The 52,685-nt window shown below is 31.4% G+C and overlaps 3 protein-coding genes across 5 annotated transcripts; 1 reads left to right on the top strand and 2 right to left on the bottom strand.

Moving 5' to 3' along the window:
* The first annotated feature begins 571 nt into the window (after window positions 1-571).
* On the top strand, window positions 572-42,388 carry LOC139512638 (ral guanine nucleotide dissociation stimulator-like 1). 3 transcript variants are annotated; one of them, XM_071300394.1, is made up of 16 exons: window positions 572-739; window positions 19,478-19,570; window positions 24,743-24,948; window positions 26,925-26,993; window positions 29,619-29,803; window positions 30,234-30,367; window positions 30,776-30,997; window positions 31,383-31,486; window positions 32,893-32,977; window positions 33,428-33,517; window positions 34,498-34,739; window positions 35,407-35,475; window positions 36,231-36,345; window positions 36,621-36,764; window positions 37,768-37,879; window positions 38,767-42,388. In XM_071300394.1, exons 1-16 carry the CDS (start codon window positions 713-715, stop codon window positions 38,910-38,912), a joined length of 2,043 nt encoding a protein of 680 aa, XP_071156495.1. In that variant the 5' UTR covers window positions 572-712; the 3' UTR covers window positions 38,913-42,388. The 3 variants fall into 3 exon arrangements, with proteins under 3 accessions (XP_071156495.1, XP_071156494.1, XP_071156496.1); XM_071300393.1 differs by lacking the exon at window positions 572-739 and adding an exon at window positions 12,850-13,157; XM_071300395.1 differs by lacking the exon at window positions 572-739 and adding an exon at window positions 15,432-16,582.
* Window positions 42,389-43,018: 630 nt separating this feature from the next.
* Window positions 43,019-47,236, bottom strand: LOC139510951 (uncharacterized). The gene is made up of 2 exons (XM_071297507.1): window positions 46,793-47,236; window positions 43,019-44,512 (listed from the first exon to the last, which is right to left on the bottom strand). Exons 1-2 carry the CDS (start codon window positions 47,234-47,236, stop codon window positions 43,019-43,021), a joined length of 1,938 nt encoding a protein of 645 aa, XP_071153608.1.
* Window positions 47,237-50,770: 3,534 nt separating this feature from the next.
* On the bottom strand, window positions 50,771-51,913 carry LOC139510952 (GATA zinc finger domain-containing protein 14-like). Its single transcript, XM_071297508.1, has one exon. It carries the CDS (start codon window positions 51,911-51,913, stop codon window positions 50,771-50,773), a length of 1,143 nt encoding a protein of 380 aa, XP_071153609.1.
* Window positions 51,914-52,685: the final 772 nt, after the last annotated feature.

The following is a 52,685-nucleotide window of genomic DNA, read 5'->3' on the forward strand; positions in this document are numbered from 1 at the left end:
ACAACAATTGATTTCGATATTGTCAACCTTTCTACATGTTCTAGCTGTTCTTGTTTTCATTATTTATATGAAGACTATCAAAAGATACCCCCCCCCCCCCAAAAAAAAAAATTGAATAGAAACAAGGGCCGTCTTTCCCCTCAGAGCTATTCAGCTCTTTGATTATAATTTATTCCCTAATTTATTGTCTTTTATACAGTATATGGAAAATGTATGTTTAGATACATGAAATGTTTTCAAAATAGAATGCACTCCACTTTAGTTTTACCAGTAAATTAATTAAATTCTTGGAAAAATGCTCTAATTTAAAAAAAAAAAAAAAAAAAAAGGTCAAAATTCAATGAAAAAAAGATTTAACAACTAATAAAAATATAAAAATCATTTAGATATTGATAAATTATTGGAAAATTATAGCTCTTAGAATTTGAAAAATCTTAAACTTTAGACACTCGGTTGGTACATTAATAACAACGTTACGAAGTAGTGAATATTATTTTAAACAAGGATTTGTATAGTTTTAAATTATGGAAAAGAAGCACATTTCCCGGAAAATACCGATAAGGTCCGGAAATTAATTATTACCATGAACCGGAAGTAGGTTGTAGAGCATCTGCTGGACCAAAAATTAAGTTGAAGTTTATCGTTTAAAATGTAAAGTATGTGGAACTTTGAATTCCTCTACAACATGCAGTTTTAGAATGATGTCTAAGGAATGGCCTTAGGACGCCAAGAAGGCCAGGTAAATCATTATAAGTTGTTAAACACTGTTTAATCATGACCGTCTGTACAATGTTTTCATAATTTTTCGTATTATATCATATATGTCACTGTGTCTGTACCAGTGGTGTAACTGTAAACACTGATATAACTTAAAAGTTTGGACAGGAAGCAACCAATCAATACAGGTTTCTATCAAGACATTAACATACAACTTTCAATTATAATAACTTATAAGGGGGAGATGCTACCTGAACTTGGCTGAACACTGTGAAGGTTTGGGTGCAAGGCTTTCCCAAGAAGCAGGTAGACAGCGGATTTCCGCCGTTTAATGTGGCTTCAAGTGCAGGCTACTTCACTGACAAATATATAAATTCAAAAAGAAAAAAAAATCTTTTTGCAAATGTTTACAGGCAGCCGAGAGACGTATTGTCGCAAAGTCGCAGTCATGATAAACAAGGATGAAAGTCAGTGTTTACCTTGGGCTAAATATAGTTCACACGAATTCAGGTCACTGATTGGTTTTCTATTTTAAAGCCAGAATGCATCGTTTCTTTTCAAAGATAACAAGAGAGACGTTCCGGTGGTCATTGAATGATAAAAATAGAGACGTTCCGATGGTTGTTAACTCGTTGGTTCTGGCTTTTAGAACGTGAAGACAATCAGATAGGATGACAATCTTATGTTATGGAATAATATCTGTCAAATACAAGAAAGTGTAGTAGAGCATGTTGTTCAGAATCTGGAAAACAGTATCTTTTAAAGTTCATTTTTCTAAGCCCATGTGGTGTTCAGAGAATCAAGGTTAAAAACTAAAGAAGAATATTGCAGACTCGACCACAAAAAAATAATTTCCCAATGATTTATGTGTCCGACTTAATGAACAGTTTACAAAAAAAAGGAGAAAATCGGAGGATATATCAATTTTTCTGTCAATGCTTGAGAAATAATTGTATGATTTAAATACAGGTACAGGGGCCAGCTGAAGGGCGCCTCTGGGTGCGGGAATTTCTCGCTACATTAAAGACCTGTTGGTGACCTTCTGCTGTTGTATAAAGTTTATAGCAAATGAATTTTAAGCATAAGGTAAAGAAAATAGAAAACGAACTTTTTACATAAAAAAAAATGAAATTTCTTAGAGATTTTTTTTCTTTCTTTAATTTCAAACATAAAAAATGGTCATTTGAAAGATGAAATTAGGTACCAGGAGATTGCGAGAATGCAGGATTTTGCTCTTTTTATGCCAGAGCTTATGGGGGCCTTAAGCAGCCCCCAGACCCCCTGCCGTAAGGCACCAAGCTTAAGCTTGGTAGGGCTTCTGGCTTTGCCGAACGCATGTTAAAAATGTACAGCCGCCTATAATTTTCATTTAGCCTTCCCAGTGTAGTCTGAGATTACTCTCACGCCCTACGACTGTTTTGCCAGACAAGCATGGGGTGCAGTGGAGCTTGTCCCATATCAAAAAGTAGATATTTGCCCATCCAAAATAGATGTGCTGCTTTGTCGCTTCTGGTGCCAACTTACAGACTTTGAAGGGAGTATCATTGGGGGGGGGGGTTCCGATCTCGGATCCCGCTTACTGTTTTGTTAGATTCCCGTATCTCGCTTACACTACATGTATGTGTGTAAGCAATTCTCATTTTTTTTGTCATTTCCCAGGTCCCGCAAGACCTCATTTCCCATTTTCATGACACAATATTTTGATTTTCACGTTTCTCGCTTACAAAAAATCGGCAATCCTGCATCACGCTTAGATCCCAATGAGACCCACTTTGAATAGGGCTCTTCACGATTAGTTGGGCTATGAGTCTGAAATGAAAATGAGTCTTGAAAGGCTACTTTATTTTTTGCTTTAAGTAAGTAAGTACAATGTAAGTAAATTTTATTTAGAGTCTGGCATGATATGTACGATTCAACAAGGTAAACATGAGCTCTGTAGAGCTCTTAAGGTGGTACCCAACACTTGCACTTAAATTAAGTTGGCTTGTTTAATTTTCATAAAATTTTGTCAAAGTTCTTACTTTGACCCTTTAACAAAAATATAAAAATTTCAAAAAGTTTGAACCAACTGTTTTGTCAGAAAAATTACACTGGTTATATAGCAGTTTGACAAACACCAATTTTGATCATTGAGAAGCTTTTAATATTCCTTTTACAACACAACATAATTAAAACGTTTAGCTGACTTTACAGAGTTATCTCCCTGTAGTGATAGGTACCACCTTAACCAACTTATGCTTTGATGCGTTGAGGTGACACTGTAAGACGTCATAATTATTAGGGCCCCGCCAAAGGCGGGTCGCCCTATAGTGATCAGTCTGTCCGTCCGTCCGTCCGTAACACTTTGTAATAACTTCGTGTTCGCTCCATATCTAGAGAACCATTATGATTTCATACTTTATACTTTACATGTTTATTAACCACCACCAGAGGGTGTGTCATGATGTATGTACAACTTCGAATTCCTAGGTCAAAGGTCAAGGTAAAAAAAACTTTGGTTTCAGTTGACAACCCTGTGTCCTGTGGTGAAGATCGTGTCCGCTCTATTTCTTGAGAACCGTTATGATTTCAAAGTTTATACTTGACATGTATATGAACAAACACCAGAGGGTGTGTCATAATTTATGAACGACTGCCTAGGGCAAAGTTCAAGGTCAAAAACTTTGGTTTCAGTTGACAACCCCATGTCCTATGGTAAAGATTGTGTCTGCTCTATATCTTGAGAACCGTTATCATTTTAAAGTTCATACCTGAAATGTATATAAACCAATATCAGAGGGTATGTCATAATTTATGTACAACTTCCTTGGTCAAAGGTCAAGGTCAAAAACTTTGGTTTCAGTTGACAACCCTGTGTCCTATGGTAAAGATCGTGTCCGCTCTATATCTTGAGAACCGTTATCATTTCAAAGTTTATACTTGACATGTTTATAAACCTACACCAAAGGGTGTGTCATAATTTATTTACAACTTCCTAGGTCAAAGGTCAAGGTCAAAAACTTTGATTTCAGTTGACAAACCCATGTCCTATGGTAAAGATACAATTTTTTAATGCACATTATTCACAGCGGGGCCCACAGAGATGGCTCCCATCTCAATGATATCTAGTTTGGATTAGCATGATTAGGTTACTGGTGTTTGACATGGGATCTTTATACACCTTATCACTATTTGTCTGCTACTTATACTGCAGGACATCACAAATGTTCCTGTAAAATTTTGACATCAGAATACAAAATACCTGACTCCACAATGGAAAAGTGATTGTTATATGACATCAATCATGTCAATAGTTCAAGCTGCACAGTTTCTCAGGTCAACTGTCACAGATTTCCAAATAGCGATAAGATGTATACTATCAGTATGATTATAGTCCCATGTTTGTAAATAGAATTCTAATGACTTTGGCGCCTGGTATAATTTTTCAACACCCATGGTTAACATGTCATGCTTCACAAAGTATTTATTTGGTTTTCAATTTTAATATGGGTGGAGTTGCTTTTGCAATGGTCCAGTTATGTTGTTAAATAGAAAATTTGGCAAATTTGCAGGTTCTGCACTCTAGTTGTTGTAAGTGAACATTGGCCGTTTATGTACTAAAGTTCAGAAAAAATTATGTACAAGTTTTCATAACCATTGGAAAGAATTTAGAGAAAATACTGTTAAATCAGGTAAACTGTTGACATATTTTTAAATTATTTTTTTTTTGGTACAGAAAAATATCTGCATTTAAAAGAATTTAAAGATAGACAAGCACTGGGCAAGATCAGAATAAGTGCACATCCCCTAAAAGTAGAGACAGATAGATATGCTAAAACCTATGTAGATAAATCCCAAAGATTATGTAAAAAATGCACCTTAGATTAATTGGAATAGAAATATCTTATCTTATCTTAAATTGTTTTTCTTTGACAAAATCATTGACTCGTGCATACTTACTAGGGGGGCATCTATGTCCCATGAACACAATATTTGGGCTCTTGGTCAGAAAACTTTACTCAGTACTCGGAGTACTTTAATTAGTGCTCGAAACACAAAATCCGGTAGTTTGATTGGTTGATTCTTGAGTACAAAAATCGTGCTCGAGAGTTTTATGACCAGACCTGTATGACGAACAGAAAAAAATTGGGAAATACTATAAATTATAAATAATGGAGAAATTGAGTTAATGTTTTTTTTAGAATTACAGAGTGTTAATAAGACACATGTACCAGTGTTTTCCCTAGACAATTTTATAATAGCAGCTGTGCTTTGCATTTATTTGTACCACTATACTTTGATCAACACTAATACACTTCTGCTGTACAATGTACGAAAAAAATTCAGTTTATATTTTATATTATTGATATATTTGTAAACTTAAATGACAAGTGGAAAACACACAAAAAAACCCAACAAATTAACATTTCCTGCAATAGGGGTCTTCCAGGATGGAGGGTCAAACATATAGAATGGTCCTGGAAGTTCAGGGGATTTTTGATAGTGATAAAACTTGAGCCTTGCACCAGGCAAACATTCTATTTTTATGAGCCATCAGATTTACATATGTTATGTCCCCTTTCTGACTAAACATGAATCAATACATCCAACACAGCCAAAAAGAAGCCCCACTTGGTAAATGATTTACATGTCTAAAGAAGATCAAAAGTGACCATATTTCATTACAACAGTCATCCTTATGGTACATTTTCTTTGAACATTTAAATTCATAGCAGTTTAAATGGTCATACATTGAACTATAATGCTTTACTTTTATAAATTGTTATTTGGATAGAGAGCTGTCTCATTGGCACTCTTACCACATCTTCCTATATCTATAAGGTTTTCAGAGAAACCATTTAGGTAAAAATGTTTAATTTGACATCACTAGTGTTAATCTTATTTTAGCAGTTTAATAAAGATGAGCAATTTTTCACTCCTTTTTAAGACAAATGTTTGTTAGGGTTCAAATTTCTCCTTAAAATTTAACAATATTCCAAAGTAATCATTTAATTAACAGATTAAAATTTAAACTTGTTGGTTCTCATATTGGAAAAGATTTCCTGCAATATCTCAAATTTGTATAAAACCAATGTTCGTGAAATATAAATACATTACATGCTAATGCCTTGATAGAAGAATGAATGATTTTTAGTCCCCTGCCAACGAAGTCGAAGGGGACTTTAGGTTGTACTCTGTCCATCTGTCTGTCTGTCTGTCCATCAGTCAGTCCAGCAAATTAGTTTTCCAGACTTTTTTTCTTCATGCTTGAAGATATTGATTTGATATTTGGTGTATTGTTTTATCATGACAAATAACAGGTCAAGTTCGATTTTTACTATTTCAGCTTTTCTCCTTGTTCAGTTAAAGCCCTTTCCCTAGAATTTTAAATTAAATTGTTAATGAAATACCTATTGATTACTAGATTTCTGTTCAAAGGGAAATAACTCATTCTTTAAAAGATTTGTAAAATACTTAATAGTAAGATAAATGACAATTTGGATTTTTTTCCTTATCTTTAGTGAGTGTTTGATTGATTAAGTGGTATGTTTTGTTGAGCCTGCAACTTTTGATGCAGAATTCTCGACATAGGGATAGTGACCCGGTGGCGGCGGTTAGCTAACTTCTTAAAAGCTCAATATTTTAGAAAGTTGAAGACCTAGATGCCTCATGTTATGAAGTTTCCTTCAGTCACATGTCCAATGTCCTTGACCTCATTTTCATGGTTCAGTGACTACTTGAAAAAAAAGTTAAGATTTTTTGTAATGTTAAATTCTCTCTTATCAGTCAGGGGTGCTACTTAAACAAGTGATTTCATTATCACCTATTTCAGAGATTTGATAAATTCAGTTATCACCTATTTACGTGATTTTGGTGTTTCCTTTGATCTTCAAATGCTTATTTCATTGATTTTCCATATTTTCACAAACTTTTCTATAATTTTCCCACATAGATCAATTATCCCTTTTTCTATGGATATTAACTTCACCAGTGCGCTTGGGCAGTAAGTTAGTGCGCTAAAGCTTATAAAAGTACCATTGGGAATTTTCTGTTATCAAATATACATTAACTACTCTGACTATCAGACAAAGGTCAACAATATTAGGTAACCAGATTGGTTTTTTGTCGAGCCTGCAACTTTTGTTGCAGAAAGCTCGACATAGGGATAGTGATCCGGCGGCGGCGGCGGCGGCGGCGGCGTTAGCTAACTTCTTAAAGGCTTTATATTTTAGAAGGTGGAAGACCTGGATGCTTCATACTTTGTATATAGATGCTTCATGTTACGAAGTTTCCGTCAGTCACATGTCCAATGTCCTTGACCTCATTTTCATGGTTCAGTGACCACTTGAAAAAAAAGTTCAAATTTTTTGTAATGTTGAATTCTCTCTTATTATAAGTAATAGGATAACTATATTTGATATGTGTGTACCTTGCAAGGTCCTCATGTCTGTCAGACAGTTTTCACTTGACCTCGACCTCATTTCATGGATCAGTGAACAAGGTTAAGTTTTGGTGGTCAAGTCCATATCTCAGATACTATAAGCAATAGGGCTAGTATATTCGGTGTATGGAAGGACTGTAAGGTGTACATGTCCAACTGGCAGGTGTCATCTGACCTTGACCTCATTTTCATGGTTCAGTGGTTATAGTTAAATTTTTGTGTTTTGGTCTGTTTTTCTCATACTATATGCAATAGGTCTACTATATTAGTTGTATGGAATGATTGTAAGGTGTACATGTCTAGTGGGCAGATGTCATGTGACCCTGACCTCATTTTCATGGTTCAGTGGTCAAAGTTAAGTTTTTGAGTTTTGGTCTTTTTATCTATTACTATATGCCATAGGTCAACTATATTTGGTGTATGGAAATATTTTATGATCTTTATGTCAGTCGCACAGGTTTAATTTGACTGTGACCTTATTTTCATGGTTCATTGCACAGTGTTAAGTTTTTGTGTTTTGGTCTATTTTTCTTAAACTATAAGTAATGGGTCAACTATATATGTTGTATAGAAGCATTGTTAGCTGTACATGTCTGCCTGGCATGTTTCATCTGACCTTGACCTCATTTTCAAGGTTCATTGATCTTTGTTTAGTTATCTTGGTTAATGTTAAGTTTATGTGACAGTTGTAATAAAGCTTAGCTTTATACTTAGGACTATCAACATAATATCAATGATTAGTATAGAAGGCGAGACATTTCAGCGTGTGCTCTCTTGTTTTAGAATTAGAATGACATACTTCAAGGTTACATGTATGTCCTGATCTACAAATTATTCCAGAAAATGCATATTTTGAATAAATTGTAAAAACTGACAGACTTATCAAGCAAAAGACAATTTCTAGTTGTACATAGTTGTTTTTTCAATGGAATTCTTTTCTTTTTACCAATAAAAAATCAAAGCTTGTGAGAAAAATATCAAGAAAAAGTTATAAACACTTATTAAAGTGATCTTGTCAAATTACTTGTTTCAGTGATTTTAAAAAGTCTGTGTCTATTTATAGATTTTTTTTTTAATATTTCACAGCCAAAATCACTTGAAGAAGTGATTCTGAAATCACTTGTTTAAGTAGTACCCCAGACTGCTTATTATAAGTAATAGGATAACTATATTTGGTATGTGCGTACCTTGCAAGGTCCCCATGCCCGTCAGACAGTTTTCACTTGACCTCGACCTCATTTCATGGATCAGTGAACAAGGTTAAGTTTTGGTGGTCAAGTCCATATCTCAGATACTATAAGCAATAGGTCTAGTATATTCGGTGTAGGGAAGGACTGTAAGGTGTACATGTCCAACTGGCAGGTGTCATCTGACCTTGACCTCATTTTCATGGTTCTGTGGTTATAGTAAAGTTTTTGTGTTTTGGTCTGTTTTTCTTATACTGTATGCAAGAGGTCAACTATATTTGGTGTATGGAATGATTGTAAGGTGTACATGTCTAGCTGGCAGGTGTCATCTGACCTTGACCTCATTTTCATGGTTCAGTGGTCAAAGTTAAGTTTTGGAGTTTTGGTCTTTTTTCTATTACTTATTGCAATAGGTCAACTATATTTGGTGTATGGAAATATTTTATGATCTTTATGTCAGTTGCGCAGGTTTTATTTGACCTTGACCTCATTTTCACAGTTCATTGCTCAGTGTTAAGATTTTGTGTTTTGGTCTGTTTTTCTTAAACTTTAAGCAATAGGTCAACAATATTTGTTCTATGGAAGAATTGTTAGCTGTAAATGCCTGCCTGGCTTGGTTCATTTGACCTTGACCTCATTTTCATGGTTCATTTGTCAAGGTTTTTAGTTTTCTTGGTTAAGTTTATGTGACAGTAGTTATAAAGCTTTATATTTAGAACTATCAACATAATATCAATGATTGGTAAAGAAGGCGAGACATTTCAGCGTGTGCACTCTTGTGTCTTTTATTTTATGTAGTTTACACCATGACAAGTTACCGTATAGATCAAGTTAGAATTTCGTTCCATTACAATGATTTTTTTTAACTGGTAGGGGACTATGTATTGCCATGCAATACTCACAGAATTCTTGTTATTTTGAAATTTTTCTGCCCCCACTGTAGTGAAGGGGGCATTGAGTTTAACCCATGTTCATGACATCTGTACATGATCGTCCTTTACAATGTATTTCCCAAAATTGGTTTTCGTTCCATAACTTTGAATTTGAGTTTGCCTCAACAAGATGTTATGAAACTTATACACAATACTTATTAACCATAAAACGCAGATCAAGTTGGAATTTTGGTGATGTCACTTTTACACTTTGGGTTACATGCGTATCTATGCTCCTTTACAAATGAAAAAAGTGTTGAATTTTTTGTTTCCTTTTTATACAAATGCCCATTTTTTTGGGATCATATTTATAATGGTATGATGTCGTTGTCTAAAGACACATTGGCTTCCGGACAATAACTTTAGTTTAAGTGAATGGATTTCTATGAAATATTGTAGAAGGTTAAATACCTCAAAAGGAAGGTTGGGATTGATTTTGGGGATGATAGTCCCAACCATTAAGGAATTAGGGGCACAAAAGTGGCCAAAAACAAGCATTTTTCTAGTTTCAGGATAATAACTTGTGTATAAGTATTTTGATTGCTCTGAAATTGTACCACAATGTTTAATACATCAAGTAGAAGGTAACTTCATTTACGGGGTTATGGGGCCAACAGTTTAGGTACTAAGGGCCAAAAATGGGGGAAAAAACAACATTTTTTGTAATTTCCACACAATAACTTGTGTGTAAGTAAGTGTATGGATCTCTCTGACATTGTACCACAAGGTTCCATATCACAAAGGTAAGGCTGGAATTGTGTTTGGGGACAATTGCCCTAAACTTGTAGGAATTAGGGGCCAAAAAAGGGGCAAAAACAAGCATTTTTCTATTTTCCAGACAATAACTTGTGTTTAAGTGAATGGATCTCTCTGAAATTTAATACAAGGTTCCATACTACACAGGGAATGAGTCTTAGGGTAACTGCTCCAAGGGGGGTTTCCAAAAGTTTGGGGTGGGGGGATTTTTTTTCTCAATTTTTTTAATGGACTTAATATTTTTCAATTTTTAAAATTTCAAATTTTTGAAAAGTTTAAAGAAGAAATCTTCAATTGCGCAGTAATGCTCAATAGATTTGTAAGATCTTTGACCACATTTATTTCGTGTCAGAAACCTTTATCATTTTGGTCTCTTGTGGACAGTTGTCTCATTGTCAATCATACCACATCTTCTTTTATATATTTATTATGTCAAAAATTTTATCACAATCAAAATTCAGACAGTTAATCAACTATCAAGCTTGAATATTGTATCCAAATTTGCCCCCACTGTTCAGGGTTCGACCACTGCAGTCGTATCAGGCTGATAATTCGATATGAACTACTTGTGATAGATCATAGATATTTTCTATAGAGTTACAATGCTATCAGTTCATATCACTTTGACAGCTATTTCTAGAACCTGTCTCCTAGTTCATGGTCCAGTCACCTATAAAGCAATTTTCCCAGAGCTACTAGACTTAAGCAGGTTTGGGACAATTCATTAAATGGGGAATAGTTCCTTAAATGAATATCTACAATGTATTCCTCAAATGAGTGATACTTATCTGTTACATCTAAATGTAACAGTCTTCTGTTCTAAAACACATGTATTTTTTAATTGAAATTCTGCATACATGTACTTTGCAAAATTTACAATTTTCAAGGCTTAGCATTAATTAAAAAAAAAAATGCTCTTGAACAAATGTTTAATGACTTTTAAACTTTGATACTTGTTATATACAGAGAAAAACTGTAAATTACAAAATTAAGCTAATAATTATATATAATGATTCATTGCTTATCATCAGCATCAAGTCTTTGAGGTAAATAAACTCATCATAGATACTAGGACTAAATTTTGTATAATATACGCCAGACGCGCGTTTCGTCTACAAAAGACTCATCAGTGACGCTTGAATCCAAAAAAGTTAAAAAGGCCAAATAAAGTACGAAGTAGAAGAGCATTGAGGACCAAAATTCCTAAAAGTTTGCCAAATTCAGCTAAGGTAATCTATGCCTGAGGTAGAAAAGCCTTAAGTATTTTCTTGTCTTTGTTATGAGTTAAAGGACAAATGTATTTTGTGTCTGCATTGATTGAAAGTTACATCCCAGCTCCTTTGTTCTTACAGGGGTGATCTGAGCCGGATCACCCCTACCAGATCACCCCAGTTTGAGGTTCTTTGTTATGCATGCTTTCCTTTGTTCTGTAACATTTTGGCGGGAATGTCAAATCCACTATAAAACTTATAATTAAATATACAATTATACGGAAAAGACTATCTATCGAAATTCACGTAGAAAAAATCCAGTGTATATGCTGGGATTCGAACTCAAGACCTTTAGCATATCAAGCCACGACACAACCACTACACCAGGACGACTTGATACAAACTGTCCGTAATTTAACATACTTAAAGGAAGCAAGATATTTTTATAAGTGGGACGAGTTGGCAGACCTTTATTCAGTGGGGTTTAAGCCCTTTTCGTTAATAAGTGAGTTGTCAGTGATTGTTCAGTTTGATTTTACACTTTTTCCAAAGTGGGGCGAGTCGGTAAACAAGAGTGGGGCAATTTTTTTCATAAAGTGGCGATATAGATTGGGCCGATTGGCCAGTGGGGCGAGTTGACATTGTTTGATATCTACTCATCGTGTTCGGGGGTCAAAAAAGGGTATTAATCCTATAGTAATGTATAAAGTGTATGATAATGGTTGTGTGGCGTTCTAAACTAGATTTTATGAATTGTAAATGGTTCTTCGTCTAATCTAAAACAGCTGGGATGTAAAATAGTTATCCCACTCGGACTTGGTGTGTCAGTGTAAGATCACCCTCTGGCCTCCGGCCATCGGGTTGATCTTACACTGACACACCGCATCATCTTGGGATAACTATTAAGTGTATGTACAATTTGTAACTGACATCATTTTTTCCGTGAATCATTGACCATGTTAGGTTCGTTTTTACTTTTTACTTTTATCTAAAAGATTGATAAAATAATATTCATGGTCGAATTAGTAGGTGAGACATTTCAGCATGTGCACTCTAGTTTTGTTTCAGACAAGTTATTGTATAATTAGGTACACATTGTAACATGAAAGAAAACACTACTATAACATTTTATTTGAGGTCTTAGAACATTTAGAATACTCAGTAAATTCCAAATGTTAATCTGACATGACCTTATGAAATATATGTAAACAATATTGCCACAAGGCATGATAGAAAAATATAAATTTCATGTGGTTATCAATGTGACAGATTATATGCATACATTGATCTAACATTTATAAAATTGGAGAAGTAGTCTACAGCATGTGTTTATTTTAGATTCGCTCAGTTTTGAATAATTTTATGATTTCATAGTTAAAATTTTTACCATGTTTATTACGATTACAAACTAAACTTATAAGTAAACAAAACAAAAAATATATATGCATTTATTTATTTTAGAATATTCATACACAGGTATAAACAAACCAGGGTCTACATCTTATTAAACAGTGAAATTTTCACATGAAGTTGTAAAAAATAGCCTTACAGTCAATACACTGGTTTGTGAAATACCTAGTGATTATTGAAGCATCTATCAAATTATAAATCATTTTACAAAAGATACCTGTGAATATTATAGCGTTTGATTGATGACAAAACTGTAGGAGTTATTGACAGCTTAAATCCCATTTACTTTTAAAAAGCCTCTCACCTCAAGGACAATTACCTACTTCATTAATTATTATGTATATGTAGGTGTGAATAAAGAATTTTTGGCTACATGTTTTAACCAACTGCTGCATTATGTGTGTAAAATTTTGGCTGCATTTTAAGTATTGACAGTTATATATGTGTTAGAGTATTCAGAGATATGTTAGAGATGATGAAAGTATTGCTAATGTGTGTAAGGAATCATTCTCCTACTTTAAAGGTAAACTATATTTCAATTATCTTTTACTCTTAAATTTGGTAGTGAATAAAACTTAGGTGTTCAAGAGATTTTTTTTTCTTTTTATAAACACTGAATAGGGTATCATAATGTTTAGATGTTAAAATAATATAAGTCAGATTACACATGCAATATCAATGTGATTTATTTACTTTGATTTACACAGAATTATGAAAAAAATTGCTGAAGGCGAGACATACATGTAGATGTATTTTTGGCAAAAGTGACATTTAAACATGTTTTACAAAAACAAAAGTTCCATTTCAAATTTGGATTATGATAGCTTCATTTGCTTAAAGCATTTCCTGAAATCATAATACATTATATCTCTCAAAATAATTATGTTGTCTAATATTAAACAATTGCAATAATGAGTACACACAAAGTTTCTGAATTTACTAATTATATGATTTTTATAACTTATACTTTATTTAGTTTTTAAAAAAAGTTTTTTTGTTTTACTTGTACCAATTTTGTTTCAACAGGATCCATTGCAGAAAAAAGTCTTTAGGAAAATATAGCATTTGATCTCTTTAAAAAGTAATGGTCAACTTAGAAGTAAACAGTCATTATACATCAACTCGACTACTAAATATAAAACATTTGATTCTATTACAAGAAAAAATAGAATTCCTAGGAAAAGGAAAACAAATTGTCAAACTGAAAATTTGACCATAATTTAAAAAATTTATAGAAAATCCATAAATTTCATCTACAATAGAAACAGTTGGGATATTGTGACCTACTTTAAAAATAGTTTGAAAATTAATTTACCCAAATAACTTTAAACAGGTTGCCATTACTGAAAAGACTAAAACTTCAAAGTGAAATCATTCTATAAATCTCAAACATTTGGCAAAAAAAAAACATATAATGATATTAGTGAAAATCCTACATGTAGCTACCTATAGCATGTGGCTAGCTCTACTAACATTGATGCAGTAGTGTCCACTGGTTTTAAAGAAAAAAAAATAACTTGACAAAATCATTGAATAGAAAAATTTAGAAATATTTTGTTGTTATTAAAGGAAATGTGTTCTTTTTTTTTCTCCTTTTAGCCTTCAATTAGCTGTTGATGAGTTAAAATATCAAACATTGCAATTACTTGATAGTAATTTAGAATTTGTGAAACATTCGTGTCATGAATATGTGCTGGTTGGATATATATCAGACTATTAATGCAACCTTTTCGATGATGTACAGCTTGAATTGATTTCTAAAAATATCCACAATAAGTGTGCTTTCATGCTGACCCTATCTATTCCTTCTTCCTTCATCAATAAGTGTTGCCTATGAGGTATATGTATGTTTAGATGTCTCCATCTCCAAATATTGGATGCAATGGTACTTGTGCAATACATTTTTCTGGTAAACTGATATATAATTGTATCAATAAACCAATAAAAAATTGATTTATTGATACAATTATATAAAATATGTTCCCTATTGGAATTTTGAAAACAAGGTTAACTGATAGTTTTGCATTAGGCTAACATATTGACATAAGAAAGTTTTGCACTGCCAATAAATATTGTGGTTTTACCAAAAAATGTGGTCCAAAGGGGTCAAGTAAAAATATTGTTTTCATGGACTTATATTTTGGTCTGGAAAGACGACATTTTTTCAAATGATTAGTTTTGTTATTCTTTGGTATATCCATGTCATAACTGATAAAAACATACACTGTACTAATTTTTCCACACTTGCCTTAACTTAGTCAAGCTTAGTATTAATATTTTTTTTGTTTGTCCATACTGCAAAGTTCTGCCAAATAACTGTTAAATCTGTGGAAATATTTATGTCATATGTGTGTCCACAAAAGGTGGATTTTCTGTTTAAAATGATGCCATAGAATTTAAAAGATTGATTGCTGTTAATAAAAGCATGTACAAGGTATTAATTCTGCTGCACATGTGTTGAGTCAATGTTAACACTTTTCAGCTTATCGTAAGCTTGTAAAAATGGCTTGTGTGATCTTTCTTCTTGTCAACTTTCAAAATTTCAACTATTTTGGTCACCAAAAAGGTATGAATCTGATTTGATGTGTTATTTATTTACTGCCTTGGCTATTTAAAAACCTGCTTTAGGTTTCCTTAACATCAATGAATATCACAAAAGTATTAAATTATAGTACACAAATAAATTACAATGAACACAGGCCCCTTATCTCCCTCCACCAACTCTTACAATACGTTCATTAGAGGTAATTTAGTATATGTTTATATCTACATTATAAACAAGCAGTACCATGTACACAGTAGGTCAGTAATCAGTATTTATCTTGATGCATCAAAACAGATAAGTTTGAAGGGATGATCAACCAGTGGATGTGTCTAGTTTCTCACTAACTTCATTACAATTTATGGCTTTTCAATTTGTATTCTGTTCTAAGAATTATAGAACATTAGCTATTTTTCATTTTACAAATTTGTGTTGTAAGAATTTCTCATCTTAACCAGTGTTATTAGTTATTTCATGGAGTAATTTTTAAAAACATGTGATAGTTGAAGAGATGAATATTTGATGAAAACTTACACATGAGAAGTTAACTCTTGAATGATCTTTTGAATAACTGAAGAGATTTTCAAGTTGAAAGTCATTGAAAGTGCTTTATGATAATATTTGGAGAATGTATGGGATATTTTTCTTGTTTGGATATAACTAGTGACATCGTTTGCAAAATTAAAGGAAAAAAACAACAGTTTATAGGATGTTTTATAGCTGGAATGTGATGTTATATAGTTGATTGTTTTTGTCTGGATTAATACTTATCATATCTTGTATCAGTGTTTTAGTAATTCAACTTCTTTTACGTCAGATGCAACTTTGAGATTCTTTGATTACTAAATAATTATCTATCTAAAAACTGCTGGCTTAGCTTCCATACGTGGAAGGATCAAGATAGATCATTTTTTCAGAACATGATAATGAAATACAGATTGAAAATATGAAATTCAAGTATTCATATATATATTGACAAGAAAGATTTTTTAACATCTTTAAAGAACATTCATATAAATGATGTCTATTTTTAAACAAGGAATTATAAAGACAAGCCAAAAAATTGAGGGTTTCCCTGTGTCAGATTACAATATTTTTTGGAAATAAAAAATTAGGAAGTACTGTAGTGATTTATTACACTAATACTAAGGATTTATGATTTTAGTGATATTTAGCCGAAATTAGAAGTGGGAAAAATAATCTGTGTGAAGTGGATATATTCAATAACACTATATCAAATGGGGGAATTTATATGATAAAATGAAACAAATTTAATTTGTTGAAACTTCCTGAGAAGGGAGAACGACAATTTGACACTTGAAAGTCACATGCACAAACAACCACAGAGTAAATAAAAATACCAATACATTGTTGACGTTGTTTGTAAGTTGGATAAAATGACATTGGTAAGTTTATTTCAGTAGATTTAAAATGACTTGGGTAGGGATTAGATCCCCCTTGACATCTTAATATGTTTTTTCATGTTTATCTATTTATATGCAGAATTTAGATATTTTGCTAGGTTGAAATCAAGTTAATAATATATAGACAATGATAGGTTAGGGTCAGGGAACGGGGAGGAGAGGATAGAACCTTTTTTTTTTATGTATTTACTGTTCTCTTGGCATTGTTAGTCAGCATTTAGAAACAGGTCTTTTTATGCATTCATGACAAAGAAACTCTATATACAATCAATTTCTTTAGTAAGCATATGACCTGTGCCTGTGGCAAAAATAATCATTTGTGACGTGTTACAGTCTTTCTTTGAATAAAGTAATATGGTAGTAAAAGTTAACCATCCACTTAACATAAGTTTATCACTTTAATTTGCATATTATGTGGGTGTATAATAATCCACCCTTTATCACAGAACAATTAGATGACATATATACATAGATTACAATAATTATGAAAGAGAGCATCAACATTATTTGGTTTAGTTAGTTTTCTGTACAACAATCTTGACTAATTTAATATACTGTAAATTCAGAAATTTTTGTGTGCATTTATTTTTGTGATCGTTGAAAAATTGACAAAATTGTGATTGGAAATGCATAATACTTTAAACAATTATATCACAATTAGTAAAATGTCATTTCTTATTTTTGTGGTATCCATTATAAAATATCATTAAAAAAATTTAGAATTTTCAATAAGGCAGCAACCATTTGATTTTCGGGGGGGGAGGGGGGCTATGGATTTTTTTCTGGACAAATGAGAAGTCGAAAACAATTTTTTTCTTTTGATTTTAGCATTACATATAGTGCCAGCTGAGGGTGAGACAAACATTTTTTTCTCAGGATCAGAAACAATTTATTATTTTTCCCAAAACTGGAAACAAACTTTTCTTCCAAAAAAAAATCAATTTAAACTGAGGAAGGTGATGTATTTTGAAAATTGATACATAATACGTCTACACACAGTTTGTTATTTAAATTAATATAATACAAGTATTATTAGGTACAAATACCTATGTCTAATTTTATATGAGTCAACCCATGTTTTCCTATAAATTTTTATTCATACAAAAGATTTTACACCTGTGTGTAAAGTGAGTTACTCCTACACAAACACTTAAACTATATACACAGACAAGAATCTAACTCATTGTGTAATTACTTTTTAATGCACTTGTTTACTTTACCAGTTTTATGTTAATTGTAATTGATTCAGTTTATTGAAAAATAGTGTAGGCTCTTATCTCTGACTTGTGGTTTTAGATTTCTCCCTTAGCTGTTAGTATCTTCACTCTAATTCCCCCACCCCAGAAAAAACAAGACCACATATAAAGACAGTCATAATTTCATTAGCACACAGTGTTAAATTTTCTGGTCTGATTTTCCAAGGATTTGTATAGTAAGAACCTTAACCTTCTTACTATACAAATTTTCCAAAGCTAAAATTTGTAACTACCATCTCCTAGGCAATATTTATATGCACTAGGTTATGTTAATACATCTTTGTCTACATATAAAAAAGAAGATGTGGTATGATTGTCAGTGAAACAACTCTTCACAAGAGGTCACTGTACAGCCTTCAACAATACATATTTAATCAAATTCAGACTAGAAACCCTTTGTAGGAGCGGAGCCATTTTAAAAAGGGGGTTCCTAACCCAGGACAAAGGGGGATCCAACTACATCATGGCATGTCCCCATTCTAATGCATTGATCGTTCAAAAGGATCCGCTACTGCTTTGATATTTCATTTTATTCTTGCAACAATTTCAATATGCAAAAGAAAGGTGTATCATGCATTCCTAGGACAACAGTTTATTTTGTATTATTTAGTTATTGATCTTATTCCGAAGTGCTCATTTCAAGTGGAAGAGATATATTTATTTGGAAGTTTCTACAAATGAGTGTTCTGATAACAAATTTGGTCATACATTGACTTCATACTTAAAAAATCATCTTTTTGAGAGCTTATCAAGCAACTGATACCAATTATGATTTTGTGAGTTTCCTATTATGCTTTTTACTTAATGCAGATTGTTTTGGCAATATACCAATTAATAAAAAGCTGCCAAGGAGAACCTTGATACATATGGTACATATAAGTGTCTATGGAAATAAATTTTAATGTAATATGTAGAAAATCTTCTTTCTCTTGAAAATCACTAAAAATTAATTAAAACATAATGTAAATAGAAATTAAAGTTCCATTTAATTTGTTTTAGTGTGTTGTATTTGAATATTGAGATATAACACCTACAACTTAAAAGTTACATTTGGGTTTCTGTGGGCCTTTATTTTACCATCAGTTTTGATCCTTGCAGTAAGACACAATTAGTTTAATTCACAGGTCTATTTAACTTAAGAATACAGTTAAACCTGCCATAAAGGTCACATCTATTAAGCAAAAATCTACTGGGGATTCATTATTATTCATTGGATGGTAATTTTCATGGATTATGTGGTAACCCAGGAACCTAGAATTTCAATGTCAAAAGCTTTATTTATGCAGACCTCAGAAAAATTACAAAATCAAATATCCATGAAAATGCAAGTTTTCTTCAATCCATAAAAATTGGTATCCATAAAAATAAAATAATTTGTAGTGTCTCGTCTGGTTAGCCTCTTCTAGTCATTCAGTAGTAATATATGAACATTTGCATTTTAAACCTCCACAATTAAAAGGTCACCTCTTTTATAGGGTGAGTTTTGTTTTATCCAGAGGGTCAACTTCATAAACAGGTGACGGAGGTCTGAGTGTTGAGGTCTAATTATATATAACTGTACAGTTAAAACCAAATTAGTCTCTTGCATTGGTTAAAAGCTATGTTGTAAACTATATTTCAGGATGACATTACACGTTTTTGGCGTGAAGAGAGAGAAGAAGGAGCAGTGTACAGTGTTTATCTCAAGAAAATCACATACCACTCATTCTGTGCGGTAAATTTCATTATTTATTATAATTTTACTCAATTAAAAAGTAACAATATTTTAAATTGTCCAAAGAAGTCTCAACAACATTAAAAAATGTCAATCAAGATGGAGTTGACAGAGTTACATCAGATTTGTGCATGTCATATATATATATGTCATACTAGGACATGTGGCTTTAGTGGAGCAGGAATGTCTTACCCTTTAGAATACACTTGTTTATCCTCTTTGCTTTTTTCTAAGGTTTATGTTGCTTAGTCTTGAGTGTTCTTGTAATGTTTTTGTTGTCTTCTAACTTTAAATTTTTGTCTTTTCTTTCGCCAAGGTGTTATGATATCTATACATCTTTAAATTGACCACTTGGAATCTTATCTTTCACAATATGTTACTGATATTTGTGCCCGTTACATTAATATTTGCGATTGTAAATTACAAAAAATAGCCATCTGAATAACGAAATATTCCAATGGTACTTTTTAATGTACACAGGGCTCACACTACTTCAGAATTATAGGGAGAAGTGACTTCTCTTTTTGAAACTGATAGGGAGAAGTGGTGAGATTTGAAAGAGGAGTGCTCATTGGCACGGTGCGATACAATGTTTGGATTTTACGTACAATAGTATAAAGGGCCATATGTAAATAATGTTCTTTTTATATTGTTCAATTCATATCTGAGTAAAAAAAATACAATTAAAGTAACATTTGAAATTAAAAGTTGTTTAAGTTTTACTAAGGTTCTTGTGAGAAACTACCAACTAAATATCTAGCACTAAAAAAAAAAAAAATATTTTAAAAAATGTAAAGAAATTATAATATATCAATTACAATTTAATTAAAAATTATCTTGTGTATGACATTCAGTGTTTCTCATAAAAAAAATATAAAAGTTATTAAGCTGGGCCATAATACATGTAATATATTGATATTAGTATAATAGTCTCAGAGTTAAGCAACTTTAATCAATAGTTTGAAACAATCCATAAAAAATATAGGGAATTATATACACCGATCAATTAGATGTCACCAAAAGTCTCTTAATGCGTGTGGAATGCGTAATTTTTCCCTTTGGGACTAATATTCTTCTGTCAGCTGTTCCATCCGTGCGTCCGTAGTAATTATTGTAAAAGTACGGATTTCGGTCATAGCTGGTCCGGTTCAGATCCGGAGTTTAGAAATCGGTCAATATTATATTAAATATTGATCAGTAAACCAAAAATAAAAAAATACATGAAAAATAACTGCTAAAAGTAAAAATCATAATTTTTCCTTTAATTGTATGTTAAAAGACTTAAACTGTAAACTTCCTATGTAAAATCAAAATAAAACCTGTAAACCTCCTATATAAAAACACATAAAGACTTAAAAAATGTATATAGTGTATATAATGTTGTTGTGTTACGATTGTTAATTTATTCTTCAATTATTTTTTTGGTGGTGGAACTGTTCGACATACAAAGTATGGTTACCCTATAAAGGGTGTAAAGATCCAGAGAAGAAGAAGGTCAATGGCGGACGAATGCAAGAAAATTTACAAAAATAAACGATGTTTGACAAGTTATTTGGAAAGGAACATGACGTTTAATGCAATAAATGGATTAAAAATTTACTGGAGGCAACTTTTATCACGTTTAAATGAAGTAACAAACTTATTTTGCCGCCGAAATTGAGGTTGATGTACGTTTTCGAGTAACACTAACAAGCACCGAAACTGACTTGTGGAAAAATTATGCACGAAGTGATAAAAAGTTGTATTTTTATCAAATAACCTGCTACACACTGCGAAGACAATGCTTCAACCTTTTTTCTAAGTAAAGATTATGAATCGTTTATGTCTGAATTTCTTTAATTTTCAATAAAAAAATTGATGTTTCATCAACTTGGTAAAAATTGAAAATGTCCGATGACGGAAGCGACTGAAAGCGACTATCGTCAAGAACAGGGCGACTTGTTTTCGCTTTTGGGGGTCGGGGAAAGCGAAGTGACGATCGGGAAGGCGACTTCTTCGCCCAAGTCGCCTGGTAGCGTGAGCCCTGGTACATATGGGGGCCTTGTTGGCCTAGTGGTCTAAATAATTAAACAACTGTATCACTAACTTCTCAGTACTGAGGTTGTCAGTTCAAATAAGACACTTGGCAGGTGCTTTTAGCTCCAATCTTAATTGACTAGGATCAACCGATTAGACTGACTACCATGAAGTAGTGCAAAAGTGCTGAAAGTGGCATTAAATACCAATCATTTAATCAATTAATGTAATTTTTCTTCTTAGGAAGAAAGATATTTTGAAGAAAAAAAGGTTTAACAGAATAAAAAGTGCCAGTTTGCAACTGGAAGGTATTTTTAGCTAGAGTACAAGCAACTTCTACCTTGAACTAGTAAAAGTTCATGATTTATTGGTTTTAGTGCTGTAATGCTATATTTAAAAGTTGTTTTTTTGACATTTTAATGGCAATCTGCAGTAACTTCTACAGTTATATAACCACAACATGCACAAGGTCATTGATTTTAGAGGTTTGAATTGATTCATTTCAGAGATAAGATGTTCATTCCACTTCCTTCTATCTGAAAAAATGATTAATATTTTCCTCTATTGCAAGTTTGATAACGATTGAATTAAATTTCCTACAATTCTTATCGGATGTTTTGTGTTCTGAAGATTAATACATTTGTACTACATCTTATATGTATGGTATATGCTCCCAAAAAAACAATAGTGTCAGGGTGAACCAAGGCATTTTTAAACAAAACTTTAGAGAAATTCATTTCCAATAGAAACAGGGTAGAAAATTAAAGCATAGAGCACCTTAATTGTGGAATGATATATCTACACCTTCCACTGTTACACTCAATTTAATTTGAAAATATTCTGATTCTTGTGTACGATTACACCTACAGTAAAACTGTAGAAAGGTTTTTTTTGTTTGTCTGATATTTTGAAAAAAAAAATATGTGGTTAACAGGAATTTGCCCCCAAATAATTACCTGAATCAAAGATCATAGTCTGGAGTCTCTATTCTTTGTTAATTTTAAAGCTTTTTTTAATTTCAGTTCATTTATATGGTTTGAAGTTTAATGTATGTCCATTTTCACTGAACTATTACACATTTTTTTATTTGGGGCCAGGTAAGACCAGTCTCTGGATGCAGAATTTTTTTCACTGTGATGATGACCCAATGAAGGCTTCTGCTTTTTTCTGCTCTTAGGCTGGGTTGTCTTTTTGACACATTCCCAATTTTAAACAATGAAAGGCAATTAATAGCAAACAACACATGGGTGGAGATAGCCTGTGTTAGGCAAGACCAAGACTTGTTTGTTTTCTGAGTTATTTCAAAATGGAGGACTGTAGCCTTTAGTATTAACATATAATTGTTTTATAACTACATGTATTGTGAAGTTAACAAGATGCCCTAAGTTATTTTAAAAAGTAAACAAGTTGTTATTAAAATTTTGTGTTGCTATACAAATTTGAACTTGAAATGATCAAAGATTTGTATTTAAATAGTAAGACTTTTTTCCATTTATTTAAAAGCATATCATTTTTATATGATGAATAAAGAAAACATAAACCTCAAAGTCATGAAAGTATTACAATCGCGAAAAATTATGAAATCATTATTAAACTAGCAGTACGTACATAATGATGAAGTATGAAAAATAAAATTTCTAATTCAGATTTTGCTCTGCATACAGCTATTAGATTAAATATTTGGTATTGTTTATTGTTAAGTCTTGTGTTAAACTTGTACAAGCAATCAAAATAAAACTGAAAGCAAAACAAAGCCATTATGTTCTGTGTTAATATATAAACCACAAGAACATGGTCATTATTAGCCTAAATTTTAACTAAGGTCTTCTATCATGTCTATACAACTGAACCTGATTTTTCTGGATTATCTTATTCTAAATACCATGAGTCGGTTTCACAAAATATCTTATGACTAAGATTGATTGTAAGTTCATCACTTACGATCAGTCTTAGTAGTCAGTATTTTTGTGAAACTGACTCAAGTTTCAACTAACTTTACCAGTCAGATTGATTTATAAAATTAACATCAGAACAGAAAATAAATTTTGAGAATATAATTTTTTCAGTAGGTTATCCAGTTTTTCCCCAATGAGTTCTTCTATACTTTCTTGTATTAAATATGAAGTGCAACTTAAACCTAGGTGCAGCCTTGGAAGTAACATACAATGTTGCTGGGTACAGATCTTGTCTACGTGATAATTACATCATTTACATTCACTAATGTAGCCTTTTTTTCTGATTTTCATGATAACCTCATCACTAAATGCTTTAAATCATTCTTTTTATTCTTAAAATGTTTTACAGTTTCCAGCAGAAATCTAATTTTTTTTACTTTCTAAATCAAAATAACTGTTGTGGTTGTTATCAAGATGATTCTATTCTTGCATCTAACGATGTCAGAGAAAATTAAGATAGAACATACTGTTCATCTTCAATCTATTGTTTTTCATTACAATATGTTTTCTGTTTTTTGGTCGGGATGATGTCTCTTGTACACCTTCCCTGTTTTCATTCTCAATGTAACAGGTACATTTGTATGATCCAGAATGTTACCTGTTTGTCTAAAATATTAAAAATAATAAAAAAATATACTGTTATGTTTAGCTCATTATTGAAGGCTGTATGGGGATCAATATAGTTACATTTAATCTATTTTATTTGGACTCCATTAGACAGGTACCTCATTGTAAATCAGATCACATCTTCTGTTTTATATAGTCTATTGCATAAGTACAGTAAGCAAGGTTTTAAAAGTTAAAATTTTTTTTTATTAACTTATGTTGATTACATGATTTAATTATAATTAAATAGTTGTAAAAATATCATGGAAAAGGGTGGGGGGCATCTCTCAGCATCTATTAAAAGATGGTTTCTAACATTTAATTATATCTCCTAGCATTTTATGGAATATTTTTATGAAACTCCTTTCCATATATATATAATAAATTTTATATTCCTTTTTAAAATTGAAAGGGAACCCTAACTTGAATTTGATTCGTGTTGAATCCAAAGGTATTTTTGCTTACATATCAAATGATTACTCTTCTAAGTGATTGTGAAAACAAAATGTACAAGAAATGGCAAGTACCTTGAACAATAATCTCATAGTTCTTGTATTTTGAAAATATAATAATTTTGTTAAATACTGTATTTCAGTTGGAAAATGAAAAAGGTAAAGAATTTTCACATCTCATGTGGGAGACACAGAAAATACGAGTTATTAAAGCAGGGAGATTAGAAAAACTAGTGGAAAGCTTAGTGACAGTAAAAGGAGAGCTGGACTCGACTTATGTTAATGTTTTCTTGGCTACTTTCCGCACATTTGCAACACCCAAACAGGTTTTAGATTTACTTATAGACAGGTAAGTCACCAAAACCATTTATTTCACTGTGTATTGTGTACATAACAATATAAAGGCCAGAATATTGTCATTTGTTATCATATAATTACATTAGATGTATGTTTCATTATAATGCATTATTCTGATTGGCTACACTGCAATCTCGTTTTATTCCTTAAGCAATTGCATTACACAATAAAATTTCTAATTCATGATGACACGAGGTCCCACAATAAAGTGCACAGGTAAACTTAATGAAAACTTGTGTTTTCATGATCCTAGCTAAAAAATGTAATCATAAGTATTGAATGCTTTTTGTAACTTCATAGGGTTGTAAAAGCGTTGACCGTGTGCACATTTTTGGAATGAAACACTTGGGGCTTTATACAAAATGTTCTTCGGTCAATGCTTTTACACCCAATGAAGTTACAAAAGAAGCATTCAATTCTTAGATGTTTTACCACCAATAACTCCCAGTATGAAACTTAAACTTTTTAACACCAAAGATGATGAATTGTTATAAGAGGGTGGTAAAGGGGGGGTGCTTGCACGAAAAAAACGTGAAATAAGACATAATTTCAAGTTGAACGTGAAATAATTTCTGTAATGAACGTTGCACGAAAAATAAATACTTTTATTTGAACCTTTTGTGACTGAGTCACTGTCTTCTTGTATATATTAACTCTTTGTTTTACTTGTTATTCCCGATTTTGTATACACATTTATGATATAATTAGTTTACGGCTTTTAAAAAAGTATTTCTTGACGATCCCTGCCAAGTGTTTGAATTTTATTTGAAAAATACCGAGCACGCAAAATAAGACTTTGAAAATCACGAAGCACGTAAAATTAAATAAGCAGAACACGTTGAAAGAGGCACCCGTCTTGCACGACTGAACGTCAAATAAAAAAGTAAAAACACGTTGAACGTGAAATAAAAAAAGGCGATCACGTTGCACGAAAATAACCCTTTACCACCCTCTTAAAATAAGAGGCATCTAAAAAACATTTCAATTGTTACTGAGTAGGTAGACCAAAGTTTTTTTAAGAGAAAAGAAAAGTTTTGTTTTTATACTTCCTATCTTCAACAAGATCATGTAGGAGTGCATTGTCATGACACTTTAGTGAAAAATTCATAAGTTTTAGCGCTTAAGTATTAATCCTGTGCTATAATGTCTGCACTAAAATGTCCCCTGGTAGTTCACATTTTTTTCGCTATAATGTTATGCATTACTCAACATTTTTAGTGTGCTTGATTTGCTAAAATAAATTAACACTACAATGCATCATATAAATTCAATTATGCATTATTCAAAATAATAACTAATGAATCTGGTGCTGTAATATTTAAAAAAAAAACCCACAAAAAACTGTTTTATAAACAGGATGATACCATCAGTCATCATCTCTGTTTTAACGTTTTGTTGTTGTTTACTTAATGCCATTGCAAACAGGCAAACCCATAGTAACAATATCAAGACAAACATTCAAAACAGAAAAAAATATTTCCTGTGTTTTGGCAACCTAATTGTTTCCATGATAACAAATAAATATACCAAGAGATGGTATATTTATTTACATAATAATATAAACATCTAGAGAAGTTAACAATGTATCTACTCTCAAGCTGCACCTGTTTGTTATTGTGTAATGGCACCAGTACATATGGTAAACTAGCTAAATTTAATTTCTATTGAAAGATGTTTTTGTTATTTTTGTTTAATTTTCCTCTGTTTTGTTCTTGTACATTTACTCATATCCATGTTTTAAAGTTATCTTATAACTTGAAAGATATCTTCAAATGACATAGAATCTATTATATTTTACTTAGCTACTACATGTAGTACACAAAATATTTTTAAATTATTTACTCATAATTTAGTCACTATGGCCCTGTGATTAGTTAATAAAGAATTAGAATTTGAATTTCCTTAATACATTCATTATACATTTGTATGTACAATCCAAAAATATAAACTCTAACCTGTGTTTTATAGATTTAAATGGTTGAGAAAAACTGGTACTGATAGCAAAGAAAAGAAGGAATTACATGACAGTCAGCAAAGGTATTTTTATCCACAACTTACCGGCATTATGATTTTTGGTCTGTTTGTCGGTCTGTCCTGCTTTAGGTGAAAGCATTTGGTCAAGTTAGTTTTTGATGAAGTTGAAGTACAATCAACTTGAAACTAAGTACACATGTTCCCTATGATATGATCTTTCTAAATTTAATGGCAAAATTTTGACCCCACTTTCACAGTCAACAAAAGGGCAGGTTAAATGTTTTGGTAGAGGTAGTTTTTGGATGAAGTTAAAAACAAATGCCAATGGAAACTAAGAATTTATAGATTTATGAATGGTATTATTGTGTTGTATGTGATCAGGCATAATTTCAAGTATATGAAACAAAAGTGAAACTTCAATAAAGATTTATCATCTTTAAACAGTAGAAATTTCCTCATTTTGTACTTCAGGAAAGGACGTAAACCTTTTTGTGTGGCCTTGACATATTAATCACTGATTAGTGATAGATAGGAAGTAAACTTATTTGTGTGGCCTTTGAATATTAATCACTGACAGATACTGTGAATTCATTTTTATTCAATGGCTGGATACAATTTTCATAGATTTTGTGGATACCTGGGAGCTATGAATTCCAATGTCTAACCAATTACAAATTTTCTGTAGGAATGTATGCAGACATGGCAAAACCATGAAATCGAATACCCACGAAAATGCAAATTCATGAAAATTGTTACCAAAAAAACTTAATTAATTTAAAGTACCGGTATTATTAAACAGGAAAGAAGTTAAGGTTTTATGACCCCTTCTGTAGCCATTTTTTTACGAATTTTTCAAACTTCAATTGTATCAAAACTACAGATATAATGAATAAAAGAGATAGGCCATTAAGTACATATACCAAGGGGAAACTTGATGGAACGCATAAGTAATTACTGTTTCATTGCATTACTAGAAAAAGAGTATTTTGTGGCAATTAAACCAAGATTTTTATAGAAAATCTACAGCCTTTAATACAGAGATTTTCGTTATAAGATTTGAAACATAGATTACTCTCTTGCTTTTCTATTATGTGCTAGTGTTCATTTTCTACAAAATGTTCTAACCAACCTGTAAATTCCAAAATACATCGTGCTGAGGCACTAAAGTCGAGTGCACCCTCGAAGGTGTACTTGATTTGGTCCATATTTTTATTTGTTTTAACTAATAACTACATTAATATACTTGTTTTAAGGACATCAATGCTAGCTCTACATGCACTAATCTTATAGCTACCAGTCATCAAATCGCCAAATATGAAAGTACAAGGATAAAGGCTGTGGATTTTCTATAAAATTTCCATATGTTTAACATTGAATCAACAGAAGGGTACATAATCCTTAACTTATTTGTGTGGCCTATGAATATTAATCACTGACAGATAGTATTAACCAGCAGATGCTACAAGCCTGTTAGTGATGATTCAATGTCTTACTCATTATAACTCATCACTACCTATTTCTATTGGCAATACCAGTACCATTTTACACTTTCAAATTAATGATTAATTAATGAATCCTCTGAGATTTATGTACAAAGCTTGTGTTTACATAGGTATATAATGTAAGATGTTTATCACAGTTACTTTGTTGGTAAATATAAACCCTTTCTTTATTGAAGATCACTTCAAAAGTTCCAGAAAGGATGTTAAAAGCATTTTCTATCCATTATAGAACTGAAACATGAAAACTTTAAAGAACATGTTTGAATATTGAGTCTTATGTGTTTTATGATGTAAGATTAAAAAACTCAAAGGGTTTATTTCAATTTCCGATTCATTAAACACCTAAGTATCAGATAGGACAAATATGCTGTTTCCCATTTTGTCTATTTTGTATACACCATTTAGATTGCTTAACGAAATTTGTTTTTACAAAAAAAGTAGGAATATTTTTACTTTTATTTATAATCTGAAATGTAAGTTTTCTACAAAAATTTATACCTTCTTTAACATTTCGTTTTATGAATTGTCTTCCCATATATTGTGATAATCCTATGGTAGCACTTGTCTATGGGGTCTCTAGCTTAACAAAGAGGCCATTTGTTTGCTGTTGAATGTTTTAAAATTGATATTTTGTGTGTGTGTATGGTGAGAATTAAGATAACATTACACCTGATAGAAATACCATGTGTATAACCAACAATATTGTTACCTTGATAACAAAGATAACATTGTCATTTCTTGGAGGATCTGATTGTTAGATTTGTAAGACTTACAATTTATACCCCTCTTTAACAGTTTCTTCTTTATTTATTTTTTATGCCCCTGCTTTAGCAGAGGGGCATTTAGTTTTACCCTTATATGTCTGTCCGTCCATTTATCCATAATGCTTATTACCACAAAAAAAACCCAGATCAAGTTAGAATTTGGGTAGTTTGAACTTTACTGTCAGAATTGTATGCTCCCCACCAAACCCTGAAAAATTGAATTGGGGATTTTCATAAAATCCTCATTCCAAATGCAAGGTTTTTTTTGTGAAACCTATCCAATTGCAATTTTTTAAATAACAGAAACATCTAAATAAAAAATTTAAAAAATTACAATGGTCTACAGTATTTTTTTTATACAATCATATATTTACCCATATTGACACAACGCATAATATAATACATAGTATTTTTCATTCCAGGACAATAAAATCTGTAATATCAGTATGGTTGGATACATATCCTGATGATTTTCGAGAAGATCCAGACTATCAATGCTTACATACTCTTATGAAATTCTCAGAACGCCACCTACCTGACAGTGACTTGTCATCACGAGCCAAACACAAGTTAGAAAAATTCCAAAAGGAGGCTTCAAATAGATCAGGTATTTATTAAGTGATGTTATCAGTCTAATTAGGATTTAAAGGATAGGGATAAAAAATATGTGACAACTGCAGGTCTGATACAATAAGACCATATAGTCTTTACAAAGTTTACTTTATTGAACATATGAATGTGCTTGATCTTGATTAGTCCTGTTTAAAGAAGTTTGGTGAAAATACATGTAACTGAAGTAGCAACAACAGTATCCCTGTGCTGATGATAATGATTCTAAGTGAAAATTGGAGTTTGATTGTAACTTTGGAAAGAGATCAATTTAAGCTTACAAACATATTGTCTTTTGTCCTATTTTAAAATGATTCAGTTGTGATTTATTAAATGTGCATGCCAGTTTGTATATTATATTACTTCAAGATACTTGAATAATTAAAATGAAATAAGTTTGAATTATTTGTAACTTTGTGTATTTTAAGATGGTGGAATAGAATTCCGGTTCTCTTTATGTGATGAGGTAGATCACATGATGGATATGGATTATGTTAAGCCATTACAGTTAATGGATATCTCCAATCAGAGGCTAGCAGAACAGTTGACATATAAAGATGCAGTAAGTATTGGGCAGTTTAGTAGGTTGGATAAGGGTTCATTGCAGTCACAAATATTACAAACAAACAGATAAATTCTAAAGAGCTAAGTCTAGAAAACCAGAACTAATCTGCAGTCTATTTATTCTTGAGGACTTTTTTAAAATCAGAATTGTTTACCATGAATCTATTTTAACAATCATTCAAATTTTTAGTAGCTTGCTGTCACATTTAAAACTGGCTTAATGAATCAATTGGAAATTACAAAATTATAAAAATCTCAGCCAAAGTTTGTAAAGTTTGTGAAGAATAAGATTGATAAAACAATTTTAAACAGTGAAAAACAAATTGTAATGAAATACTTCTGAATGGCCTTCAGTTGGCTTCCAATTGACTATACCTGTAATAGATTTTTTTATTTCTTATTTCAGCAATTATTCAAAATGGTTGTGCCTCATCAATGTCTAGGTGCTGTGTGGGCTCGTAGAGACAGGAAGCATGGTAGGGGAGGTAATGTTGCTTCAAGTGTATTGGCAACAATAGAACAGTTTAACAGAGTTTCTTTACGGGTTATTGCTACAATTCTGAAAAATCCTGAGCTCAGAGCCTCACAACGTGCTAGGATTATACAGAAGTGGATAGAGACTGCTCAAGTAAGAAATTCACTATCAAATAAAATACAGAAACCTTCAACTATAAAACATAAAATTCATATCCTATTTTCTTAGTCTTATACTACCAGCTTTTTAGCTGTGATCTTTTCTAATTTAACATCCATATATTTCAAGAACCTTGGAACTGACTTTTGATATTTGAACAATTGTTTCTTCACACTTGTTCCCAACTAAGTTAATTCATTCTCTTTGATAAAAAAGAGTTTAAGAAAGATATGAAAGATTCAGAAATATCTCTAGAATATATTTTACACCCCATAAGAATTGTTTTGTTACTGTAAAGAACAATTTAATTTTTTTTGCAATTGCAAGGGTATATCTATAATTTTAATTGTGACTGAATTGAAGTGTTTTCTTTTGACAGGAGTTGAGAAATTTGAAGAACTTTTCTTCTCTAAAGGCTATAATCTCAGGACTTCAGGCTCATTCTATATACAGGTTAAGGAGATGCTGGTCGTCTCTTCCAAAGTAAGCTATTAGTAATTATATGCACATATAAACGTATCACGTTACATATTATTGATTAAAAAAGAGGGGCGAAAGATACCAAAGGGACATTCAAACTCATTGATCAAAAACAAACTGACAACTCCATGGCTAAAAACAAAAAGACAAACAGACAAATAATAGTACACAAGACACAACATAGAAAACTAAAAGACTAAGCAACACGAACCCACCAAAAACTGGTATCCTTGATATCCTTTGATTTTGTACTGTCAATACTGTTAAGGGCATACGATACAGTTACAGGGGAGGTAATTACATTGCTAACGTAAAATGTGACTTATCGGGAAAAGATGCAGTTTTTGACTGATTTTTATCATTCAAACTGATTTAATTTGAAAACGATCGCGAGTTCATAGACCTCTCTTTTTTAAAATGCCATTTGGTTTGATTACGCAAGAAGATTATGTGTGCCAATTTTCATGAAACGTAAATAGTGCAATTTTTTTTAATTTGATAAATATACAGCAAAAAATTATGTTTTTTTTATACATTCAAGATCATTTGATTAATATGAGTTATTTCTGAATAAAAAATATATACAAATTTTTAGGATACTTATAAAATACAGAAATTACAAATTATTTAACAAAAAACAATTTGTGTTTATCTTTTGAAATAAAAAAGTTATGTCTTTCTTTCGGAAGGAAAAATACGTCCTCAAATCAGAACTTTGAGCAAATATCTGAAATTTCGACCTCATTTTACTCAAAAAGTAGCACATGAAGGTATATTTTTTATTACTTATTTGAATAATTTAATTTTGGATGTAAGGCGTCTTCTGATTGGCTGACGTTATTTTGTTATGAGCCCATAGACATAATTTAGTCATGTGACCGTGACGTCATCAACGTTTTTTCCATAGATTTCTACGGTTTAAAATGGAATTTAGAATTGAATTTTAAGAAATGACTGTAATATTTTTTCTGACTATTCGAAATAACATTAAAAATGTGGTGCACACTGTTAAATAACCCGCTACGCACGTTATTCAGTGTGCACCAAATTTTTTATGTTATTTCTTCATAGACAGAAAAAATATTACAGTCATTCCTTAATTAAATCAGGTAAAAAATAGTCTATATGGAAATTTTTATCAAAATGTAAATACAGGATCAAAACTGTATCGTATGCCCTTACATGTCAGTACCAAACTTAAATCATAAACAAGGGATACTTCAAACATAATTCTTAATATTATTGATAGAAACCTCTCATTGAAATGTCCTCTGCTAATTTGAATATCTTCTCATTTTTGGTTTAGAAATTTTAGAAATGATTAGATTTATATAGATATAGGAAGATGTGGTGTGAGTAATTTACTTTTATTTTACCCTCAATCTTATTTAATCCATCTTGCTTTTTAGAGAGAGTATAGAGTTATTCCAGAGGCTTGCAGAAATTTTCTCTAGTGAAAACAATCAGATAGCCTCCAGAGAATTATTAATGAAAGTAAGAATAGCTTGAAATTGTAGTCAGGTGTTATTGCATTTCAGAAAATTTAAAGTTTATCTCATATTTTGACAGGTTGTGTAAGAGAATAAATTAATATAACTTTTCAGAAATTGAAGCAAAATTATAAGCACTGTATCATCACTTTCAATAAAAATGAATTTAATCAAACTTTTCCTTAAAAAATCATTTCAATTGAGTTGTTTTGAAGACACCATGGATTTGCCTTTTATGAATTATTTTGAGATGAGGCATGATAATGTTATTCAACTGTAATAATCCAATCTATATATATATTCTGAAAAATAAAACATCAAATTAATCAATAGAGATTATAAAGTTTTCAATTCTGTACAGTCTCATGTTAGACTGCAACTGCTATTTGGCAATTGTCTTTGATATTCTTATTTTTCAATAACAATTGGTTGCATATTGTTCTCCTTTTTGTAGGAAGCAACAGCCAAGTTCCCTGAGGTAGATACCAGTAGTAAAACAACAAGGAGAAGGAATATGCAGAAAAGACAATCATGGATTGACAATGTAAGGTTTGATGAAGTCATGTAGTATCAGATAAAGTAGTTGCACTGGTACTCTTTAAAATATCTATTGTAGATTATGTTATAGCACTCATTGATGCTTTTAAAAAAAATCAAACCTTTATCAACTTCAAGAAAGGTTCAAAGTTCAACAAGAATGTGTCCATAGTACACGGATGCCCCACTCCCACTATCATTTTCTATGTTCAGTGGACCGTGAAATTGAGGTCAAAACTTTAATTTGGAATTAAGATTAGAAAGATCATATCATAGGGAACATGTGTACTAAGTTTCAAGTTGATGTAACTTTAACTTCATCAAAAACTACCTCGACCAAAAACTTTAACCTGAACTTTGCACTATCATTTTCGATGCTCAGTGGACCATGAAATTGGGGTCAAAACTATAATTTGGCATTAAAATTAGAAAGAGCATATCATGGGGAACATGTGTATTAAGTTTCAAGTTGATTGGACTTCAGCTTCATCAAAAACTACCTCGACCAAAAACTTTAACCGGACGGACGAACGGAGGCACAGAAGGAGGGACGGACGAAGGGAGGAGACCAGAAAACATAATGCCCCTCTACTATCGTAGGTGGGGCATAAAAAGCAACATGTCAAAACTTAAATAATTTTTCAAAAAAATAAAACAAAAAGATTCAGTAACACACTGAAATGATATCTTTTGCAATTTCAAGTATTAAACACCATTGAAGAAAAGAACTAGATCTAAAGCTTTTGAGTTTTGAGCAACAGGGCACAGGTATTTAAGGACTCTTAACACAATATAAAAATAAGGAGGTGTGTTTTTATTGCCAATGAGACTAAAATTTAAATGAAGTGGATTTACACTAGATTCCATTTCAGTCTGATTACAAATACAATTTTAAATGTAATCTTAGTAACTCCTAATACAGTTTCATATAATTAATCTGTTTTGTCATCTTCTTGATTAACTGTAAAGGAATGAATTGATTTTCAGGGTATTGTACAAGGAACGGTCCCATACTTAGGAACATTTTTAACTGACTTAACAATGATAGATAGTGCTATATCAGACAAAACTGAAGATGGGTTAATCAATTTTGATAAACGACGGAAAGAATTTGAAGTTCTTGCCCAGATCAAACTTTTACAATCTGCTGCTCAGATTTATAATTTCACAGAAGATAAACAAGTATGGATCTGGTTTGATGCCGTCCGTGTTTATGATGAAACTGAAAGGTAAATAATAATATCCCAGGGAAAAATTATGTAGAATAAGTTTTCCATAGCCTTATAATTCACATGTCATGTGATGGGTGATTGAGATTTAAAAAGGAGAAGAACTGTTTGAAACCTGACATTTCAAAATACTGGGCAACCCACTAGTTGTAATAAAATGGTAATTTAGGAGCAGAAATCTGTAGGACTGGAAACAGCATAATTCCACAAAAAAAGAACTTTTAAAATTATGTTTGTGATGACATATATATCTGACTTGAATATTTAGTTTTTTGAAACCTGAACTCTTTGTTTCTTCCACTAATAAAAACTGACCACCACAAAGTAGCATAATAGTTTTGAAAGCGGCATTTAACACCAATCAATAAATAAATCAATCCTATACTTAAACTTTGTTGAAATCCATACTTCTTTTCTATTTTTGGCTTATTATATGTGTGAGTGACCAGGCTTTCTAAGAAAAGTTTGACAAACATAGTTCTGTTCCACTATTAATATGTCTGTTTGTCAACTTGAAACAATGAACTTAATATTCAGGACCAAATATGACACTTATTGTACTTCCTCTTTTCTCTCTTGTTCATATACCGTAATAGATATGATCATATGCACATTATGATGTAACAAATGTTGACATTTCAGTGATTCTATTATTTGACTTTTTCAGTCATGATTTATCTTGTTCTATTGAACCACCAAAAGAAGGAGCCACTAGATTAAAAAAGAAGTCCTCCAGGTTAGTGTAACATGTAATTACTGTTATTTTGTCTTACAGTATTGTAATTATGAATAGATGTGTTGTAACCAACTCATCCTACAACTCATCCTACAAGTTTTTACCCTGATTGCTGAAACTCCACAGCAAGAATGCACATATAATGAAGTTGTGCACCTGCTAATATGGAATTGTTTGAGGAATGTTTTCCCTTTTTTAGCTCACCAGGCCAATTAAGCTTATCTCATCACTTGGTGTCTGTAGTTGTTAACTTTTACAAAAAATGTTCTTCTCTGAAACTACAGGTCCAAATTTAACCAAACTTGGCATCAATCATCAGTAAGGTATCCAGTTTATAAAATTTGTCCAACCGAGATGGCTGAAATGGCTTAAAATAGAACAAAGGGGTAATATGCTGTTTTGGCTTATATCTCTGAACTAAAGCATTTAAAGCAAATTTCCCCTCAGTTTTCCGATTTTCACAATTAATTTTGAAATAACTTTATATCAAAGTTGCACCACTCTCCCTGTTGTTCTTTATTTTGTTAAATATTTAGGAAAATCTTCTTCCCTTCCATGTAATTGCAACTGCTGTATAAACTTTCTACATTTATTACACGCAAATTTGGCAACTTTTTTTTACAGTTTTTAACATACTACTTCTAAAAATGTAGATTTACACAAAAAAGATTGAAATATAGTATCATAATTTATTTCTCTGATAGATTGATACTTTGATATTTTAATGACAAATATTTCATATTTTACATTTACAGTCTTAGTCGTCCTCCAAAATTAGATGGATCAAAATTAGCTATGTTTTCTTGTGGACTTGATGATCACTCCAGTATCTGTAGTTCATTAGATTCTCCTGTCTCACCTACTCCTGGGGTAAGTTTATTTAAATCTTTTGCCTTTGACCTCTGATACTTTAATGTTTAAAAAAGCTACAGAAGCCTTTAATAGTGAATATCCTAAACTTGCATCCCTTTGATTTTCAGGACTTAAATAGTACTTTGGATGAAAATATTAAAAAATTACTTTGAAACTGTTTTAATATTGTAAATAAATATGATATATGTTATGGTTGAAATTTAAGGAAATAGCCCATAAAAGTTGCCTTAATTATAATATATTTCTAATTTATATGTCCCCTCTATTTTCAGATGTCTCATTCATCATCAACCTCATCATTAGTATCATACGACAGTGACCCACCAACTCCATTTAAATCTTCTGACTCATGTGTGATACGTGTCAGTTTAGAATCGGGAATTTATACCAATACTCATGTTTATAAAAGTATTATGGTAAGTACTCATACAATTGATTTTTGTTTGAGTTAGAATAAGATTTGTTTACTATGTAAATTATGTCAGAGGGGCAGTCATCTATTTCAACACGCAAGTTGCTGTAAAATTGTTTGAGATGCACACATTCAAAAGCTTGAAACAGAATCAATATGTGCACTTAAATTAGGGTATAATACCTGATTCGATTGGTGTTTATTGTGCTATTTTGTTGCAGTCATTATACCCCCTTATACCCCCGCTTTAAAAAAGGGGGTATACTGTTTTACCTCTGTCTGTCCATCCATCCATCAGTCTGTCAGTCTGTCCTTCCCATGAATATTTTTGTCGCATTTTTCTCAGGAACTACAATGCAAAGATTTCTGAAATTTGGTTTCAGGGTTTATATAAGTCAGCTATACCGTTTAATGCATTTTCAGATTCATCACTCAACAACTTCCTGTTTACCAAACATTTGTATCATTTTACACAAGATGGCCAAGTTGAAAATTTTTGTCACATTTTCCAAAGGAACTACAATACAAGGATTTCTGAAATTTGGCTTCAGGGTTAATATATGTCAGCTTTACAGTGTGATGTGTTTTCAGATTTATCACTTGGCAACTTCCTGTTTTAATACCAAACACATGTATGATTTTACAGATGATAGCCAAGTAGAAATTTCGTCACATTTTTCTCAGGAACTACAATACAAGGATTTCTGAAATTTGGTTTCAGAGTTTATATATGTCAGATATACCGTGTGATGCGTTTTAAGATTTATCACTCGACATCTTCCTGTCCTGTCTTATTATAAGTTGTGTTATCTTTTTTAGATGGCGTTATAAAACTGAAATCTGATAAGTGATTTGAAGTATTATACAATTGAGACATTAAAAGAGAAGATAAGATTTTTATTTGTTAACTGATTTTCAATAAAAATGTTCTTCATGAATATAAGGAAATGGTTTTGTGAAAGTGAATATTAAAAATGAAATACATGTTTTTGACTTTTATTTGACAGTTAAGAAATACAGACCATACCAATACTGTGATAGATAAAGTGCTAGACAAATATGGAATAATTCATGGTAGACATGATGAATTCTGTTTGTTACAACAACTATCTGATGGAGGTAAGACAAAAGTTAAAAAAAATTATATTTAATACTGAAAATTCAGAAATGATTGTGATGTTTTTATTATGGCGAAAATGTGACAGGGTTATAATCTCAATAATTTAAACTCTCATTTTGAAACTTTTTATATAAATTAATCACAATTTTTTATCAATATAGCAAAAATTTAAATCGCAATTTAGTCTTAAATGACAAAATCACAATTATAAATGCATGTTATAATTTTTTGAATTTACATAACTTTGGAAAAACGTACTAAACCACTACACCTTTGACATTGCATTAGAGTTTATTTGGTTAGATTTAGAAATATATTTGTAACTACTTTTTACCCATTTAGAAAATTGAATAATTGTCAAAAGGGGAGAAGGTATGCATTTTTCTGGGTTCTTTGAATTTGAAGAAAAGTCAAAAGTCACTGTAGCAAAAAGAATTTTTTCTACAACATAATCTATATTAAGATGTCAATGTGGGTAAAATATCTTTTTGGAAAAAACAGGGCTCATTTCTAATTCTGAAAAAAAAAAATGAATTTAGGTCAAATATGCCAATTTCAACATGTTTATCACTTCATAGTAACAACTTCCCTACCATTTCTATTTCATATATATCATATCCACCTTTTAATATGGCATTGTTTATAAAATTGAGATACATCTGGAATTAATAATTTATTCTTTTGCAATTTGGAAGTGTACTTTTGTCCAAAATCACTATTGAAAGAGTGTCTATATCCAATAATCTGTATTGTGCAATGCATATTTATAAGTCCATCTGAGGTTATCAGATAGTATTGATAACATATTTATAAGTCCACCTGAGGTTATCAGATAGTATTGGTAACTTTTTGCAACAGAGATTAATGTTTTCTTTTTCTTTTGCAGAGTTTCTTATACCAGATAAAGCAAATGTATTTTATGCAATGAACAATACAGAAAGTGAACTTAAATTTATTGCAAGGTCTAAAGAAGATCAACAAACTAGGTCATTACATCGTAAAAGAGGACGACGGAAATTCAGAATTACTTGACAGTTGACATTAAACAGTGAATAATATTCTAGAAATATTCTCATTACAAAAAGAAGAAAATGGATGCTGTACTTTCCCAGGATGCTCTATTCTCAAAGATGTAGAGATCATACCCTCTTCTTGGTATTTTTTCTGGGAGATGTCTAGTAACAGACAGACTAAAAGAAATATGTTGAAGGATACAGAGGTGTTTTTGAAGATCCATACATAGATCTCCTATCAATTTCTGTCATTTAATTGGAAAACAGACGAAATGCAGTTCATGTACATCATTTCTTGCAAGATCATCTTATATAAACCATTATGTACAATTTAATGTGTTCATGTTGATATCTACGACTTTTTGTTGCATAAACATTTAAAGCAATTTAGAATGAACTTATACTTATTTAAAACCTATGGAAATGTAGTTAGTAACTGCCAACAATAATGATATGCTGAATATTTTTTTTTATATCTTTTGTATAAGTATCTACATTAAAAGTTCCAAAAATATAATAGGTTTATGGTTTATTCAATTATGAAAATGATTTTCTACTTGTTGGTTAACATTTGGAAACTGAAATGAGAACTGGTAATCAAAATAAATTTAAGCACAATTTAAGACTTGGAAAAAGTCCATATTGGATGCTCTATCTGTTTATTTCTGAAAATTGTTTAGAATTTTTTATATACGATCAATCTTTCTTGATATTATTCTAATCAAATCTTTATTCAAGTTGTCCAAAACCTACAACTAAAGAAGACAGATTGAACAAGGATATACATTTAAAAGGACTGAAGACAGCAGAGTTAAATTGCACTCAGATAATCAAATATAAATGTATGAGTTACTTCCCTTGTAAGTCATTCCAGGTATGATGTGGAATAAAAAAAGTCACAAATAACAGTATACTTGTGACAAATTTGTATCCCCTTATTATACATCAACTATGGCAGAAAATGTTTGGATGTTGTAAATAAATTCCGTAGATGATCTCCTTAAAGTCATATGTAATAACTTTTATATCAAATATGGTGAAATTCTCATTTGGTGTGGAGGGTTTTGTTTATTGTTGAAGAATATTTGGTGACCTTTACCTGTTCAGTTAAGTTCTAATTGTTGAATAGCTGTCTCATTACTGTATACTCATCAGTTTTTTTCTCATCTGTGTCAAATGTCACAGGTGGAAATGATCAATATTATTAAAGTATGTGTGCTGATTGACTTACTTAAGTTTCATAAAACTTTGGTCATTCTACTTAAATTTAGTGCAATATGATATACATGTGGTGCTGTTTTATTTTTGTTACTAGGTAACAGTTGTGAAACTTTGGTGATAATAAGTGTATCTGTGTTTAGTTTCAGCTTATGGATGGTTTATATACTAATCATACTTTTGTCTCTGTAATAATATTATCCCATATTAAAATAGGCCATGTTAATTGAACCAACAATTATTGAATACTATAAATGTCCTATATATAAGTGTTGATTTTTTTTAAGCATTGGGTAAGGCAACTGAGCACATTTTATCTTAACATTATAGTGAAAGACAAGTTCTTATTTAGTGATATAATAACCTTCATACAGGGTAATGTAGATTTATCATACTTTCCATTACAAAAAAAAAATCAATTATAATTCAAGGTATGTCTGTCCTTATCGAATCACACACTTATAATATCATTGTTTTATTAAATCTTAATTGCAATATTGTATGGTATAATCCATAGTGATTAACCTTGTTTTAGAAACTTGAGCTCTTTTTATACTGCCCGACTTGCCATTTTTGTGGTTGTGATATTTATATAGTTGTCCCGACTTTTTGTAATTTTTACTATTTTTAGATATGATGTAACATATGAAATAACTTGCTTTCTATCTAGTCATTTAGTTTTTATATATTATTTTACAATCAATCATCATTTTATCATGTTACTTAAGATTACTTGCAGGGTTAAACATTTTGAACTAAAAAAGGGGTGTCTTTATATTTTCAGGTGACATAATTATTAACAAGATAATGAAAGTTCAGCTTTATACTATTTTGTTTTGTTTATGATTTCATAATTACAGAATTTTATCTCAGAAAATTAAATCTATAATATTGCAAAAGTATTCCATAACATACAGCATATTTTATTTTGGCAGAATTTTGTTATTTTGCTCTGCATTTAAAATTTAGTTTTTAGTAGACGAGTTTAACTTTTCCTAACATTGGAAAGTAATTTTTCTGCAAAATATGAGGCAATAGTTTAGGAAAATACACTTGTAAAAACAAGTTTTAAAGTTTTCTCTAAAATAAGCACAATATTTAAAAAAAAAAACAATAGAAAAACAATACTGCTAATACGTAATTTTAGTTTTTGCTAATTTTTATGCATTGATCAAGACATTTTGAATAAAACCAATTTTGACAATTAACAACTATAAATACTATTTTTGAAAAATTTAAAAGGTGAAAGAGAATGTCTTCAAACTTACAACACTCTACATAAGTAGCTCACTTTGATGCAAAATCCTATATTATGTATCTTATTATCAAAATTGTGAATTATCCAAAAACCAAGTAATACTATAAAATATATTGTTAAGGCAGCAATTGTATTTATTTGTGTTATTTGTAACGTTTTCCCAAGTATGCATACAACATTTCTGTGGTATAAGTCATTGTATGTTTCATTTAGGGATATTGTAATATAAATAATAATTAATAATAGATGATTTACCTTTCTGTAAAAGAATATTCAATAGGCATTGTAGTTTATTTAAGCATATCAAAAAGCATTATTTCTACTTTCTTTTGATAATTGTGATATTTAGAATTGTTTCATTGTATTCCGATATACCTTGAAGTAAAAAAAAACATTGCTCTTGCAAATGATGAGTTTTACCCAGTTGTTATACAAGAAATTGTATGGTGTTAAAATCAAGATGGATCATGTGATACTGCGATAGTCAGGTGACTTATTTTTATGTTCATGTTAGTCTCTAGGAGGCAGATTTGAAAACTTTCACTCTTTAAAATAACTCATGAAGCAATCTAAAAAAAAACTGTCATAGTAATAAAAATTAGTTTGATTTATATTTATACAGAAATTGCCGAACAATGTATTTTAACATACTATTTGGAATGTAATTGATACTATTGAGTTTAAATGTTAATGTTGTTGTTTTTCAATCTGATCTTGAAGCTAAGACATTTGAAAGAGTTATTCTATTTACATTTCCTAGTAAATGTTTGATATTCGCAAACAAATCTGTTCGGGTAAATTGTCCAAAAATATCAAATGAAAATTGCAGCTCTTTGTCCTTTCTATTGTTTCTATGATAATGCAGTTATACTTAAATTTCCTGTTCTAATACTCTCTGTGATGTCTTAGTGATAACAGTAGACAAGGTAGGATTTAGATTGTTTATATATGTTACATTGTTTTGTGTATTGTCATATAAATGTTATGTAAAAACAAGCAAATAAAAAATCATTATTGAAGCTTTGTTGATCATAAATTCTGAAAAGTTCCTGACTCAAAAGTTTGTGGTATTTGCAAAATAACATTAAGAAAACAAAAATTTCATCATAGCAATTGATAACGGTGTGTTCCTTCAGCCTTTTGATTAATTTGTTGTTTGCTTAATGTTCAGAGGCAAATAATTCATGCATATCTAGGAGTAGAATAGATTGACAATAATTGGTTGAAATGGAGGGCAAGAGCTTTCTTCTTCTATATAAGGGTATGTTGGATAGGGGCAGAATTTTTCCATGCAACATACAACCTGCGGACCCCTTGAATAGTTTTTGTAAGGGTTCTATAGTGTTCAGAAAGCTTGACATACTCCCTTCACAAGGCATCTGTATCTGTATCTGTATATTTTCTGCCAATATAGGCACACCTTCAGTATGAAGTCAATATATCCCTTCACCAATATAATGTCATACAGTAGTGAATTACAATATCCAATCACAATAGAATATATATAACGATGTACACTATTTACAAATGTCGGTATATCTTTACACACAAATCACACACGTTCTCATCTATAAAATCTAAAAATGAGTCCTTAATAGAAAATATGAGATTTGCAGTCCACACACAACTTTTTTTTTCATTAAATAGGGCTAAGATCTTAAATTATTTTTTCTAGATCTTTTCTGATCTAAATTTAAAAGTTTGTATCTGTGTAAATGAAGCTTATATATTAATGTTCTATAAGCAGGCTCTATATGGATGTTAATAAAAGCACAAAGTTCATTAGTTAGAGAGGTACCACAATAATTTACTAGATGATATGGATTGATAATAACATGGATGAAGTCTACATCTATATCATGCATATTAATGTTTAGTAGTTCTAGCACTTTGATATATTGTTCTCGGAGAGATTTCAAAAGAGACATTCTTTCAGTTTCTAAAGGTGCACATGAAATCAGAAAATGTGAAATGGTTTCATCCTCTTTACCGCAAACTCTGCAGACGGCAGATACATCATTTTGGTTAAATTTTGCTCTATTTGTCTGTAAGATGTAATTGCCAGTTGCAAATCTGGTCCTAATGGGTAATTTGATTATGTCTCTACAATTTGATGTATTTGTTGTAAGAATTGGATGTATTCTTTTTGCCATATATTCACCAGATATGTATTTTAAGCTGGAGTATTTCTCTGATTCTTTATTAATTTTGTCATTCCTATAGGTATGTATTTTTTTGGTGATTAAACTTTTCCATTGCAATTTTCCTAAAGGGTTATTTAAAAAATCCTGACAGTCCAAAATGTCATATTTCAAACATATTTTCTTGATTTGGATGAACCAACTATTACTTTGGTTTGTCTTTAAATGTAGTTGTCTTTCTGCTAGTCTCCATTCAATGGTAGATCTATCTGCTCTTGTAATATTTCCGTATAGAGATAATGCTTTGAGATGTAGTTCAGCCTCCATAGGTAGAGATCCACTTAAAATGTATACCGCAGGATCAGCTGTATTTTTGGCTAATGACCGTATTTGTTTTATCATTTTCTTATGGAATTGATGTATAGAATCCAAAATACGGCCAGATGGAAGTAAGATTTCAAGGCCATAGGTTAAAATAGGCATGACATAAGTATATAGGATCGTTATAGCTGTTCCAGGATCCAAACCATTCTTTCCATGTAGACCTGTACCCATAAGACTATAAAGTGATCGTCTTGCTTTTTTCATGTTCTCCTCAGCAGTAAGTTTTGCAGAATGTTTTTGACATTTTTGTATTCCAATGTGTGTGGAATGTTCTACAACTGGCATCGGATTTTTATTGATGTTCCAATAGTTTTCATCGATTTCAATAGATTTAGTAGAGGTACTAATTGGTATGACTACACTTTTTGTTGGTTGCAACGTGTAGCCCTCTCTCTTACTGAAGTTGGCAGCAATGTCTATCAACATTTGAAGTTCCATAGGGTTGTTTGAAATTATGGCTACATCATCAGCACAAGTTGGGGCACAGCATCCAATGTCACCTATATGTCCACCCAGTCCTGTTCCACTTAGAATATTCAATAGCGGATTAACATATAGTTTATATAAATCAGCGCTAATGGCTCCACCCTGTCGTACACCCTGTTCTATCTCAAAGATCTGTGAAGTGTTGTTTCTCCATTTTACGCATGAAGTTGCATTTTTATACGACCGCAAAATTTGAAAAAATTTTCGTCGTATATTGCTATCACGTTGGCGTCGGCGTCGTCGTCGTCGTCGTCGTCGTCGTCGTCCGGCGTCCGAATACTTTTAGTTTTCGCACTCTAACTTTAGTAAAAGTGAATGGAAATCTATGAAATTTTAACACAAGGTTTATGACCACAAAAGAACGATTGGGATTGATTTTGGGAGTTTAGGTTTCAACAGTTGAGGAATTAGGGGCCAAAAAAGGGCCCAAATAAGCATTATTCTTGGTTTTCGCACAATAACTTTAGTTTAAGTAAATAGAAATCAATGAAATTTAAACACAATGTTAATGACTACAAAAGGAAGGTTGGTATTGATTTTGGGAGTTTAGGTCCCAACAGTTTAGGAATTAGGGGCCAAAAAGGGACCCAAATAAGCATTTTTCTTGGTTTTCGCACCATAACGTTAGTATAAGTAAATAGAAATCTATGAAATTTAAACACAAGGTTTATGACCATAAAAGGAAGGTTGGTATTGATTTTGGGAGTTTTGGTCCCAACAGAATAAGGGGCCCAAAGGGTCCAAAATTAAACTTTGTTTGATTTCATCAAAATTGAATAATTGGGGTTCTTTGATATGCCGAATCTAACTGTCATGACTGTGTATGTAGATTCTTAACTTTTGGTCCCGTTTTCAAATTGGTCTACATTAAGGTCCAAAGGGTCCAAAATTAAACTTAGTTTGATTTTGACAAAAAATGAATCAGTTAGGTTCTTTGATATGCTGAATCTAAAAATGTACTTATATTCTTGATTATTGGCCCAGTTTTCAAGTTGGTCCAAATCGGGGTCCAAAATTAAACTTTGTTTGATTTCATCAAAAATTGAATAAATGGGGTTCTTTGATATACCAAATCTAACTGTGTATGTAGATTCTTCATTTTTGGTCCTGTTTTCAAATTGGTCTACACTAAAGTCCAAAGGGTCCAAAATTAAACTTAGTCTGATTTCAACAAAAATTGAAATCGTGGGGTTCTTTGATATGCTGAATCCAAAAATGTACTTAGATTTTTTATTATGGGCCCAGTTTTCAAGTTGGTCCAAATCAGGATCTAAAATTATTATATTAAGTGTTGTGCAATAGCAAGTCTTTTCAATTGCACAGTATTGCGCAATGGCAAGAAATATCTAATTGCACAATATTGTGAAATAGCAATTTTTTTTTAATTAGAGTTATCTTTCTTTGTCCAGAATAGTAAGCAAGAAATATCTAATTGCAAAATATTGTGCAATAGCAAGATTTTTTTTTAATTGGAGTTATCTTTCTTTGTCCAGAATCAACTTAAATCTTTGTTATATACAATATACAATGTATATTCACTTTTTACTACCAACTGATAAATTATAATAAATAACATTCAGTGATAACAAGCAGTTTTTTTTACATCTTAATATTTTATGATGTATTTAAATGAGTAGTTATTGTTGCAAACTCCATTAGAAATTTTAATTGAGATTAGTTTTGGAATAAGGGAAAGGGGGATGTGATTAAAAAAATTGGGTTCAATTTTTCTCATTTGAAATTTCATAAATAAAAAAGAAAATTTCTTCAAACATTTTTATGCCCCACCTACGATAGTAGAGGGGCATTATGTTTTCTGGTCTGTGCGTCCGTCCGTCCGTCCGTCTGTCCGTTCGTTCGTTCGTCCGTCCGTTCGTCCGTCCGTCTGTCCCGCTTCAGGTTAAAGTTTTTGGTCAAGGTAGTTTTTGATGAAGTTTAAGTCCAATCGACTTCAAACTTAGTACACATGTCCCCTATGATATGATCTTTCTAATTTTAATGCCAAATTAGAGTTTTTACCCCAATTTCACGGTCCACTGAACATGGAAAATGATAGTGCGAGTGGGGCATTCGTGTACTGAGGACACATTCTTGTTTTGAGAGGATTAATATTCAACAGCATAGTGAATTGCTCTAAGAGAAAACAAAAATTTTAAGTTCATTAGAACACATTCATTCTGTGTCAGAAACCTATGCTGTGTCAACTATTTAATCACAATCCAAATTTAGAGCTGAATCCAGCTTGAATGTTGTGTCCATACTTGCCCCAACCGTTCAGGGTTCAACCTCTGCGGTCGTATAAAGCTACGCCCTGCGGAGCATCTGGTTATATAAGCTATCTATTAATATTATAGATTGGTCTGAAATACCGGCTTGATATAATCTCCGTATTAAATTTGAATGAACAACTACATCAAATGCAGATTTACCATCTAAAAGGGCTATATATGTTGGAAGTTTTAAATCTTTGCTCTCACGTTCAAACTCTTCGATCATAAGTTCACATAATAGAGGGGTGGTGTTTTCTGTAAATCCTCTTTGGAGTGGATTCTGATTTTTCAGGATAACTGGGTTCTCCCTTATCTTGATTATTTTCTCTATAAGCTTGGAGTATGTTGGAGTTACGGTAATACCACGGTAGTTTTTAGCACTTTTAATATCACCCTTATTCTTATATACTGGGAACAATATTCCAATTTTGAGAATGTCAAATATGCAGCCAAATTCAAATGATTTATCAAAAAGTAATTGTAAATATTGTTGAAGTTGTTTTCCACCATGTATGATGTTTTCTGCATTAATGCCAAAGTAGTCAACTGCTTTATTTCTATTTAAATCAGATATTGCTTTTTCCATTTCTTTGTTTGTTATTGGGCAATGTTTGAAACGCTGTTTGCAAATGTCTATTATAATTTTAGCTTCATTTTCAATCAACTCAAGATATTCATTGTCATAATTAGGATTTGGTATTTTCTTTGCCAGTTAATGGAAATGTGTACTCCAGCCCTCTATTATATCTTCATTATAAAATATCTCATCATCGACATTTAACTGGTCAATAAACTTTGATAATTTTCCTCTTTGATTTTTAATGATCTTGTGGAACATTTTACGATCCGCTGTTCTAGCATCAACCAATTTTTGACGTTCACATAGCCTTCTTTTAGCAACTTCCAGTCTACATTCTTTTCTTAAAGCATGTGTTGTTTGTTTTTTATTTTTCAAATATAAATTATCAGTCTCTTTCGGTCTACCATTAATTTTCCATTTAAAAAATGCAATCTTTTTGTTTTTGAGAGCGACTTTAATTTCTTCATTCATAACTTGCAGTTTTGGTCTTTTCCTGCCAATTTTTCTAGTTGGGATCAGAGCTTGAGTAGACTGTTTAATGATTTCATTGAGTTGAGTAAATGCATTGGTTACGTCTTCAACAGATTTAATTTCTGAGTTCTTATTTGAGAGTTTGGAGTTGATGTTGTTTTCATACTTTTCCTTATCAATTCTATCCCAGTTAATTTTTGTTTTTAAAAAATCATTCAGTGATTTTTGCTGAATTAAATAACGGCGATGTTTAAGGACCATTTTAATTGGATAATGGTCTGAGACATTAGCACCTATGTCTAGTTTCTTGATTTCAAGAACAGAATGTTTATATGAATTCTGGTATAGAAAACAGTCAATAGCTGTGGTATCATGGCCATTAGAGTGTATAAATGTGCTGCCAGTAAATTTTGTTTCTAAAGAATGATCTTCCATAAATTCAGTAAAGGAGGCCTTTCTTTGTGAGGATGGACCATTTATGATATCTTCATTAAGATCACCACCTATAATAATTTGATGAGTAAGTTTGTAGGTGCAGACTATTTCATTTAGAAGAGCTATGCAGTCTTGAAATTCATCTATATGGTCAGAAGTACCTTTACAAGGCAAATATACAGAAAGTATGATAAGATTGGGTTCACCAGATATTTCAATTCCTTGTATCCTCTCATTTCCTATGGTTAAAGATGTTATAAGAGTGTCTAATTCTTTTTTCCATAAAATAGCAGTGCCACCATAGCCCCTAGGCATTTGAATAGGGGGAATTGGGTCCAATGTATCAACAGCTTTGCCAACTCCAGTAAATTTATCATTGATTTCATTTAGTAGAGGTAACTGGCAATCAAATAACCAATGTTCTTGTAAAAGAAAAATGTCAACATCACTTTCTGTTTCTTTAAAAAACGGGCCACAGGTTAAGATATTTTTATACGACCGCAAAATTTGAAAAATTTTTCGTCTTATATTGCTATCACGTTGGCGTCGTCGTCGTCGTCGTCGTCGTCGTCGTCGTCCGAATACTTTTAGTTTTCGCACTCTAACTTTAGTAAAAATGAATAGAAATCTATGAAATTTTAACATAAGGTTTATGACCACAAAAGGAAGGTTGGGATTGATTTTGGGAGTTTTGGTCCCAACATTTTAGGAATAAGGGGCCAAAAAGGGCCCAAATAAGCATTTTCTTGGTTTTCGCACTATAACTTTAGTTTAAGTTAATAGAAATCTATGAAATTTTGACACAAGGTTTATGACCACAAAAGAAAGGTTGGGATTGATTTTGGGAGTTTTTGTTCCAACAGTTTAGGAATTAGGGGCAAAAAAAGGGCCCAAATAAGCATTATTCTTGGTTTTCGCACAATAACTTTAGTTTAAGTAAATAGAAATCAATGAAATTTAAACACAAGGTTTATGACCATAAAAGGAAGGTTGGTATTGATTTTGGGAGTTTTGGTCCCAACAGTTTAGGAATAAAGAGCCCAAAGGGTCCAAATTAAACTTTGTTTGATTTCATAAAAAATTGAATAATTGGGGTTCTTTGGTATGCCGAATCTAACTGTGTATGCAGATTCTTAATTTTTGGTCCCGTTTTCAAATTGGTCTACATTAAGGTCCAAAGGGTCCAAAATTAAACTTAGATTGATTTTAACAAAAATTGAATCCTGGGGGTTGCTGAATTTAGAAATGTACTTAGATTTTTAATTATTGGCCTAGTTTTCAAGTTGGTCCAAATGGGGGTCCAAAATTAAACTTTGTTCATCAAAAATTGAATAAATGGGTTCTTTGATATGCCAAATCTAACTGTGTACGTAGATTCTTAATTTTTGGTCCAGTTTTCAAATGGTCTACATTAAGGTCCAAAGGGTCCAAAATTAAACTAAGTTTGATTTTAACAAAAATTAAATTCTTGGGCTTATTTGATATGCTTTATCTAAATATGTACTTTGATTTTTGATTATGGGCCCAGTTTTCAAGTTGGTCCAAATCAGGATTCCATATCAAGTATTGTGCAATAGCAAGAAATTTTCAATTGCACAGTATTGCACAATAGCAAGAAATATCTAATTGCACAATATTGTGCAATAGCAATTAATTTTCAATTGGAGTTATCTTTCTTTGTATAGAATAGAAGTTGATAATATATGTTGGAAATTTGCCAGACATGACTATGATGTCATTTTCTATTTTTATTTGCCAATAACTTTATGTAAATAACTTCATTGGAAATTTGCCAATATAAAATGTTGCTGATGAAGCTTTTTTTCCTTATCTTATCTAAAATGTTTTTAGATAATGTATGTTGGACATTTGCCAGACATGACTATGATGTCATTTTCTATTTTTATTTGCCAATAACTTTATGTAAATAACTTCATTGGAAATTTGCCAATATAAAATGTTGCTGATAAGTTTTTTTTTATTGTTTTATACAATAAACAATGTATATTCACTTTTACTACCAACCAATCTTTACCATTCAGTGATAACAAGCACTTTATTTTACATTTTAATATTTTATGATGTATTTAAAAGAGTAGTCATTGTTGCAAACTCCATTAGAAATTTGAATTGATATCAGTTTTGGAAAAAGGGAAACGGGGATGTGAAAAAAAAGGGGGGGTTTAAATTTTTCTCATTTCAGATTTCATAAATAAAAAGAAAATTTCTTCAAACATTTTTTTGAGAGGATTAATATTCAACAGCATAGTGAATTGCTCAAAGGCAAAAAAAATATTTTAAGTTCATTAGACCACATTCATTCTGTGTCAGAAACCTATGCTGTGTCAACTATTTAATTTTAGATTTAAAAAGTTTGAAGAAGAAATCTTTAATTGATTTGTAAAATCTTGACATTTGTTTTGTGTAAAAAAAAACATGTAATGTCAAAAATTTGATCACAATCCAAATTCAGAGCTGTATCACGCTTGAATGTTTTGTCCATACTTGCCCCAACTGTTCAGGGTTCGACCTCTGCGGTCGTATAAAACTGCGCCCTGCGGAGCACCTGGTTACAATTAAAATCTAAAATATTCAGAGTCTCATATGTACAAGTATTTACATCTTTCTCATTATTTACAAGTTCGGTTCTTTGTATCTGCTGGGGTTGAGGCTGGCCAGTTGTAAAAAATGAGTTTGTTGAGGAGTTGGATGAAAATATAGTGGCTGTTCAATGGTAGAAAAATAATGTTCAGAATTTTGAGTTTGCGATTGGTTTGTATGCTTTTCACTATTCTGAGAATTTCTATTCACTTTCTCTAAGTTGCAATTGAACTTTGGCAGCTTGTTTTTGTCACAATACGTTGTGTGCTGAGTATTCACAGGTTTTGAGTTTATTGTAGACGAGTGAACATTTGTAGGTTGTATCTCAATAAGATTGTCTGTACAGATGTTGTGAGTAATCTCTGTATTTTGGTACGACGAAGAGTCTTCATTGTGTCCTTGTTGCCAATTATGATGATAGTTATAATAAGGTTGAGTATCTCTATACTGTCCTGAATAGCCATTGTTGTAATTCCAATAATTATCAGAGTAGTTTTGTCTTTCATAATTGTATTGAGGATTAGAACTCGTTTCAGTATTGTGTTCTGAATGATCACTGTTTGATTCTAATTTGTTCAATTCTTTGTCGATTTTATTAAGTACAAATTTTGTAACCCTTTTTCTCATGCCAATAATCAGTTCATCTTCCTCCTCTTTAATTTTAGATTGAGAATTTGTTGGATTAGAGTTGTTTACTACTGAATTTATAGGTATTTGCTCAATTCTAGTCTGTAAAGTTTTGATTGTATTTTCGAGCTCAATGTTTCTTATTTCAGCTTTATGTAATCTATCCATAATCTTTGTTTTTTCTTTCATATCTTCGTTGAGCATTGCTTCCTTTATTTTTAATTGCTCCTCTTTCTTTTTCAATTTTAGTTCTAGAGTTCTTAATTCTTTCATCTTACTTGATGTTTGTATTTCATTTTGAGTGTTGATAGTGTTATGATCTGACTGTTTATCTAAATTGGCCGCGTTTTTGGCAGAGCTTACAGATGTTATCAAATTTGGTGTAGGACCAGAATTGTTGATGTCTAAATTTTGAAGATTGTGAGATGTTTGTTTCACTACAGTTTGATGAGAATTTACTGAGTTTATGACGGTATCTTGGTCCTCAATTCCAATACATGAGAAACATTGGTCGGTTGTTTTATCTAAACATTGATTATGAAATGTCATATCACAGTTGACACATTTATTTTCTATTTTATCCAAAGTGACATCACAACCATTACATTGTATTTCTTCTTGTAGTAGAGTTTTTGCTAAAGTGGAGGTTCCAGTTGATAGTATGCTTTTATTTCTGATAATTTCTGAACTATTTGGTAAAGTTATACATCTGGATGGTGATTTAAGTGATAAATTGGAACATTTTTTACAGATGTAGTTTTGTTCATCTTTCAATGGTTTGTATATCTTTTTCCGAAAGTTTGTCGCACGAATAATGCACCCAATGGCCAAATTGACTTAGTACAGCTCTAGATTTGCAAATTCTATTGCATTTGTGACATTTTTCAACAGCTTTATGGGGGTTGGATATGGCTGATGTTGGTTCTAAAGATGATTTAGAATGATCAATGGACTCTAATGCTGACTCTAATTTTGAGGCTAAATTTTTGTTCAAAAGTTCAACATTCACTTTTGCTCCTTGAATTGTTGTGTTTGACATAATCTTATGAATATGTATCACATCATTGTTTATGAAATGTTGTGTATTTCTCCCATTAATCAATAATGAGCATTTTGTAAGGTATGCATTAATGGTATAATTGAACGGGTCTGAATCTTTTGTCTTTATATGGAAAGTATACTGAACATTGTTGCTCTGTCTATCAGTAGCAGTTGTTTTGGTAAATTCATGTAGATTGGATTCCCCGTAGAATTTTTCACAGGCATGTATAAAGAGTTCAAAGGAAACTGCATCTAATTTAGACGTTATACCACCCTTTGT

The sequence above is a fragment of the Mytilus edulis genome, chromosome 2, assembly GCF_963676685.1.
Source record: "Mytilus edulis chromosome 2, xbMytEdul2.2, whole genome shotgun sequence".
Taxonomy (NCBI): Eukaryota; Metazoa; Mollusca; class Bivalvia; order Mytilida; family Mytilidae; genus Mytilus; species Mytilus edulis.

Excerpts from the sequence above, each read along its gene's own strand:
- LOC139512638 (XM_071300393.1), top strand. The coding sequence starts at position 13,098 with ATGTTAGAGATGATGAAAGTATTGCTAATGTGTGTAAGGAATCATTCT. Across the intron at positions 35,476-36,230 it reads TTAAAAAAGAAGTCCTCCAG|TCTTAGTCGTCCTCCAAAAT; the intron begins GTTAGTGTAACA and ends TTACATTTACAG. Across the intron at positions 37,880-38,766 it reads ACAACAACTATCTGATGGAG|AGTTTCTTATACCAGATAAA; the intron begins GTAAGACAAAAG and ends TTTCTTTTGCAG.
- LOC139510951 (XM_071297507.1), bottom strand. The coding sequence starts at position 47,236 with ATGGAAAAAGCAATATCTGATTTAAATAGAAATAAAGCAGTTGACTAC. Across the intron at positions 44,513-46,792 it reads ATGGTAAATCTGCATTTGAT|ATCTTTGAGATAGAACAGGG; the intron begins GTAGTTGTTCAT and ends AACACTTCACAG.
- LOC139510952 (XM_071297508.1), bottom strand. The coding sequence starts at position 51,913 with ATGACATTTCATAATCAATGTTTAGATAAAACAACCGACCAATGTTTC.